This window comes from Mytilus trossulus, chromosome 1 (genome assembly GCF_036588685.1).
Source record: "Mytilus trossulus isolate FHL-02 chromosome 1, PNRI_Mtr1.1.1.hap1, whole genome shotgun sequence".
NCBI classification, from domain to species: domain Eukaryota; kingdom Metazoa; phylum Mollusca; class Bivalvia; order Mytilida; family Mytilidae; genus Mytilus; species Mytilus trossulus.
The window spans coordinates 77676999-77737946 of record NC_086373.1 but is presented as its reverse complement, the minus strand read 5'-3'; the positions used below and the strand labels follow the sequence as shown (position 1 = coordinate 77737946).

Sequence of the window (60948 nt, the reverse complement as noted above, 5' to 3'; positions counted from 1 at the left end):
ACAATATGAATTTTCCTCATTGTTGAAAACTTTGCAGTTGCCTATACTGTAATAATACTGATTAAAAACAATTCATTTTAACTTGGGTGAATAGTTTTATCCTTTATTCCTTTGACTTTGAAATACTGTTACTTTAAATTTGTATACCAAAATAGGCCTCTTTATGTTGTGATTTTACTCTCTAAGCTAAGGGAAGGGTTGAGCACACACAAACATGGTCAAACCTGTCAAATTCTTTAGGTGCCTGTCCCAAGTCACAGAAACTAATTCAGTGGTTATTGGTGATTTTCTGTCTTCCATGTTTGTTTTTAGCAAATACATCAAGATATATAGACTCAGGAGATATAAAGAGTTGAAGTACATCAGCAATGAACTGTTATTGATAGACTGATTGTATAGCAGAACATATGATATGATAAAAAAAAAGTTTGGAGAAGTCTAAGGTGATAGAAATTTTTCTGTCCAAAGTCAATAAATGGTGTAGTGTAAGTTAATTTGATATACAACCAAAATGCTGGAAAATCACCTAAATAGCTGCCGCCACATTGAAAACAGAACATGACTTAACTTGGCATGTTGAACTAGAGGAGAACCATAGTTTTGAGAAACATAAATATTTCTGTTTCGTGTCTCCGAGTTAAGTAATTCCTACTTAATATTAGCCTCTGCTTTTTACAATTTATTACATCCACAGAAGTCAGTTAGTTAAAGTCATAAGAAACCTCAAATCAAAAAAATTAATGCATATGTTTATTTATAACTCAATGGATAGTTTTTATTATAAAACTTTTGTATATATACTTTTTTCTGAAGAAAATTCTTTAATTTATTCATATTAAGAAGAAGTTAACTTTATTTTCATTGCTTCCTTCCAGGAAGCAATTTGCCCGACATATTTCCATATGCAAAGTGACCTCAGTGTGACCCATCTCGTAAAAATCCAGTGATCACAATACGCATGGATGTCCTTAAAATAAACTATTATCTGAACTTACATGTTAAACACGTGCTTTTTTCCATGTTGTTTTGTTGATTGTTGACAAACATGTGACAATAAATTAAACTTCGGCTTCAAAACACGAACTTTAGTTACCTGCCATATTATCACAACAACACTGTCCGATTGATGAAAAAAATTGAGGATTATACGAAATTTACACGAAAAAAATCATAACTTCATGCACAGAAGACTAAATTTATGATGTTTGTATGCATTGGTTCAAGAGTTGGAAGAACATTATTTTTCAATGGTCACTCGTTTCTTATGACTTTAACTCTAGAAGATCACCAAGGCAATTAGGTTTTTATGAATAAAGGCAACACTCTTTTGCTCCTCTGTGCCAACATTTTTTGGGCAAAGTAATATACTCGTGTAATTTGATCACCATAATAGATTTTTGATATATAGATAATTTTTGGTCTTTTTGCCTTTTATAGTGTACAAGGGATAAAACCTTTTATGCCCCAACATTAGTGGGGAGAAGACATTCAGTTTTATCCTAGCCAATATATGTCTGTCCAGGTGTCCTAAAATTGATATCTGTTCTCTTAACTTTAGTTTGCTTCAACCAAATGTTACAAAACTTAAACAGAATGCTTATTACCTCAAAACACAGATCTGGTTTAAATATTTGGTGGCGCCTCTCTTACTGTAGAATTATATCAGATCATTGATAGTCTCTTTCAAATTTATTTTGAAAACTCTTGTTGCTACAAGATGACCTAGATGGATTTAGAGTTGGACATATACATGTCTATAGTTGGAGATTTTTGTCTGGTAACTAAAGATGTGAGTGCTGTGTAGCCAGTAAAGGTTGCTAATAACTTCATCATCATGATGGCCATTAGATGATTTTTTGTTACATTTACTGGGTTGCTGTCAAATTGAAATAGACCACACACCTCCTTCCATTTGTACCTCCAGGTTAAAATACACCTTATCGCTATTACCCTACTCGGCCGCTTGACCTTTTGACGCATACAACAATCACTTTTCCATTGTGGCTTCGGATGTTTTGTTTTATGACGTCAAATTTTACGGGAACCTGTGTGATATCCAGTAATGGCGGACAAATAGCGATAAGGTGTATACAACGATTAAGGTTACCAGAGACATATATGAAACAGTAGACTATGGATATATTATTTAAAAAATAAATCAATATTTTAGCCCCAAGGTTGACTTTTTTCAAACATCAACTCGAATTTGATTTTTCTCTGTTGATTTCATCATCTAACTGAAACAATATTTTCTCATAAGAAACCCTTGATATGAAAAAAAATCGACATTTCTGAGGATTATGTCAGATTTTGAAATTTTTATTGACAATAATTTAAATTATCTCCCCTTGACTTTCCACAAATAAAATTAGAGTTATCTCCAGTTTCATGTGACTGAAAAAATGAATAAGCAAGAAAACACTTGATTTGTACAGGAAAGTGACGTCATGAACAATTATTTAAATAGCTTCGTTATATGGCTGTCCGGATCTTACTCCTGGTTGACTTATAAGATTTTCCTTCCTGTACAGTTACCCGGTCTAGATCTGACAATCGTGGATCAGCGAAGATCTGATATGGAGCTAAAAGGAAGAGTGCTTGTATACTCAATCACAGGTTGTCCCCACTGTATGAGAGCTAAAAATACGTTACAAGAACATAATATTCCATATATTGACATAAATCTCGACAACTTTCCACAATGTAGAGAAGATGTCAAAACTAGAACAGGAAGAAGTACAGTGCCCCAGATCTTCTTTAATGCAACACATGTTGGTGGAAATGATGATCTAGAAAAGTTGGTAAGTCTATTGACTATTGACTATGACTCTTATGTTAAAATTTTAGAGTGGATAATGTACTTGTAAATATAGTGTTTTGCTTGAACCTTCCTCCTATTTTAGTCTGTCCATTTCTTTTCAAAGAAACTTCTCATTTAACTTTGGAGAGCCCTCATGGGGTTTTTGATTATGTGATTACTTGGCCGTTTTTTTAATGATTATTTGATTATTAAGCCAAATATTTCATGATTATTTGATTACCTAGGACTGTATTTTTAGTTTATGATTATTCGATTACTAAAGATAAGCAAATATTTAATGATTATGTGATTATATTGGCAAAAAAATGGTGATTATGTGATTACTAGGACCCCCCCCCCCCCCCATGAGGGGCCTCACTTTGAAAATAATTTTTTCTTTAGTTGTGTTTATTCATAAAGATTTTAAACCATGTAAACATTATAATTTCTTCCAGAACAAGAACATGTATATTTATGGAAATTAAATTAAAAGAAAAAAGGCATTGAACAGTTGAAAGGGTGAGGAGAAAGAGAAAAAAAAACATCTTTTTGGATCTGCCATTATGTAGGTGTCACCTGAAAGATCCTCTTGAAAAAGCATTTGAATTGTGAAAAGGTTCACAATTTTAAAAATATGGACTTTGCTGATTTGATTTTTTTCCTATAAAACATGTTCATGATTGTTGTATCATGTATATATAGGGAGTAAAAATATTAATTATAGGGTTAAACTTATTTTCTTGAGATTTGTCTCCTTGGCAGTGATCAATGATAATACCAAATAATCTTATTTTAAGCTCACTTGGCTTTTGGCGTGGTCATCTTCTTTGGTGTTATATTGTTTCAAGATGGACAATCAGTGATAACACTTCAGATAAGATGCCTTCTTTGTTTTCATTTTATTCTCACAGGAAGTGTAAAATAAACAATAAGGGTGTATCATGTGCTCTTAGCTAAAATGATTTTGTAACATTGAACAAACATACCACAAAGCTAAAACAGGACATCCTATTCGACATACATAGAAATACAAGATCTCTCTTATAATGTGGAAATTTTGCACATACATGTATGTACATAAAAAAGTCATTGAAAATGGTGAAAATGGGTGAAAAGTCATTTTGAGCGGTTAACAGATACACATATTAACGAAAATATTCTTTAAGTGACATAACTACAATGATTTAACATTTCTAATCAATCAAAATATTAAAAAAAAAAATATTGAATTTATGACAAATACTTTTCGTGTGCATTGTAATTCATGCGTGAAATTATGCCTAGTCGAATAGTCCTGATCCATCTTAACTCAATCAAAAAGACATGCTAACACAAATAATACTTGTCTATCATGTTTATAGAACTTTTGAAAAATCAAAAGTCAAAACAGATTACAACTTAAAAAATTCAGGACAACATTTTTTATTCTAGCCCCCTCCCCCTTTCTATTAAAATCAAATGATAGCTAGCTCTCCAAGTTACTAGTTGTAAAAGTTTCAAATTGAAGTATTGAAAATAAAATCAGTGTCAAATTCAAGCTCCTCATGATTTTTCTCACAGTATACTTTTATAAATATCAACAGACCAGATCCAGATCGTGATTAAATAAGATTTAAAGTGCATCATGATTATAATGAACAGAGTGAAGAAATAGAACATCAGCTGTCAAATCCTGTTTGAGTGTAATTTATTGATTTTTGAAATAAAAATGTATATATATATTTATTTAATCAAAATGTTAATAACAAATTGTAAATAAAAAATCATTATTGTTGAGAAAATTAGCATAACTTGAAATATGTCATCCCATAGAACGATAATTATTCTATAATTAAAAAAAGTATGTATACCCCTGTTACTATTGAGTGTAGTATATTATACACCTATTGACTGGGTGTGAGGGTAATATCAAGTTTGTTGTCCCTGAGATACCAACTATTGCTCGAGGCAAAGAGGAGAGCAATAGTTGGTATGTGAAGGGACAACAAACTTGCTATTACACGCACAACCCGTCATTATATTAGGTGTTTTATTATACTGAACAACACAGTCATTAAGTGTTTTTATATACCAAATTAACTAATTTTCTAAAAATGAACATTGTATCATCTGAAAGAATAGAAAAAAATGTCACATAACTTGACTTGTTCAAGATGAACTATACGCTTTTTTTTATGTTCTTCTTGTACTAGTAAATTTTTCATTAATTGCAATCAAGACTAGAAATAATTGTGTTAAATTTTCTGTGCATATCATTTTTCGAATACAGTGAGTACGACCGAACCCATATGAATTATGAATTATATTTTAGATCTTTAAAATATGTGTGCAAAATTTTCTCTCTTTTATAATTGCTTCTTGCAAGTCAAATTACAATCAACACAAACAGATTATCCCTTTACAATATTAGAGTTTGACGTTGCCAAGCAAAAAGGTTAATGACATCATTATTGTCCAATGAAAAATAAGCATGAAAAAGTACGGAAAAGATGATTATGAAACTATTAACCGGGGTAATAGTTTTTGAAGTCTGTGGAATGAAATAGCACAACTTTTTCATTATTCTTCATATAGTAAGAACAGACTGAGGTATAATAATGTTTATTACTATCCTACATTCCATTGCAAGAGCATAGACCTTGTCATGTAAGAGGGTGGTAAGGGTGGGGCCCTGAACACTGAAAACTTGAAATAAAAATCGCGAAAAGGCTGCACGTGAAATAAAAACCTTAAAAAACGAAGCACTAGAAATAAAATCATAAATATTAATGTAAAAAGTTAAGTAATTTATTAATTAGCCGTTCTTGGAGATCATTTAGTCATTATATAATGGACATAATCATGATGATGACCCTGCAGTCACCTTTAACGTCCGCTATAGTTGCAACTGGTTTGAAAGAAAAATATTATTCATAACAATTAATTTGATAGCCATTTTAAATATTCTTGGAACACATAATTTAAAACAATCTGCAGACTGACTTTGAATTCAGTCCTTGTTTACTTTTAAACAAATGCGGGAAAAGCACGAGAAATTAGTAACAACACGAAACACAGAGAAAAAAATAAAGGAAAACAAGAGGCACGCATGTCGAACCAAACACGAGAAAACCAGAAATAAAATGTCAAAACACGAAATAACCCTTTACCACCCTCATGTAAGTGTAGGAAAAAAACCTAAAAAATTAAAACCACAACAGGCACTCTTCATTTCAGCAATTAATTTGCAGGGTGAGCGATCAGAAATCATAAGTATAAAAGTTAAATATAAACTTGTTTGCAGCAATGTCAATTTTGTATTTTAAATATTCAACTACAGGCGAAGACAACTCAATTGAGCAGTCTTGCTCAGAGTTGACTTTAAATGAATGGTATTGTGAGTGCATTTGGTGCAAATGTTCATTTCCGTGCCTCTCATTGAGTCAGAAATAGATTTCTTTAGTAGGCAAAGTACATTTAGTACATGATAAATGATTTATGTAGCTGGATGCAGGTTATTAAAAAATCTAGAAATATACATGGCTAATCTTTTGCATTGTAGATTACAGACAAACCAACCTTTGCTGCATTAGTAAAAGAAGTGCAGGACAATGAGGTTCCAGCAAGTGCCCCTCAGCCACCAGATCCAAGCACAGCTATAGAAGAAACTGGTAAAATATTCATGTAGCATACAATGACCAAATATAGACACAGCTTACAAAATCTTATTGTTTACTATTAATGTACAAAAAGATATTTAATTCATTCATCCATTATGAAAAGTATGATTATAAACTCATCATAGATAAAAGGATTGAAATTTTGTATATATTTGCTCCTGATGCTTGTTTCATAGATCTACAAATTAAAAGACTCATTAGTGACGCTGAAATCAACAGTAACTGGTTTACAGTTTTTTTTTTCACATTACCTGGCATCCATTAATATTTACAAAAATCTGTTGCTGTTAAACTATTGTTCTGATAAGAACAACACTTGGTCACAATCATCCTTGGGGTATCTTGTTTAACAAATGTTACCAATGATACAGCCTTTTGACCAACATAGCTGACATGGTTTAACATAGTACATAGGGTAAAATACAAGTTTTGTCTATTATCTTGATAAGGCTATAGATAGAGAAAATCTGACTGTTTTGAGTGATCATCATATTTCCTGTAACTGATCATTTTAACCATTTTATCTTGAGAATTGTTAAAGATACTGAGAATGAAATTTTAAATGGCAAAACAATGGGCAAAACAAGATATCAAACAAGGTAAACATAGCCCAATGCCTGGGTTAATTTCTAACAGGAGTAATTACTCCTTAATGCCTACCGGTATATTAGGTGTTTTATCTTGAAAACTATAATAGGTGATTAGAAACTTTCTTACTTTTTTTAATTTTCATTTTACATCTTTTACAGATCATCTATCTGGATTTACATGTGAACTAGATGAATATGCTCAGTTAGTGAAAGATCTACGTGCAAGTGGTATAATTAAAGATAATAGACAAGGATTACTGACTGTCCATAAAAACTCATTCAGTGGCAAAGAATTTGTGGACTGGATAGTAAAAACAAAGGAGTTAGGTTTGTATTATAATTGTAGTGTACATACATTCATCTTTGCTTGTCTAAGGTTTGATCCAACTCCTTTCTCACCACTTTTGGTAGATTAGGCCAACATTCATGATGTTTGATTGGATGCAGCAAGATACAATTGTAACCAATAGGAATCCAAAATTCCATCTTAAACTGCCAAGGATGGAGAGGAGTTGACTGATTCGAAACCCAGTGGCTAGTGAAAATGCCATGCATCAGCATTATTTTAGACTGCATTAAAGATAAAGGAGCTCTATAACTTTTACTTTTTTTCTTTATCTGTCTGTCTATTCCTCATTCAACAATTGATGGTCTTAAACCCTTATGACTGCTATTTTTCGGATGCCAAATAGATTGATCACCAGATGTAACAAATAGATCTAATTAGTATTAATTTAATACCAAAAAGAAAATAGTAAACTTGCGAAAAAGAAAAAATATCACAAACATGAAGTGCTTAAAATACAGAGACATGTATATATACTAGAAAGTAAAATCACAAAAATACTGAACTCAGAGGAAAATCAATTAGGTCAATTGTTAATAAATTGTTGCTTCACATTCAAAGGAAAACAATTTTTTTTATAGACAGATCTATTGCTATAGAAATGGGCCAAGCATTGATAGACAAACACTTTGGACACAATGTTAAATCACAGGAAACATTCCAAGATGCTGATGTGTATTATAGACTTTTAGATGACGATGAAACCGAGGCATTGAATTCAGGGACCATGTCAGATTGTGAACCAAGACCAGGTACGTTTTTTTCTTCTTTTTCGAATAGATATGATTTGATAGTTCCTAAGTAGGCATTATATTTTTAGCATGTTACACCTTGCTTGCCTTTTGAAAGTGACTATTATGTTTGCTCCAAAAATATCTTTATTTTTCCTTTGAAATGGAAAATGCTGCCATGCTCAATGATTTTTATACGACCCCAAAAGATTTTTTGGGTCCTATAATGGTATGATGTCGTCGTCTGCTTCGTCGTTGTCCGAAGACACTTTGGTTTCCGGATAATAACTTTAGTTATAGTGAATAGATCTTCATGAATTTTTTTCAGAAGGGTTCAATACTACAAAAGGAAGGCTGGGATGGATTTGTGGGATGATGGTCCCAACCTATTAGGAATAAGGGGCCCAAAACAAGCATTTTTCTAGTTTCAGGATAATAACTTGTGTAGAAGTATTTCAATTGCTCTGAAATCATACTGCAATGTTTAAAACCACAAGTAGAAGGTTTGGATTCATTTTAGGGGTTATGGGGTCAAAGTTAAGGAATTTAGGGTAAAAAGGGGTAAAAACAAGCATGTGTAATTGTATGGATCTATCTTAAATTGTACCACAATGTACCAAACAACAAAAGGGAGGCTGGGATTAAGTTTTGGGTTAATTGCCCAAAATATGTAGGAATTAGGGGCAAAAAAAGGGCCAAAAAGAAGCGTTTCTAGTTTCCAAACAATCATGACAATAACTGGTGTTTAAGTGTATGGATCTCTCTGAAATCGTACTACAAGGTTCAATACTGCAATGGAAAGCATGGGATTGAGTTTAAGGGTTATTGCTCCAAGGGGGTTTCAAAAAGTTGGTGGGGGAATTTTTTTTTAACATTTTTTGAAGGGCTTCATTTTTTTAAAATTTCGAATTTTGAAAAGTTTCAAGAAGACTATCTTCAATTGCACAGTAGGGTTCAACCACTGGGGTCATATAAAGCTGCACCCTGCTGAGCACCTGGTTTAAATGGATAGCCATTATATTTGTCATCATTTTACACCTTGCTTATGCTTGTTGTAAAGCTAAAAATAAATATAATACAACCTTATTTCAACATCAGCATGACCTAGGGGTCTCATTGGGGGGTTCTGATCCCGGATCCTGCTTACTGTTTTTTCAGATTCCTGTACCCCCCTTACATTATGAATGTAAGCAAGTCTCATTTTTTTGCAATTTCCCATGTCCCGCTAGACTTCATTTCCTGTTTTCACGGCACAATAATTTGACTTTCACATGTCACACTTACCGCAAAATTGGCAATCCCATGTTTCGCTTAGACCACAATGAGACCCAGGACATCATACAAATATTTCATAAACTAAACAATACATTTTTTAAGAACTGCAGTCATTGTTTCTTATTTCAGCTGGTGAAGTTGGTGAGGATATAAGGAAGTTAATTCTAAAGATTTACAATGTGTTTCTCTCAAAGGATGGTAGGGTAAGCATACAATTAAAAAATATGAAGGACAGCAAATGCTTTAAGAAAATCTTATGTTAGAATTAAGATCAGAAGTTATTCATCTGCTCATGTTTAAACATCTGGCACTATCATTTTCCATGTTCCATGGACCGTGCATTTGGGTCAAAAATCTAATTTGATTTTAAAATTAAAAAGGTCATGATCATAAGCATCAAGTGTACTAAGTTTCAAGTGGATTGGACTTCATCTTCATCAAAAACTACTTTGACCAAAAACTTTAACCTGAAACTCCCACTTTCATTTTCTATATTCAGTTGACCGTAAAATTGTGGTCAAAAGTCTAATTTGGCTTTAAAATTAGAAAGATCATATCATAAGCAACAAGTGTACTAAGTTTCAAGTTGATTGGACTTCAGCTTCATCAAAAACTACCTTGACCAAAAACTTTAACCTGAAACTCCTGTTTCATTTTCTATGTTCAGTGGAACGTGAAATTGTGGTCAAATGTCTAATTTGGCTTTAAAAGTAGAAAGATCATATCATAAGCAACAAGTGTACTAAGTTTTAAGTTGATTGGACTTCAGCTTCATCAAAAACTACCTCGACCAAAAACTTTAACCTGCGGACGAACGAACGAACGAACGGAGCCACAGACCAGAAAACATAATGCCCCTATTCTATCGTAGGTGGGGCATAAAAATTCACATTATGAGTATGGTGTATATTTTTTATGAGATGCAATTGATGTCAGATATATTTTGACACAGCTGACTTACCTATAAGTGCATCCATGATAGTGTAAAAGAAAAAAGTGTCCAAGACATTATGAACAGTCCTAATGACAAATAAGAAGAAGCAAAATATCATCTGGCTTCTTCATTGAACTCAGGATAATAACCTTAAACATTAGACAAATATTCACCAGTTTCTGGATAACCCATATTACATGTTGGCCCATCATTCTGGACTTCGAGCAAAATTCCAAAACCTTTGAAACAAGAATCTAGTTTTCACTGATTTACCTGATATCAGCTACTTGCTTTCACCAGTTATTTTGCCCATATAAGAAATATCAAAATTTCAAATCTTCTGCATAGTGTTTATTTATAGTGTTTAGGTTGTACCAGGTTTCAAGATTCTATGATTTGGGGTTGATATAATGTACCTACATGCAATATTTGTTAAACACCATACTAGTTTTAACTGAATTTGCAAGTATACTTATATGATATGTTGTTCTTTCTTTCCAGAAAGTTAATTACAAAGGGATTACAGCTTCAAGTGAGTTTGAGGTGTATAAAACTCGTACAAAAGAACTTCAGAGAGTGCAAGTAGCTACTGCTAGTCGGGAAGAGAAATTAGCTTTCTTCATCAACATCTATAATGCTCTTGTTATCCATGCTAATGTGGTAAAGGGTCCTCCTAATGGACTCTGGCAAAGATATAAGGTAATATAAACTGTCATTCTAAAGGACTTGGCTAGAGATATAAGGTAAAAAAAAACTGTACTAAAGGACCTTAGCAAAGATATAAGGTGAAGCATTACCTCCAAAATATTTCATTTATATCTTATGCAATAAACCTAGTTATGTAATAATGGGATATGTTTGAAATTTTATAAGTTTTAAAGCATTGGTTATATTTTGTTCCAAGTATGGAAGATTTCAATAAAACTGGAAAAAGATTTTTAAATTGGTAAGTTATAAAATTAGAACATGTGGTATGATCAATGATTGCTAATGAGACACAATCCAACTCTCCACAAGAGACCACATGATACATACAATAACAACTATAGGTCACCATATGACCTTCAACAATGAGTAAATCCATACCCCATTGAAGGCCCCAAAATAACAAATTAAAAACTACAGCAACAAACAATAACAACTGGATGACATGCTCCTGACTTCATACAGTTGTATATTATTCAGTGCATAAATATCTATGTTATGGTTAGAAATAAAACATATGGTTGACATATGTTTATATCTTTTAATTTGATCAAAATCATTGCTTAAGATTTAATAGATTTATTCAAATAAAACATGTATATTATTAATTTCTCTTATTTTTCAGTTTTTCAATACAGTTAAATATATAATTGGAGGTCATTCCTATTCTTTACAAGATATAGAGAATGGAGTTTTGAGGGCTAATAGGAAAGGTGTGGGTAAGTAAGGACGATTTATAATCTCTTCTTTTATTAATTGTTATAAACATGACTGTTAATATAAATCTAAATTATCTATATCAGTGAAAATATGAACATGCATGCTACTTTTTAGTTTTTCTGATAACTTACAGATAAAAAACATAACTTATCCAGGAAAGCCTTTTTTTAAGGTCAAGTTTTAATATATAGATTTATACAATATACAAATGTACCACGATTTTTATTTTGCTTAAGTTCATATTTACACAGGTTTATATACAATTATATCGTGTCATTTATAAACACTATGTGATGTGCACTTTCCTACTGTTACAGGTATGTTCACCAAACCATTTTCTAAGAGTGATCCAAGATTTAAGATAGCATTGGAGAAACATGAACCACTTATCCATTTTGCTTTGGTGTGTGGAGCCAAAAGTTGTCCACCAATAAAAACATATTCTGTAGAGGTAAGTGAACACTATATTATAAGCCGTTTAAAATAAAAATAATTGGATTTATTTTTAGAGTTACCAAATTTAAGTTCCCTTTTCAGTACTTAAAGTCATAAGAAACCTCAAATCAAAAAAAAATAATGCATATGTTTTATATAACTCCATGGATAGTTTTCATTATAAAACTTATGTACATATACTTTTTTCTGACGAAAATTCTTTAATTTCTTCATATTTAGAAGAAGTTTACTTTATTTGAATTGCTTCCTTCTAGCAAGCAATTCCCCCGACATATTTTCCGTATGCAAGGTGACCTCAGTGTGACCCATCTCGTAAAAATCCGGTGACCACAATACGCATGGATGTCCTTAAAATAAACTATTATCTGAATTTCCATGTTAAACACGTGCTCAATTTCCATGCTTTTTTGTTTATTTTTCGTCAATTGTTGACAAACAGGTGACAATCGTTAATCTTCAGCTTCAAAACACGAACTTTAATTACCTGTCATATTTTCACAACAACACTGACCGATTGAAAACAAAATTGACGATTATACGAAATTTACACGAAAAAAATGATAAATTCCAGAACAGAAATCTAAGTTTATGATGTTTGTATGCATTGGTTCAAGAATTGGAAGAACATTATTTTTCACCGTTCACTCGTTTCTTATGACTTTAAGTTAAAACTTTGATATATATTTTTGGTGGGTTTTAAGTTTAATTATCTTCACATTTGTCATATTGAAATGATTTTATTAACATTCAGATAATTAATTTTGGAAAATCGTTTAACTAACTAATTACGGTACTTATTTTATTATAAAAATGAAATGTAATTTTTTTCAAACAATATGTCTTAAAGACTACAAAAATTAGAACAAAACTGACATAGGTCAAAATAGTCAACAGATCTATCTTCTAAAAAAAATTTCAGAAGAAATGTGACCACTAATTTAGTAATCATCAACCCTGAACTGTTATTTTTTGCAAAGTTAAGTGACACTTACATTTTTTTTTGCAAACACTAGTAGATAGAGAAAATCTTTTAGTGGTGAAAATCTTCTGCTAAATTAAATCTACTATGTTAACAGTCTTTATTACTGAAATCATCAATATACTCCTTGTTGGTGCTAAATCATCTATCACAATACAGAAAGCAGAAACACAACAACACTGTAATTACTAAGGATTTCTTCCTGCACTGTCAGAAATCCAGGTAAAATGCGACGTCATAACTCCTGCAGTATTCTCCAACATTCTTCCAGGTGAATTTGCTCACAAAACACTTTTTTCACTGATCTTATACATATTTACAGAAACTGATAGTTTTTTTTTTTGGTATGGTAATAAGCAAAGGTAGTTCAGGGTCTTCTAAGTGGGTCTCATTTGGGTATAAGCGTGACCCCGGATTGACGTTTTTTTTGTAAGCATGACACATGAAAGTCAAATTTTTGTGCCCTGGAAACGGAAATGAGGTCTAGCAGGACACAGGAAATTACAAAAAAATGAGAATTGCTTACATATACAGTGTAAGAGGGATACGGGAATCTGAAGGAAAAAACAGGGATCAGGACCCCCCCAATGAGACCCCCTACAAAGAAGCATGGGCAAAATCATTAATTGATTTTGATCCATTAATGCAGATACCATTAAAGCTAGAGAGAAACTGAAAATGGCTAAAATATTCAGAAAAATAATAATAAAAAAATGACAATGCTACAATTGCCATTGAAGACTTTATTATAAAATTGTTTATTAGTGACTTATAAAAGTTTTTGTAAATCTGTATTTAATATTCTTATTGCAGCATATATATGCTGAGCTAAAATCTGCAGCAGAAGCTTTTCTGGAGGGAGATGATGGGGTTTTTATTGACATGAATAAGAAGCAGATAAAATTGTCAAAAATATTAGACTGGTACCAAGAGGATTTTGGCAAAAATAAAGAAGAGGTAACAGATTGATAATGAAATGTAAAATTTGTGGCACTTTGAAATTAGAATTGTTTTCTGGTCTGTTCGTTGGTCTGTCTGTCCGTCCCTTTGTCTTCTTGTCTGTCCCACTTCAGGTTAAAGATTTTGGTTGATGTAGTTTGCGATGAAGTTGAAGTCCAATCAACTTGAAACTTATTAAATTTGTTCCCTATGATATGATCTTTCTAATTTTAATGCCAAATTAGAGATTGTATCCCATTTTCACGGCTCACTGAACATAGAAAATGATAGTGTGGATGGGGCATCTGTGTACTTGGGACACATTCTTGTCTTTTTCTTTTTCATGTGATTATCCATTTAAATCATATTTTATTGAAATTTGTACATTTGTAAGTTTTAAACAACAAATACTGGTATTTTATCAGGGCCTTGTTCACATAAGAAATGTTTTTTTTTTTATACAGGAGTATAAAAACATGTAATGAATACAAAGTTTGATGCTGACAAATAAGACAGTTAAACATATGACTCATACATAACAAAAAAACAAGTGCTCAAAAAGGAAATATTTATTTACTTTAAATAATAAAATATATCAATACCAAGTCAATAGAAATTCATTTTTTTTAAGATTTTCTCATCACTTGCTGTCCGTCATCTGTTGTCTGTTGTCAGTTGTCTGTTAACCTATTACAAAAATCTTCTGCTCTGAAAGTAGGCCAAATTCAACTAAACTTTGCTACAATAATCATTGGGGTATTTTAGTTTAAATATTTGTCCGACGACCTAGCCCGCCTAACTAAATATCTGGGAAAGGAGCTCTATAACCTATCAATATTTTTATTTAATTGAGTTCCTTGAATGAATGGTCTTCTGACTTAAAATATCAATTTTACATTCTAGATCCAATTCACCTAAGTCCTTAAGTCATGTTGAAGGTAAAATATAATCAGTTATTTACCCCACGCAACGAGTTGCGGAGGGTATAATGTTTTTGACCCGTTCGTCCGTCAGTCTGTCCGTCAGTTCTGTTTCTTGTCATCGCAACTCCTCTCAAACCACACAACAGAATTTCACAAAACCTTTTCAGATAATAAGGACATACTATGTAGTTGTGCATATCGACGGGAAATTGCAATTCAATTTTTTTTCTAGGAGTTATGCCCCTTTGAACTTATTTACTTTAATGTACTACTGCAACAGTTTGTCATCACAACTCCTCTCAAACCACACAACAGAATTTCACGAAACCTTTACAGATAATAAGGACATACTATGTAGTTGTGCATATCGACGGGAAATTGCGATTCAATTTTTTTTCTAGGAGTTACGCCCCTTTGAACTTATTTACTTTAATTTACTACTGCAACAGTTTGTCATTGTAACTCCTCTCAAACCACACAACAGAATTTCACGAAATTTTGTACACAATAAGGACATACTATTTAGATGTGCATATTGGCAGGAAATAAATTTTTCTTATTTAATTTCTCCAATGACAATGTGGGGACGTGGGGTATGTGAGCGTGCTCACTAAGGTTCTTTAATTATTCAAGTTCATGTTTTTCAGGTTGTACAATGGATTATACTCCACATTGCAGAGGGAGCCAAGAAAAAACAACTTCAAGAACTTGTTGCTGGTAAAACTTACAAAGTCAGCTATCTTGAATACAACTGGGGAACCAATGATTAAAACTTCACAACCAATCTGCACCTGCCATTTGATATTAGATTATTTTTTTTATCAAGAATATGTTGTATGCAATAACTTTTATGTGCATTAGGATGTTAAATCATTTGACTTTTTCTATTACCATTGTGATCTCTAGCCTATACCAGTATGACAAACAAGTGAAAATCATTTAATTCTTCCAAGAAAAGAAAGAGAAAAGCCTTAAAAAATATTGATAATTTTGAATTAAACATGTCTTTAACATTTAATGCAATTAACTTTTTGTTATATTTTGTTATATTTTTTTAATAAAAGTGAACAGATCTTTTTAAAGAACAAATGATATGTAACATAAAACTTGAACTAACAATTTGAAATGTTGGTTTTTTGATAAAAATGATGGAGATAATTTAATTATACAAAGTGTTGGGTCTAATTTATCACAGATATCTTCTAGTTTTGCTATTTTATGAAATTTTCCTTTGATCTTGCTGACTTATAATTTCCTTTCTCAGGAGAGTTGAGTGATATGAAAATTATCGCCAGAAACTAAGGGCACACATGTGGCGTTGTTAATGAAATTGATAGGTAAAATAGTGATAAACAGATTATCATTAATCAACTCAACTTGATTGCATTTCTCACTTTTACAGTACTGGCTCAAGCAAGAAAATCAATCTCATTGAGATGATCAAAGATAATCTATAAGTATTATCAAACTTTGTTTAATTTCAATATGGTTATATACACTTTTACAATTTGTTATTGATAGAGTAAATCGTTTCCAGGAAGAAATCCTTTATTGAATATAAGAATATTTCACTGAAAATTGCAATTAGATATGATCTCTTAATTTGCTTACTTTGTGTTGTTTTGTCTTGTTAGTGAATGTTATATTTTAATGATTAACAGTACAGAAAATTTGCCACCATCAATTTGGGATTTAGAGTTGAAGAATCCCTAAGTGAAGGTAGCCACTATTTACATTGGTATTGTTTTTCCTATTCTAATGCCAAATATATTCCTAAAACATTTGACAGGCAAAAAAGCAAATTTATCCTGTCTAAGCTTTTCAGCAAGAATATATAGCTATAGATACAGTTGGTCTTATTTTGAGAATTTAGTGATGAGTCTTTTGAACAGAAACCCTGAATTTGTTGTTTTAGTTCATATCATTAACACCTGATTGATTTTTAAATCAATTCTGAAGTCTCATTAAGCAGTAATGAATTGTATTCAGAATCTCCCAATTTTGGAAAACAAAAGGACCATATCATAGATTAAAGAATTTATCGTAATGCATTGCTGGTCAATTTTTATATAAAATGTTTTCTTCTGAAATACTATGATCATACATTCTTGTATTTCAGCTATGAAATGGTTTGAATTTGAATACATATTGCAGCTATCCTTATCTTTGTCTGTGATACTAGATGACTATTTTTGTATATTTTTTATATCTTTGTTTCTTAATAAATTCTTTTAACTGTTGTTTTTCTTGTCCTTTTATAAGAAAACAAACACACTTCATTGTTTCTTATTCAGACGAAAATGAAGTCGTATCAAAAACTTTTAAGCTTATTCTGTTATACTATTCTCTTGACTATGCTGCATGCTTTCATCACAGCTGAACATAGCCCATTGTTTTTTTGTTTTAAAAGAGTGTTCAAATATAAAATACATACCAAGGTATTAATATATTCCTTCCAAAACTTGGTTGCAAGTAGAAAAAAAAGACCAAAATACAAAACCTGCCTACTGTAACTATTTGCGGGGGATTTCCCCCATGGAGGCTCTGAATTGGAAATTTTGAAAGAGCATCTGTTTATAGCAAAACAATCATTTTACCATGGGTATAGCATTGCAAAAGTATGAAGAAGCTAATAAACAACATCAGACTAAATTTGAAGGCCCTTTAAAGGTTTTGTAGAACTATGGCAGCCATCTTGCACATAAAACCCCCTTGAGCATTTTGAAATGTTGGCAAGTATGAAAATATCATCAAAAATGCACATTAATGATATCACTACAGTTACAGTTTAACTATGTACATGTATCAGGTTAATAAAGTTCACTAAATTGGACTTCACAAATAACTGATGTCTGAAAGAATAACCATTCTGGATAGAGATATTAGTCATTATAATACAATAAAACTTTTTGTCAAGCCTTCGACTTTAGTCGAAAAAGCGAGACTAAGCAATCTTACATTCCGTCGTCGGCGTCAACAAATATTCACTCTGTAGTTAAAGTTTTTGAAATTTTAATAACTTTCTTAAACTATAATGGATTTCTACCAAACTTTGACAGAAGCTTGTTTATGATCATAAGATAGTATCCAGAAGTAAATTTTGTAAAAATAAAATTCCATTTTTTTCGTATTTTTCTATAAATGGACTTAGTTTTTTCTGCGGGGAAACAAAACATTCACTCTGTGGTAAAAGTTTTTAGAATTTTAATAACTTTCTCCAACTAACCTGGGTTTGTACCAAACTTGGACAGAAACTTGTTTATGATCATAAGATAGTATCCAGAAGTAAATTTTGTAAAAATAAAATTCCATTTTTTCCGTATTTTACTATAAATGGACTTAGTTTTTTCTGCAGGGAATCAAATCATTCACTCTGTGGTAAAAGTTTTTAGAATTTTAATAACTTTCTTAAACTATCCTGGGTTTGTACCAAACTTGGACAGAAGCTTGTTTATGATCATAATATAGTATCCAGAAGTAAATTTTGTAAATAAATAAATCCATTTTTTCCATATTTCACTTTTAAATGGACTTAGTTTTTCTGCGGGGAACCATTACATTCACTCTGTGGTTAAAGTTTTTAAAATTTTGATAACTTTCTTAAACTATCCTGGGTTTGTACCAAACTTGGACAGAAGCTTATTTATGATCATAAGATTGTATCCAGAAGTAAAGTTTGTAAAAAGATTACTTCGTTTTTTTCTGTAATTTACTTTTAAATGGACTTAGATTTTCTTACAATCATAAAATAGTAACAAGAGGAATATTTTTATTGATTTTTTTCCTCATTGTTGTTGAGCCTGCGATTTACAGCAAAAATAGGCGAGACACTGGGTTCCGCGGAACCCTTACAAATTTTTTAACATAGTTAACAGATGTCAAACTGATCAAATCAAATTTCTTTTTTATCTTATTTAGCAAATATTTTAAACTGCTTGTTTCAGGGTATAAAAAAGGAAAACAACAAAAATGTTTATTCTAAAATAGATTTTTACTAGTACTGGGAGCAAACGTATACCAAAAGATTTAATGGGCACTGAATGGTCTAATACGTGAATCCACTTTCCTCCTGAAATGTCTGTAAGGTCCAGGTATCCAAGGTGCAACAACAAAAGCTTCTTCTTCTTTATGTGGGGAATATGCCCTGTAAACAGTTCGGAAGTTTGCCAAAAGTTTCTTGGAACGAATAGTATCAGCATATAAGTTATCCCAGTGTTCATAAGAATTTTTTACACTAACTATTCGTAACTTATGGTAGTAATCATCCAGGGCATAGGTTGCCTGAAAAAGAAATGTTAGTTAAAAGAATGATTAAAAATAAAACAAAATGAAACATCTTTGACTATATTTTTACACCACCTATTTTTGACAGATGTCCTACGAGTGAAGTAATAGGACTGATTTTACATGTGAAATATTGGTTTTTATTTCATAGTGAAATTGCTATATTTCATTGCAACCAATGAAATTATAGGTTTTACCTTTTCTCTAATGTTTGGCAAATCATCAATGGTAGGTGACGGTCTGTGTCTTTTATACTTCACTCTGAGAACAGGCAAGGGAACTCGACACTTTCCTATTTGGGGGATTGCTGCCTTTGCTGGAAACAAATATGTATCAATATTCATATATGTAACAATATATAAAGACATTAAGACATTAATTTAGCAGATAATAAGACTTCATAACAATGTTGTATACTTTCAATGATTTTCCATTCTAATTAGGACTTATTAACTTGTTTGGAAAGATGTTTTTTTGGAGTTGTAAAATCCTTCAAATTTTCAAAAATGTCAATACAAATATATTTCGGCTTAATATTCTTGTGAAACTGCTAGGGAGAAATTCAGTTCTTAAATTGTTGAAAGCATGCAACATGTAGCAATTGTTCATGTCTTAGTTTCAACAGTTTTTTTTTTTATTACAAGCAAAAAGTGAGTTTATATATCCTGACTGAAATTAGAGAGTGCGTACATAGTGGTGAATATGTCTGTTCATTCATTTATATCTCCATCCATCACACTTTAGATTCCAGATGATTAATAGAGAACCACCTCATGAAAAAAATAGAAAATTTCATTAAATGTTTGATTCATTACAAATGTTGAGGTTCCAATTTTCTTGGGTAAAGATAAACCACTAATCTAGATATTCAATGAACTATCTACTAAGTAAAAAATCCACAAAACATCTTTTTCTGAAGTCTACACAAATTTGAACACACAAAATTGAATCCACAGAAGGACTCACATAATCAACTAAAATTATAAAAATTAAATTGGGATTTAGTGTGTAAACTGCAACTGATGAAAACTTTCAAGCTTATGATCATAAATGAAAAACATTCACAAATGACATTATGCTACATACAGTTAAGCCAAAATGTAAGAATAAGATTAATATCAGAGGGGTAGCATTCACAAAGTGTTGTGGATGGTTGAATACACTACTAATTCCTTCCATTGCTGTTAGGTTGGTGACAATAGAATGCATGTTAGAGACAACTGTAAACATACCTATAATAGGCTTCTTCTTTTTGATAGATCCTTTTATCTTCATGGTCATATCTGAAGATGGAAGACAATTATCATGATGCTAAGTACTCAGAAACATCACATCTAGATACCTTTCAATATCAGTTTTACAAAGCTGTTTATAATATAAAACTTATTTATTGATATTCTGCACTGTTTTATCTTTAAAGTTTGCTTTAAGTGTTCAATAGTTATCAAAGGTACCAGGATTAAAATTTGTTAGGCATTGTAAATCTGGTAGATTCCATACATACACAATAAAATTCAAATCTAGAGATAATTTTATAAAAGATATTATTCTATGTATTACCTTATTTTATTTGAAAAAATGGCAGGACAGAAGTTTTGAGTAAACTTTGCAAAAAGTCAGGATAAACTAATAAAACAAAATGCAGGACCAAATATAGTGAAAAATAAAAAGACAGGACAGGAATAACAACTAAACAAATGCAGGACAACATTTTCCCTCTTAACCCACCCCCTTTAAAAATCAAATAGTAGCTCTATGATTCTAAAGCATCAGCATTAAGGGACTAGAATTTTTTAAAACAGAATAAACACTTTCAGGAAAGTAAACATTAAAACTTACTTAATCTGGACCTTAGATTGTCCAAAAGATCTTCATTTGATTTACCTACAACACTATCTCTTGTGGTAAACATTTTCCATTGTGCCTAAAATAACAATATAGAACTCTGTAAGGTCTTGTGGTAAACATGTACCATTGTGTCTAAAATAACAGTATAGTGTACTGTGTCTAAAATAACAGTATAGAACTTCATAAATTCTTGTGGTAAACATTTACCATTGTGTCTAAAATAACAATAAAGAACTCAATAACTTCTTGTAAATATTTTCCATTGACTTTTGTGCCTAAAAAAACAATATAGAACTCCATAAGTTCTTGTGGTAAACATTTTCCATTGTGCCTTAAATAACAACAGAACTTCATAAGTTCTTGTGGTAAACACTATTCATTGTGTCTAAAATAACAATAAAGAACTCCATAACTTCTTGTGGTAAATATTTTCCATCGTGCCTAAAATAACAATATAGAACATCATAAGTTCTTGTGGTAAACATTTTCCATTGTGCCTAAAATAGCAATATAGAACTTCATAAGTTCTTGTGGTAAACATTTACCATTGTGCCTAAAATAACAATATAGAACTCCATAAGTTCTTGTGGTAAACATTTTTCATTGTGTCTAAAATAACAATAAAGAACTCCATAAGTTCTTGTGGTAAATATTTTCCATTGACTTTTGTGCCTAAAATAACAATATAGAACTTCACAAGTTCTTGTGGTAAACATTTTCCATTGTGCCTAAAATAACAAGATAGAACTTCATAATTTCTTGTGGTAAACATTTACCATTGTGTCTAAAAAAAACAATATAGAACTTCATAAGTTCTTGTGGTAAACATTTACCATTGTGCTTTAAATAACAGCATAGAACTCTATAAGTTCTTGTGGGAAACATTTTCCTTTGTGCCTAAAATAACAATATAGAACTCCATAAGTTCTTGTAAACATTTTCCATTGTGCCTAAAATAACAATATAAAACTTCATAAGGTATTATGGTAAAAGTTTCTTATCATTTGGCTGTAGACACATTGACTTATTTGTATCCACGAAATATTATAAAGTTTGCAATAATCTATTAACACAACGGTTGCGTTTAGTAGACAATCCTAGGAATATACTTCTACTGTTTCATGATCGTTTTGACATAGTAGCTACAATGGCAATTATTTTATCTTTACCTTCCATGGCAATGGTGCAATATGTTCAATTGGTTCATCTTCATGATCTTCTGATATTTCATGTATTATAGTCGGGTTTTCCATGGGACCTATTTCAGTACGTTCTGTTGCCAACTTGTACATACTAGCCTGTAAATAAGAATTAAAAACAGAAAAGAATAGGGCGTAATTTTCATACTGGTAAATTATTTGCAAAGTAAGTCAAGTTATTTCAATTTTAGTTTTCATGTATGCCTAGCATTGTTCATATTGATGAATGCCATTATTCATTTATTTATTGGATTTGCTTAAGGGCATGCGATACAGTTTTGAACCTGTATTTACAAGTTGATGAAAATTTGATTAATATTGTTTTCTCATTGGATTTCTCATTGGAAGTTATACCAAGCACGTATAACTAACATACGTCCTTGATTATACCAAATGACCTTATTTTCTAAGTATGAGATGCCCGCTTCTACTGGGTCATTGTTATATCCAAATATATACACGAACTTGCAAATTGCAGACTGTATTCCATCTTACCATCACAACACTACAGTTCATTTGAGAAACAAAAGGTAGAGGTTTGGCGTATGGTGAATCGTTGTGAACAGCTGTTCTCTGGAGTCTCTTCATCTGTCTGGCTAGCTGTCTATCAGTTAATCCCTCTAAACGGGCTCCAGCTGTATAATGACTTATCACATGAGGTTGAATTTTCTTTTTCTCCAGTTCTAGAGTTGTCTTCATAGAAAATTGTGTAATGGCTGTGTAAAATAATCTCTGTCTTCTTGAAAATCCTTTCCGTGATCCTTCTGTAGAAGTAATACTGATATGATTGATCATAATGAAGGGTTGGCGGGTTTTGAACAATTTTCCAACTGACTACCTCATCAAACATATTAGAAACAAATAAAATTGAGAATGGAAATGGGGAATGTGTCAAAGAGACAACAACCCGACCATAGAAAAAAACAACAGCAGAAGGTCACCATCAGGTCTTCAATATAGCAAGAAATTCCCACACCTGGAGGCGTCCTTCAGCTGGCCCTTAAACAACTATATACTAGTTCAGTGATAACGAACGCCATACTAATTTCCAAATTGTACACAAGAAACTAAAATAAAAATTATACAAGACTAACAAAGGCCAAAGGCTCCTGACTTGGGACAGGCGTACAAATGCGCCGGGGTTAAACATGTTTGTGAGATCTCAACCCTCCCCCTATACCTCTAACCAATGTAGAAAAGTAAACGTATAACAATATGCACATTAAAATTCAGTTCAAGAGAAGTCCGAGTCGTATGTCAGAAGATGTAACCAAAGAAAACAAACAAAATGAAATAATACATAAATAACAACAGACTACTAGCAGTTAACTGACATGCCAGCTCCAGACTTCAATTAAACTGACTGAAAGATTATGATTTCATCATATGAACATCAGGCACAATCCTTCCCGTTAGGGGTTCAGTATCATACCATCATTCACGTTTATATTTCGTATTTATGTAAAAAATTAAGGAACCTCCAGTTAATATAAAACATGTCATGTGAGTGAGGAATTATAATTAACCTGCCTACTACCTATTTTAAGGAGGGTATTATATCTCATTGTCTCAAATCAGTAAAGAATTATATTTACCTTGACCATCCTCCCCTGCTGTATCTCCTTGTGTCATGTGAATAAGAAACTCGTCAAAATCAATTTCTCCATTTCCATCTTTATCCAGTTTGTTCATGACAGCTTCGACCTCCTCCCGGGTAATTCCACTATCTACTCTCTTTAGACCTTCATAAAGACCGTCGACATTCAGCGTGCCCGTCTTCGCTGAATCCAACATGTCAAACAGCTGAAAAGAAAAGGATGGAAAATCTTCTCCTCAATTGTTCTAAATCAAGTATGTGCATACAATCATACGAGGAATGTATTCATGTTATTCGAAGAACGACAGCTAGGCTTGCAGTGGATTATATTTTTTAAACATGATACTTAAATTTAACCAACTCTTTTTTTTTTTTATATAAAACTTGAGTTCCTAGGACTAACCTCTTTAAATGCGTCCTCATTGTCTGTGGTGATATCTTCAAACCATTCTGGTAGTTCTGTATCTCCGTTAGTACTACCGGCACCGGCGCTAGACATTCGACTGGTGACATTGGGATCTCCTTTAAAACACAAAGTATCAATGCAATTCATGAATATTGACGAAAATTGTATCAAATTAACTGACGGAAGAAACATTGTTTCAAATAACATTTAAAATACCGTAGGTAAACACAAAATCCAAGAACGTTCAAAAATATATAGTTCTGCGTTAGATGTCCATCAGTTTAATAGTCCGATTTTTTTTTTTGATAATTGCAGTCGCTTTGGGCTACTTTGTTTTTTAAAATCTAATTTATACATCATATGATCTTATTTAAAATTAAACCTCTGATGCTTCATACAATTAATTCCATTCTGTGCAAAAAAGGGTCGCGTAACGTTATATGTTATGCAGCGAGACAGTAACTTCACACACAATAAATACTCGAAGAGAACTGTTCATATTGGACATAAACTATTTCATTCTCGCTTCTATAATATAAACAATGTGCAAGAGAAAAAAAACGTCGGGTCAATACGTTTGATTGTATAATACACATTTAAGGTTATTTATCATCGAATATCATGTATGTGCGATCTCTTTGGCAATCATATCACATCTTCTTATCATTTCACTCATCTGAATATGACCTATCATGATTTGAGGTTGTCATGTGTTGTTTAGTTGCTGTCTGGCTGATATTCATCTATATCATATTGTTTTAAGAATAATAATAGCTTTTACCTTCATTATCTGTTGGTGTTGAACTTGATGCTTGATCAGCAGCGTCTGTTTGCTGTAAAATAATAAATAATATTTTGCGAGTGACCTTTTAATAATTCCAAGACTATATGTCTTTCAAAAATTTAAATGACTATACCTTTCGACAATTCTCATAACTATCTCTTTCAACTATTCACATGACTATACCTTTCAACCTTTCACATTACTATCCAACCATTCACATGACTATTCAACCATTCACATGTCTATCTTTTTCAACTATTCACATGACTAAATTTTTCAACCATTCACATGACTATACCTTTCAACCATTCACATGACTAAGCCTTTCAATCATTCACATGACTAAATCATTCAACCATTCACATGACTATACCTTTCAACCATTCACATGTCTATCTTTTTCAACCATTCACATGACTATACCTTTCAACCATTCACATGACTATCTTTTTCAACCATTCACATGACTATACCTTTCAATCATTCACATGACTATTTTTTTCAACCATTCACATGACTATCTTTTTCAACCATTCACATGACTATACCTTTCAATCATTCACATGACTATTTTTTTCAACCATTCACATGTCTATCTTTTTCAACCATTCACATAACTATGTACCTTTCAACCATTCACATAACTATGCACCTTTCAACCATTCACATAACTATGCACCTTTCAACCATTCACATAACTATGTACCTTTCAACCATTCACATATAACTATCTTTTTCAACCATTCACATAACTATCTTTTTCAACAATTCACATGACTATATCTTTCAACCATGTATTCAAAAATAAAAATATTTCTGTTGCGATTCCCATGCATATATACTTCTATTTTGTTCAATGCAAAGTTGATGTTTGAATTTTTTATACTCTACGCTGCTATGCTTAATTCGAGCATCAATATCTGTTTATGAAAATGTTTCTTCTATTAGAATGACAAAACAGGCACAATTTGTCTGTCCTTTATCTTTATTTTGTTATAAAAACATGCTTATCCTAATAAAGAGTACACTAAGCAAATATTATCAAGATTTTTAAATTTCTTTTATTCATAACATTATGATTGAATTTTACGGATTTATTTCCAAATAGATCCACAGTATTCCAATGGGTACTAATTGTGCACCACTACTAAACGTGTTGGTTTTATCTACGGTACTCATGTAAAGCAGTATTTAAACAAATCTTTTAATAAAAGACAAGAATAAAAAAAAGTTAAAATTATTTTATTATACTTTCAAGTAGTTTGGTGTTTGGCATTACCCGGGGAGAAAATTCTGAAGAATGCATAATAACAAATTTTAAATTCCATTGTTATAAGTAGTATATAATTCTACCATGTCTTGTGAATTAGCCATCACGATGTCTCAAAAACTCGTTTTTATAGTCAAGTCCCATTTGAAGTGAAGAAATGGTTAGAAATATCATTTCCAGGTTTGTAAAATGTTTAAGAATTTCACCATTTAGAAAAAAATATAACATCCCTACCAATGACTGTCTGTTGTGTTGTACAGCTAACTTTTTCAACAAATCATTAGGATCGCCTTTTCCTTTTTCTTCATTTTTTGTTTTCTCTTTTTTCTGTGTCTTCTTCTTTTGTCCTTTCATTTTGTTCCCCGACTTCATTGCTAGGAAGATGTCGTGTCCATTCTAAATATCAAAGATATCTCCAACAATATATGACAAACGTCATTGACGTTACCGTGGCGGTAACTTAGAACAAAAGGAGTTCAGAGTGCATGAACGTTATAAGTTTGACATGTAAAAAAAAATAGAAAGAAAAATAATCTTTTTTATATATACATGTTTATGTTCTGTATTGATAAACAATCGGTTGTTATGATTAATAAAATTGAAAATGGAAATGGGGAATGTTTCAAATAGACAACAACCCGACCATAGAAAAAATGTATTAATGTTTGTTCTTTGTTTGTTTGAGATTTCGGATTTTATATCAATAAAAACTTTGACTTTGTACAACAAAAAGTTAAACACAAATGCAGTCAAGCCTCGAAGTGTGTAAATTAAGATGCTATAGTACGGAGGCTGTGTGGTTATTTTTAGGGATTTTCGTTATCCCTTTTTAGCTCATCTGGCCCTATAGGCCAAGCAGAGGCATATATACACATAGTCATGATCTGGGGCCAAGTGAGCGGCTTAATTCGATCAGCACTTGGCCGTCCGCCGTCCGACCAGATAACTTTTATTGCCTTGTATATTCATTGTTTTACATATTTTTTTTTTGTAATCTGTAAACAAAAAATCCCTTGTGAATCTACTGAGACAAATTTAAACAAACTTGGTCACAGTGCTTAATAGGATCATATCTAGTTTAAAAATATTGTCCGACCAACTAAAATGGCTAAACATACGGGGGTTAAATGTAAGTTTTTGGATTATTATTTTTTGGAATCCGTATACAAAGAGAAAACTTTAAAGAAGCATAATGTTAAGAAAAATGTCCATATGTAAGTTATACTTCAAAAACTGTTAGACAAATCTGTCGTATAGCAGTTTATGCCAATAAATGACAATGGAGTAGATCCAGTAAGACCCCTTTTTTGCCCCAAAATGCAGCCGTTTTACAAAACTGTTAAAATGTAAACTTTTAGTAATTTATTTGAAAGTAGAATGCGTCAGCTACATAAACATGAGCTGTTTTTGACAATACAATGTACATATATTGGGTAATTGCATCATTAAGTCATTCTAAATTACTGAAATCTTCCCAATTTTAGCATTTAGATAAATTTTAGACGGTTTCCGTCTTATTAAATGAAAGTTGCCGCACTTGTGTTCATTCTTAATATTGAAATGTAAGTTGCATTTGATGATAATACATAACATATATATATATTATAAAGGTTGAGTATGAACACGGATGCATGTGTCCGCTTTCAAAGTTGACAAAAAAAAAAACATCTGAAAAGTAACATATTTTGGCATATTTTATAGATTTTTCATATTTAAGCTTGAATCGGAGCGTTTCTAATTACTAAAGCAGTTAAAATCGTTCACATGAATCAACTAAAATAGACACTAAATTGTTTAAAAATTGTCCAAAATTATTCGTCAGATGAACCTGAAATTTGAGGCCAAAATCGGTCGAGATCCTTACCAGACCTACTCCTTTCCCATTTTTGTTTAACCATTAATGCCTATTATCATGAAAAGTATATATTAAGATATATTTTTCACCGTTATGTCTTATATGATTTTTTCTCCGCTTCAGGAGTGATTGCCCTTAGATTTATTTACTCTCTTTTGAAGCAAAAACTAATTTCATTCTCTATCTCAATGCATGAGTTAAATTGCCCGCAAAGTCTAAGGTAACTATATCATAGACTAGTATAATACATGAAATAGTCCCAGTTTCATCTGATTTTTTCCTTTGTTTTATTTTAAAAAAGCAACACAATCCGGAAAAGGTCCACCATCGGTTTAAATATTACTGTACCAACAAAAACTTCCGGTTATAAATATCCATGCTTTTTAAAATTAAAAAAACTGAAGGTCTTACAGAAAACCAATGATAACTCTTCTCTCTCACATACATTCGTTAAGATGGACAATCCCTTGTTTCCTTATGATGGGATCATCTTCAATTACAATGATGTTTTGGGGTGCACTTAGATTGTTGTCTGCACCTTTGCCCAAAAATGTTTACAGTGTAACAGGAGACGGTTTAACCTCTGTATTTTTCTATGTATAAAATATCTTTCTTTTATTAACTCTGTGTTTAATTTGTTAAAGTCAGCTATAATGTTAACTCAGCCTCTAAAGCTACAGGTATTTCTACATTGTAATGACGAGTTCCTTTTTATCGTGTGTCCAAATCAACAATACTGTAAATACGTGTGTCTACTTTTCGAACACACCTTTACCTATAAGTACACAGACAAATCAATACTTGACATTGACCTCAACATTCCTAAGTTAACTACAAATTGAAACACCTGTAATCGGACAATTATATTAAATCAAGCGTAATTGATCTTATGGATCGGAAATGATTAATTCCCGAAACACAAGTCTACTTGATATTTCCGACTATAAATTGTATAAAACCGTCTGTTAACCTTATGTAAAGGTTCGAACCACTGGGCCCTGAGTCTCCTTGGCTGAAGAGATCGAGATAAGTAAGTTTATATAATTTAATAAGGTCTCTCAAAATATCAACAGATGTAAATAATATTGCAATAACAATACAAAGTATCAAAGTCACATAACTATTACATTGTAAAATAATGTAAAAGCTCCTATCAAAAATGTAAAATGAATATTAAGTTTCGGTTTCTAAACAAATGGCATTTTACCGTAAATACCATAAACTGTTAAACTCTATCGTAATCTCATTAAATCTTAAATTCAAACCCCCAAAATATAAAAGCTTCTTTACTCAATTCTTACTAGAACACGCTATGGACTAAAAGCGGACCAAATAAAGCAACGAACAATCACCCTAAGCAATAAAGCATATCGGTTTTATTCAAACCAAGTTGCAGTGTCTTATTCAGACATCGGGGTATAATACACCCGTAAGCCCTTAATAATAAAGATAAACAACGGCGGTTTTATTCAAACCAAATGTCGATTATGTCTTATACAGACCTTGGCTTTATACGATCAAGCCGCCGAATTAATAAAATATCTACTTTATATACCAATTACAGGTGAAGAAATAACAACTTTAACCAACCGCGTACTTCGATACAAACTTGTATATAAAGGTGCACTCGAATATATTTTAATCCAAACAACTATTGATTACTACCGAGAAGGAAAGAAAAGCTTTTTATCATTTATCTTATGTAAAACACCGAGAACCCTTAGTGATTAACCAATGGAAATCAACTACACTTTTTAGTTTACCCTAGATACGAACATGTAAGCAAAATAATAACAATGAAAATGAATTGTAAATTGAAATAAGCAATCTCACATATAATTTTAGATATATAAAAACCGATTCCGCTACATTCCCCCCAACTTAAAAAGCAAATGTTTACATTTGAACATATATTTATATAAAAATTAAAGTCACATTTTAAAGTTCCAGTTGGGTTTAACCACCATACGAGTTTTCCCGTCGACATCAGCAAATGTTGCCACCTGGTCACGTGCGACAAGATCATCCGGAGTTTCTAATTCATTCAAATGAATGGCGTGTTGTCTAGCATATTCCTCCCGTTGTCGCTGTGCCATTTCCCTAGGTGTGAGAGCCTCATAATATACCTCATCGACTTCCACTATTTCCTCAACTACCTCAACCACTTCATCATCGGCGGTGCTTACACCAGTAATGCGGTCTTCTACTAATGAGTCTTCCGTACTATCCTGACTTGGACGGACATACCTAGGCAGGACCGCAGTCCCAGGTTCCTTGTATTGAGGGTTAATGATGGTTACGGCGACAACTGACCTCATCAGATGTTCCATATTACCACCCGTGACCCAATGCATTACTCTGATATGCCGCTTTAGGTCATTCCGTCTGGTGTCTGTAATCCCACATAACGGACACTTATGGGCATGTCTTTCCAGTTCATGGTTTTTCTTCCAGTGGCGGACAAGCTGTCTGAAATTGAGTTTTCCTGTACTACAGGATGCCACTGGACAAGGCATTCCACCAATTGGACAACCAGGTCTTAATACTCTTGTGTCCATGTCCAAGCTAGCCATTTCTCTTGACGATACCGTGTATTCCATTGCTAAAATCGAACAATCATCAGTAAAAATAAATCAAAAGAAAAGAACACAATTATGAAATAAACAAAAAAAAAAAAATGAAACTATCTGTGTGCTGTTATTTTTTTATTTTTTTTTATTTGTATGGATGTATATACTTATCTACATATTATTATATAGATACGCGGTAAAATAATGCTGAATATAGATTTTGAAAATATAGTTCATTTAAATCATAAAGATGATAATTAAAACAGACGTGGCGCGACTCTACTACATCATGCGCGTGATTTAAATCCTGTACCCACAATACTATAACCAAACACCAGGATTCTAGACGTGTACAAGCAAAACTTTCCTCTAATAAACTCCTAAGGTCTATAAAAACTTGGGAGGTTCTCTAAACCTAAATCCATCAAATCTATATAGTTTTAAACCTTAGTTAAGGCAATCCTACTTGCAATATATACCTAAAGTGTGTAGTGCAATAATACGATTTTTAGTCACTTCGGCCTTATCGAAACATAAAGCTTTGACGAGCAGAGTTCTTTCACCCAGTGTCAGAGCGAGTATCAATCAATATTATGCACGCGTTTATAGACATGACACATGATACACTGCTTCGAAATATCATAAATACAGTTTCATGGAAAATTCTGTCATTTCTATAAACTGGCTCCTAAGATCCATGCCATATATATATATCAGTGTATGAAATTTTACTAGTTTTGATATAAGTATAAACAAAAATATAATAATAATAACGCAAACAAACAAAAAATATATATATATATATGATGTGTTGTTGAAATCAGTTCGCAGCAATAATGTGCGAGAGATATATGCCTTAGGAATGTGATAGAGAATTTCTGTGTATGTTTTGTTGTTTGTTTTACATATTAATACTTCTATAATAAAAACGATAAAATAATGAGAGACCTTTAAAATAAAACATACATGTATATACATTTAAAAGGGTTGACACTATTATTGACTATTACATGTAACAAGACGTCCATAGCGTGTTCTACGTGTAGGGGTTCCTAATATTAGAGATAGCAGTTGTTAGAGGATTATATAATCGGTTGTACATTCCAACCGAATCTCGGGACGCCTCCTCGCGACTTGGCAGGTTGTAAGCATGCAACCCTTCACGCCTATTTTGAAGAATTATTCGGATTTTCTCCCTTGTCTTATTCGCGGACGGGGACTATTCGAGTCAGAACAATCCGTTGAGTAACCATGCTCTAAGTTAAATTTAACATTCGAATCGCGACTGCTATCCCTTTTAACGCTAAAGCCGGATCGCAAGTTTTCATTCGGAGTACTACTTTTATGCTTATCCCCCTCCCGTGAATATAATTCAAATGAACCTAACTTATTACAATCAGACCTATCAATAGAATCAACCTTCTCACTAGAACCTATCAAAAATCGACTTGCACCATGACCAGGATTAGACAGACCCCTATGATCCTCATAATCTTTAAATGTCTTGAGTCTCATATCCTCTAAATCCCTTTCAATATCGCTAATAAAACTCATGACTCTATTATTTGCCATTTCAACGGGTATGTAATCTTCAGAACTAATATTTTTGCCCCCTTCTGCCATTTTGAAATTATAAATATTCTTAAATAAACTTTATGTTCGAGCTTTCAGTTTCAATAATAAAAAAAAAATACAATATCCTTATCTCTCAGCCTTGGATGTTTTACAACAGGGCCCCACGTTGGGCGCCAAAATGTAACAGGAGACGGTTTAACCTCTGTATTTTTCTATGTATAAAATATCTTTCTTTTATTAACTCTGTGTTTAATTTGTTAAAGTCAGCTATAATGTTAACTCAGCCTCTAAAGCTACAGGTATTTCTACATTGTAATGACGAGTTCCTTTTTATCGTGTGTCCAAATCAACAATACTGTAAATACGTGTGTCTACTTTTCGAACACACCTTTACCTATAAGTACACAGACAAATCAATACTTGACATTGACCTCAACATTCCTAAGTTAACTACAAATTGAAACACCTGTAATCGGACAATTATATTAAATCAAGCGTAATTGATCTTATGGATCGGAAATGATTAATTCCCGAAACACAAGTCTACTTGATATTTCCGACTATAAATTGTATAAAACCGTCTGTTAACCTTATGTAAAGGTTCGAACCACTGGGCCCTGAGTCTCCTTGGCTGAAGAGATCGAGATAAGTAAGTTTATATAATTTAATAAGGTCTCTCAAAATATCAACAGATGTAAATAATATTGCAATAACAATACAAAGTATCAAAGTCACATAACTATTACATTGTAAAATAATGTAAAAGCTCCTATCAAAAATGTAAAATGAATATTAAGTTTCGGTTTCTAAACAAATGGCATTTTACCGTAAATACCATAAACTGTTAAACTCTATCGTAATCTCATTAAATCTTAAATTCAAACCCCCAAAATATAAAAGCTTCTTTACTCAATTCTTACTAGAACACGCTATGGACTAAAAGCGGACCAAATAAAGCAACGAACAATCACCCTAAGCAATAAAGCATATCGGTTTTATTCAAACCAAGTTGCAGTGTCTTATTCAGACATCGGGGTATAATACACCCGTAAGCCCTTAATAATAAAGATAAACAACGGCGGTTTTATTCAAACCAAATGTCGATTATGTCTTATACAGACCTTGGCTTTATACGATCAAGCCGCCGAATTAATAAAATATCTACTTTATATACCAATTACAGGTGAAGAAATAACAACTTTAACCAACCGCGTACTTCGATACAAACTTGTATATAAAGGTGCACTCGAATATATTTTAATCCAAACAACTATTGATTACTACCGAGAAGGAAAGAAAAGCTTTTTATCATTTATCTTATGTAAAACACCGAGAACCCTTAGTGATTAACCAATGGAAATCAACTACACTTTTTAGTTTACCCTAGATACGAACATGTAAGCAAAATAATAACAATGAAAATGAATTGTAAATTGAAATAAGCAATCTCACATATAATTTTAGATATATAAAAACCGATTCCGCTACAACAGAATTGGAGATGATGCCTTATTTTCAAGCTACATGAGATTGACACTGTTCTTTTTCCATAACTATGTAAAAGCAAAGGTATTGTTTGGTAAAACTATTTATTAATATGTATTATTGAAATTTCACACTGTCATGAGTCATCTATGTGCACAGGCACTTGTCTTAGAAAAAAATGCCTGTGCTGTCATGGTCAACAGAGGATACTTGATTCTGTCCATATATTATAGTGTGATATATTTTGTATAATGATCTGTTCATATCAGCTTTACAACATTTCGAGGTCCTTCTCTCCTAGGTCATGGGCTGGCACTAAATATCTTAATAAAGTGATTAGAAATGCTGCTGTCCATCATTGTAGTTCTTAAACTTCTGTTTACAGGCAAGACATATCTCTGTGTCAACAGTTTATTTTAGTAAGATCATAGAATCATACATTTCCTGTATCTAGACACTGCTAAATATACAAATAAAATCATAAGAGGTATTGTTAAAAACACATAAAATGTAAAGTTTAAATCACATAAAATGTGGAATAAACAGATATATTATTGTTTTGCATTTTGATAACTTTAAACCAGGTAATTTAAAACATGTGTTAGCTGTGCAATTAAAGCATACTGTCTAAAATGACTCACTGATACATTTTGTAATTGTAACCCTATTATTTATCAATAGTATGGTCTTGAGGAAACGATGATAGTCTGTTGGAACGGGACGAAGATTGTCTGTCGGAAGGGGACGATAAATGGCTGAGCTGTGTTAATTAAGAGAAAGCCATATCTCTTGCATGTAAAAGCCACCTTTGTAAATTTCGAAATAGAGCAGGCTAATGACACTACAAGGCAGAACTCACACCTGCAAAGTGGACATGATTTATACATGTATAAGTTGCAAAACTTGTTTCCCAATCCATTCTAAATTAATATGATTAAACTAAATTATTTATCAATTATCATGATTATAGAATGATATATCACTGCTTTTGCATTCTTTTTATACAGATTGTATGTTTCATTTTATTTACTTTTACATAACACAGGATTTGTATAGTGAATAATAATTTCTTATTTGAGACATACATGATGTAATTTACAGAATAATTTGATCTACATTATACTGTAAATAAAAAAAAAATACATCAAATTAATAAGAAATTCCAGGATAAGATAAGCATGGGTTTCTCTTTGAATCCTGTCAGACCAATAGATAAAAGCTAAATTTTATCCTCTGTCATGTCTGTAGAGGTAAATTTGCCAAGTTGCTGAGCAATGTAGCCTTTTAAGAGACTATGTTCTTTGAATACATTGTATTTGATTTTAAGAGTACTGCTTCCATTTCAATTTATATGTCCAATGTGTAGGTTACAGATTGGCATATTAAGAAAAGCTTAGTTTCTGATTGTAGCTAGGTATTCAGTGTTTCCATTACCAGGAAACCTTGTGTAATACTTCTTGATGATGACTAAAAGAAACCTTGTATTGACCTGTAACCAGTATAAATAGAAACAACCAACTAATGTGTCAAATTAGTAGTCTGCCAAATTTGGTCATGTTGGTTACATGTATCATAAAATTAGTTGAAACATTATTTATGCTGTATACATTGTACTTATTGCAGGTGTATGTATATGGTGATATTGAAGATATACAGAAAAGAGATGAAAATGTCATCTACCTTTCGAATCACCAGTGTACAGGTAAGTACATAAATGTATGTCCATTATTGGCTGTAAAACAGTGAATTATGGTACTTCTTTGAGATGGAGTAAAAATATTCTTGTAGGACTATTATGAAATTAACATGAAAGGTTTATATCAGCAATGTCTGGGATGAGTTCCAAAATCAGTTCTGATCAATTACAGTCTGTTGTTTCAAATTTTTGAAGGTCTGTGAATGATTCTGTATGCTTAATTGTTGATAAAGACATACTTGATATGTTTTTTTATAGTAAAGCTGCAAAATTATTTGCAACAAAAAAATGAAAAGAATATATTAGATGATGGTTTGATTTTCATTTAATGCATAGAAATTGTTAAAATAGTTTACAAAAAAAATGATACTTTTTCAGTGGATTGGATTGTTGCCTGTATGTTATCAGAACAAAAACAATGTACTGGCAAAGTCAGATATGTAATGAAAAGTGGACTCAAATATCTACCAATCTATGGTTTCTACTGTTATCAGGTATCAATTTTTTTTTATTTTTTTATCTTGAATTTTTTAATGGTTGGTAAATTATATTTAATTTATGTATTGATTGCAATGAAATAGCAATATTTCTCAGTCAACTAAGAAGTGATAATTTCACATGTGAAATAGATACTGTAATGTCAGAATTATCATTTAAAATGAGGTGAGATTGTGTAGCAAAGATAACAATAAATCTAAGAATGTAGGACCTTACTCTTTGAATAATTTTTAGAATTTGAATTCATTGATTGATCATATAATAACTGTTTTCATGGTATCTTTAATCATGTTTGACATTTATTTTTCCTTAGCATAGCTGTGTATTTGTTGGTAGAAGTGGAAAATTCAATGGAGAAAAGTTTGTGAAAGAATTACAGTATCTAAAGAATAATAAAATTCCTGTAAGTATAGACTATACTTTAATGTGTGAAAAAAAGGTTAAATATATATATATACAAAGAATAGAAATTAATGTTTCATATTTAAAATAAAGACATATGGATCTTGTCTGTACACCAGCTTTGATTATTTGTATAAACTTCAAGATTATAATTTTATTTTTTTCTTCTAAAGTGAACATTGATTGGTTTAATATTTCTCAGTGATGTCCTGTGTTTGAATTTGTTTGTTTGCTTTTTGGTCATGAATGTTTGTCTCTAATATTTAATTAACTGTGCATTTGTATTCAGATATCGTAGATCAAATTTATTCGTTCATTGTGTAATCATACGTTTTTTGATTGAGTTAAGTCTGCCAATTGATATTTTATTGTATGTTTTTCTATGTTGTGATGTTATGCTATTGTTTCAGAAAAAGGGAGAAGGTTTGGAGCCATTAAAACGTTTAATCCCGCTGCAAATGTTTGCACCTGTCCTAAGTCAGGAATCTGATGTACAGTAATTGTCATTTGTTTATGTAATATATACGTGTTTCTCGTTTCTCGTTTTGTTTATATAGATTAGACCGTTGATTTTCCCGTTTGAATGGTTTTACACTAGTAATTTTGGGGCCCTTTATAGCTTGTTGTTCGGTGTGAGCCAAAGCTCCGTGTTGAAGGCCGTACTTTAACCTATAATGGTTTACTTTTTAAATTGTTATTTGGATGGAGAGTTGTCTCATTGGCACTCACACCACATCTTCCTATATCTACGTATGATAAGAGAGAAATAGACAGCAATGGATTTGCACAACTAATTTGACAAAAGTATCAATATCTAAATCTTTAAGAGTGTTAGAAAAATTGTGAATAAATGAGAATAGACAATTAGGAGTCAATTGGAGCTTGAATCCAAATTTTTTCATAATTATTTAATTTTTATGGCCCACAATGAATTTGTCAGCGCCATATAGTCTTACCCTTGTCCGCAATTCTGTATCAAACCATTATATAGAGTTTTTTTCTAAACGCCTTCAGATATTGGGCTGATTTTTGGTATGTGAGTTGACCATGATGAGTTACAGATCAAGATTAAGTTTCGTTCTGCTCCGCTAATTTTTACTGAAATTACAGCCTTTGGGCTTTGATAAATTATTGAAAAACACAGTTAAACAGACTTTTTTTAGATCACCTGGCATAGCCATGTGAGCTTATGCCATCACTTGGGGTCCGTTGTCGTCCGTCGTAAACTATTTCAAGAACCTTCTCCTCTGAAACTACTAGGCCAAATACTTCCAAACTTTAAATGAATGTTCCTTAGGGTATCTAGTTTATAAATTGTATCCGAAGTTTTGATCTATCAACAAACATGGTCGCCATTGCTAAAAATAGAACATAGGGGTCAAATGCAGTTTTTGGCTTATATCTCAAAAATGAAAGCATTTAGAGCAAATCTGACAGGGGGTTAAAAATGTTCATTAGGTCAAGATCTATCAGCCCTGAAATTTTCAGATGAATCAAACAACCCATTGTTGGGTTGCTGCCACTTAATTGGTAATTTTAAGGAAATTTTGCAGTTTTTGGTCATTATCTTGAATATTATTATAGATAAAGATAAACTGTAAACAGCAAAAATGATCAGCAAAGTAAGATCTACAAATAAGTTAATATGACCAAAATAGTCAATTGACCCCTTAAGGGGTTATTGTCCTTTAATGACAATTTTTCACAATTTGTTCATCATATTTGCTAACTTTAAAAAAATCTTCTCCTCTAAAACTACTCAACCAAATTCAACCAAACTTCAACTGAATGATCAGTAGGGTGTATAAAATAAAGTTAGTGTTTTATTTTCTATTTCATCAAAAAACATGGCCGTCATGGCTAAAAATAGAACACAGGTTAAAATGCAGTTTTTGCCTTATATCTCAAAAACTCCAGCATTTAGAGCAAATAAGACAAGAAGTTAAAGTATTTATTAGGTCAAGGTCTACCTGCCCAGAAATTTTCAGCCGAATCGGGTAACTGGTTTTGCAGGTATAATGCCCCTGAATTAATGATTTTAAAGAAATTTTGTAGTTTTTGGTTATTATCTTGAATATTATTATAGATACAGATAAACTGTTAATAGCAAAAATGTTAAGCAAAGTAAGATCTACAAATAAGTCAATTTGACCAAAATTGTCAATTGACCCCTTAAGGAGTTATTGCCCTCTAAAGACTTTTTTCACAATTTGTTCATCATGTTGACTTACTTTAAAAAATCTTTTCTCCTTTGAAACTGCTGTATCAATTTCAGCCAAACTTAGGCTAAATGAAATTCAGAGTATCTAGTATAAATTTTATATTTAGCTCACCGGGCCTGAAGGGCCAAGTGAGCTTTTCTCATCACTTGGCGTCCATCGTCCTCTGTCGTCTGGCGTTAACTTTTACAAAAATCTTCTCCTCTGAAACTACTGGACCAAATTAAACCAAACTTGGCCACAATCATCATTGATGTATCTAAGTTAAAATTTGTGTTTTTGTTTTTTGACCCGGCCAACCAACCAAGATGGCCGCCATGGCTTAAAATAGAACATAGAGGTAAAATGCAGTTTTTGGCTTATAACTCGAAAACCAAAGCATTTAGAGCAAATCTGACGGCGGGTAAAATTGTTTATTAGGTCAAGATCTATCTGCCCTGAAATTTTCAGATGAATCAGACAACCCATTGTTGGGTTGCTGCCCCTAAATTGGTAATTTTAAGGAAATTTTGCTGTTTTTGGTCATTATCTTGAATATTATTATAGATGGAGATAAACTGTAAACAGCAATAATGTTCAGCAAAGTAAGATTTACAAAATAAGTCAACGTGACCAAAATGGTCAGTTGACCCCTTTAGGAGTTATTGCCCTTTATAGTCAATTTTTAACCATTTTTCGTAAATCTTAGTTACTTTTACAAAAATCTTCTCCTCTGAAACTACTGGGCCAAATTTTACCAAACATAGCCAGAATCATTATTAGGCTATTTAGTTTAAAAATTTTGTTTTTTGACCGGGCAAACCAACCAAGATTGCGGCTACGGCTAAAAATAGAACATAGGGGTAAAATGCATTTTTTGGCTTATAACTCAAAAACCAAAGCATTTAGAGCAAATCTGACAGGGAGCAAAATTGTTTCTCAGGTCAAGATCTATCTGCCCTGAAATTTTCAGATGAATCAGACAACTCATTGTTGGGTTGCTGCCCCTAAATTGGTAATTTTAAGGAAATTTTACTGTTTTTGGTTATTATCTTGAATATTATTATAGATGGAGATAAACTGTAAACAGCAATAATGTTCAGCAAAGTAAGATTTACAAATAAGTCAACATGACCAAAATGGTCAGTTGACCCCTTTAGGAGTTATTGCCTTTTATAGTCAATTTTCAACCATTTTTCAAAAATCTTAGTTAACTTTTACAAAAAATCTTCTTCTCTGAAACTACTGGGCCAAATTTTACCAAACATAGCCAGAATCATTATTAGGCTATTTAGTTTAAAAATTGTGTTTTGTGACCTGGCAAACCAAACAAGATGGCCGCTACGGCTAAAAATAGAACATAGGGGTAAAATGCAGTTTTTTGCTTATAACTCAAAAACCAAAGCATTTAGAACAAATCTGACAAGACACAAATTTTTTCATCTGTTCAAGATTTATCTGCCCTGAAATTTTTAGATGAATTGGACAACTGGTTGTTAGGTTGCTGCCCCTAAATTCGTAATTTTAAGGAAATTTTGCTGTTTTGGGTTATATCTTGAATATTATTATAGATAGAGATAAACTGTAAACAGCAATAATGAACAGCAATTTAAGACTCAAAAATAAGTCAAAATGACCAAAATGGTAAATTAACCCCCTAAGAAGTTATTGTCCTATATAATCAATTTTCAACAATTTTCATAAAATTTGTAAATTTTTACTAACATTTTCCACTGAAACTACACAGACAAGTTCATTATAGATGGAGATAATTGTAAGCAGCAAGAATGTTCAGTAAAGTAAGATGTACAAACACATCACAATCACCTAATCACAATTTTGTCATGAACTGTCTGCTTCCTTTGTTTAATTCACATATACCAAGGTGAGCGACACAGGCTCTTTAGAGCCTCTAGTTTATTTCCTTGTATGTCAAGAAACAAAGCTGCTATGGCTAAAATAGAACATAGCAGAAAATGATTTTTTTTATTTTTGCTTTTGAAGAAAATAGGATGATTCAAAGAACATTTAAATAAATTGAAAAGCCAAAATAATCATTGATGAGAGATTTAACCAAAAAAATTCAGGTGAGCGATTCAGGCTCTTGAGAGCCTCTTGTTCTAAATGCTTTCAGATATTGGGACAATTTTTGGTATGTGAGTTAACCAAGATGAGTTACAGATCAAGTTTATGTTTTGTTTCACTCGGCTAATTTTTGCTGTAATTTTGGGCTTTTGACTTTGATAAATTTTGGAAAAATCGCATTTATACAGACTTTTTCTCTAAATGCTTTCAGATTTTGTGCTGATTTTTTGTATGTGAGCTAACTATTATGTGTTGCAGATCTAGTTTAAATTTCGTTTTGCTCCCCTAATTTTTGCCAAAATTTAGAGTTAAAAACTTTCAAAATTGTTATGCACACTTTTTTCTATCAACTCCAGATTTTGAGCTGACTTTTCAACATTGTGAGATGGGGCCATTTGTGTCACTTTGACACATCTAGTTCTTGTTATAAATGCAGCATGAAATAACAGTTAATTTGTAAAGTCAGGATATTGTACAAAATGTTGACTGTTTGACACACACATGAACATGCTGTATAACAATGATATAGAGCTCAAAATTTGCAGAAATAGATATTGTTATTATCCATTGGTTCTTGTTTCCAAAAAATAACACTGACCTGTGTTAATTTACCCCAATTGTTTCTGAAAAAAAGCATGTCCCTCATTCAAACATCATAGGCTGTCTATGGCATTTAGCTTAAGCTGGATATGAAACTTTTTGTTTTTTATTTACCATGCAGATTATTATTTATTTGATAGGTATGGCTAGTTATTTATCCAGAAGGAACTCGTTATAATCCTGAACTAACTGAAGTAATAGACAAAAGCAAAAAGTATGCTCTTGATTTAGGTTAGTCTAGAGTATTTGTTGTTGATGTTTCAACAAGATTGTCCTGTTATTAAGAACTGTTACCACTCCTTCATTCTGTTATTGTTAAGTATTTTAAGGAGATTGGACATGCCATTCTGATGGATAAGAGAATTAATCCTGAAAAATGTCAATAGAATCAGGATATTGTTCTTCATATACCTTCAGTTCTAAAAGAGTACCGGTACAGTAGGATGGTCTTTTGGCAAACTATCAAGTCACACACAGTGTAGTCATTTGTTTCTCTCCTTGACTAAGACACAGAGGTGAGCATGATGTATCCAGCGGCATCATTAATTTGTTTAAAGTTTGTGATTTAGGTCAAATATATTTGATGTGCAGTTGTGTTAGCATTATAAGCACATATTATTTCCAAGTTTGATTATTAGCACTAAAAGCAGTTCAATTTTTTTTGTAATATATTTTGACAGGATTTAAGGAATTACATCATGTGCTTACACCAAGAATAACAGCTTTGAAATCTAGTTTAAGAGAGCTAAAAGACCATGTAACCGCTGTTTATGATGTCACAATTGCTTATAGCAACACATATGATACAGAAACAAGAGAGAGAACTCCAGCATACGGAATGCCAGGTAGTTTCGATAATATATGTTTTTACATGACATAGCAAATCATTATAAATGAATATATAGGTTCTACCACAAAACCTTATTGATAATGTCAAAATAAAAAAAAACTCCTAAAGTTCAGAAATTATATTTTCCATCCTTGTATAATACATGAAGTTAAACTACTACCTAAAAGGAAATATTAAACTTTTCAAATCGATGTAAAAAACAAGTAACGGTTGCACAGAAAGGAAACAATTATTTAACATTAATTGTGAAGGTGATTTAGTATAAATATTTCGATTGGAGCGTCACTGATGAGTCTTATGGAGACGAAACGCGCCTCTGGCTTACTAAATTATAATCCTGGTACTTTTGATAACTATTAGTAGCTATAAAGACTTTAATATCAAACTTTTGAGAAATATTTAACCCTTTTGATCTGTTGTTAATACTATTATAATAAACTGGTTGATAGAAAGATAGAGCCATAAAAAGCCATAGTTACACATCATTAAATTATGGTACATTTGTACAAAGTGACGTTCATTTGTGCTATATTTGCAACATACTGTTGGCCACACAAAGCAAAAAAATATTATATTACTTTGGAATGAAATATCAATAAAATAAAATAATTAAAAATTTTAAGCATATCTCAAATAAATTAATTCCAATGAAATACTAAATTAAATCTTGTCTAAGTTATTTAAACTGTTATTCCTAAAACTTTCTTGAATGAATTGAATTTCACTGACTTGGTCACAGCAGTGTGACAGCACCATATCATAAAGTGGTTGGTAGAAAGGGAAGATGGCTTGACTATTTGAAAGATGTTAGATCCTCTTTGTAACATGTCCAGGTGATGTGACATTACATAAATCACAGTACATAGTGAGAGCCATGTGTGTAGTACTGTATATGTATTAATGACAACTATGTTAAATGGTATATTTTATACATCTAATCTCTTTGTAATACAATGTTTTTGGTATCAGTTGGTCTGGTTGTTTGTCTTTTAAAATATCTGCTTGCACATTGTATCTTGATCCCCTCTAAATAAGAATTGATCTTTTCAGATTTTGTGATGGGAAAATCTCCAGAAATTCATATGAATGTTGAAAGAATAAATATAAAAGATATACCAATTGAGGATAGCAAATTACAACAATGGTGCTATAAACAGTTTGCCAAGAAAGACAGGTAAACTTCAGTAAATGTCTGCTTTAAAAGTCACCTGTTACTCAAACACAAATAGTTTTTATACGACCGCAAAATTTGAAAAAAATTTCGTCATATATTGCTATCACGTTGGCGTCGTCGTCCGAATACTTTTAGTTTTTGCACTCTAACAATAGTAAAAGTGAATAGAAATCTATGAGATTTTAACACAAGGTTTATGACCACAAAAGGAAGGTTGGAATTGATTTTGGGAGTTTTGGTCCCAACATTTTAGGAATTAGGGGCCAAAAAGGGCCCAAATAAGCATTTTCTTGGTTTTCGCACTATAACTTTAGTTTAAGTTAATAGAAATCTATGAAATGTTGACACAAGGTTTATGACCACTAAAGAAAGGTTGGGATTGATTTTGGGAGTTTTGGATCCAACAGTTTAGGAATTGGGGGCCAAAAAAGGGCCCAAATAAGCATTATTCTATGTTTTCACACAATAACTTAAGTTTAGGTAAATAGAAATCAATGAAATTTAAACACAATGTTTATGACCACAAAAGGAAGGTTGGGATTGATTTTGGGAGTTTAGGTCCCAACAGTTTAGGAATAAAGGGCCCAAAGGGTCCAAAATTAAACCTTGTTTGATTTCATCAAAAATTGAATAATTGGGGTTCTTTGATATGCCGAATCTAAACTGTGTATGTAGATTCTTAATTTTTGGTCCCGTTTTCAAATTGGATTACATTAAGGTCCAAAGGGTCCAAAATTAAATTTTAGTTTGATTTTAACAAAAATTGAATCTTTGGGGTTCTTTGGTATGCTGAATCTAAAAATGTACTTAGATTTTTTATTATTGGCCCAGTTTTCAAGTTGGCCCAAATCGGGGTCCAAAATTAAACTTTGTTTGATTTCATCAAAAATTGAATAATTGGGGTTCTTTGATATGCCAAATCTAACTGTGTATGTAGATTCTTAATTTTAGGTCCTGTTTTAAAATTGGTCGAAATTAAAGTCCAAAGGGTCCAAAATTAAACTAAGTTTGGTTTTAACAAAAATTGAATTCTTGGGCCTCTTTGATATGCTGAATCTAAACATGTACTTAGATTTTTTATTATGGGCCCAGTTTTCAAGTTGGTGCAAATCAGGATCCAAAATTATTTATATTAAGTATTGTGCAATAGCAAGAAATTTTCAATTGCACAGTTATAAATTCAGCAATAGCAAGAAATCTTCAATCGCACAGTATTGTGCAATAGCAAGAAATCTTAATTGCACAGTATTGTGCAATAGCAAATATTTTCAATTGCACAGTATTGCACAATAGCAAGAAATATCTAATTGCACAATATTGTGCAATAGCAAGAAATTCCAATTGGATTTCAATTGGAGTTATCTTTCTTTGTCCAGAATAGTAGTTGAATCAACTTAAATCATTGTTTTATACAATATACAACGTATATTCACTTTTACTACCAACTGATAGATTAAAACAATCTTTACCATTCAGTCATTGTCAGTGATAACAAGCACTTTTTTACATTTTAATATTATATGATGTATTTAAATGAGTAGTTATTGTTGCAAACTTCATTAGAAATTTAAATTGAGATCAGTTTTGAAATAAGGGAAAGGGGGATGTGAAAAAAAAATTGGGGGGTCAATTTTTTTCATTTCAGATTTCATAAAAAAAAAGAAAATTTCTTCAAACATTTTTTTGAGAGGATTAATATTCAACAGCATAGTGAATTGCTCAAAAGCAATTTTTTTTTTAAAAGTTCATTAGACCACATTCATTCTGTGTCAGAAACCTGTGCTGTGTCAACTATTTAATCACAATCCAAATTTAGAGCTGAATCCAGCTTGAATGTTGTGTCCATACTTGCCCCAACCGTTCAGGGTTCAACCTCTGCGGTCGTATAAAGCTGCGCCCTGTGGAGCATCTGGTTAATTATGTCAAATGGAATGAGAAATAAATCTCTATCAAACAAGTCATACTTTCAGGTTTCTAGTTTTTTAAGATACATAGTTCATTATACCTCTTCAACTTGTCACCCTTTAAAAAAAACTTAGAACTTTAATTCTAATTAAGGAATAATAGTACTGTAGTTGAAGAGTTGCCACCGTCAAATGTATGCTTTGCCAGAAAAACTTTATTTGTAACCGTCAAATCAAAATTGATGGTGGCATCTTTTCAACTACAGTACTGTTATCGATTCTAATGCATTTCCAAAAAAATAATATGTTAGAACTTGAAAAAATGTATAAATTTGGCATACAAAAAAAAAATCTTCATGAATAGTTTTGGCGCAAAGACGTCATTGCTAAATGTGACGTCATACAAATGAAAACATACAAACTGGAGGTTATTACGTAACCTGTTCGATTCAAATTTTGATAAAATCACATTAAAACGTCGAATTCGAGGTAGGTGTTGTTTTAATTTCAATAATAATGTAGTAACTTAACATTTGTTGATCCAAGAATTCAAAATGGGGGGTCCCTCCTTAGTTATGACTGGTCAACTGTGGATTTGACGGCAAATTTTAGCCAATGACATAAATTGTAACATTAAAGTTATAAGAAACCTCAAATCAAAAAAAATAATGCATATGTTTTTTTTAACTCAATGGATAGTTTTTATTATAAAACTTATGTACATATCCTCTTTTCTGAAGAAAATTCTTTAATTTATTCATATTAAAAAGAATTTTACTTTATTATAATTGCTTCCTTCATTCCACTGACATATTTTCTGTATGCAAAGTGACCTCAGTGTGACCCATCTCGTAAAAATCCGGTGATCACAATACACATGGATGTCCTTAAAATAAACTATTATCTGAATTTACATGATGAACACATGCTCAATTTCTGTGCTTTTTGTTGACTTTTTGTCGATTGTTGACAAACAGCTGCAGGTGACAATCGTTAAACTTCGGCTTCAAAACACGAACTTTAATTACCTGCCATATTTTCACAGCAACACTGACCGATTGAAAAAAAATTGAAGATTATACGAAATTTACACGAAAAAATTGATGAATTCGTGCACAGAAGACTAAGTTTATGATGTTTGTATGCAGTGGTTCAAGAATCGGAAGAGCATTATTTTTCAATTGTTACTCTTTTCTTATGACTTTAAGATTGCATTAGAACTAGATATAATAAGATGGGGTTTGAGTACCAATGAAACAACTCTCCTGCACCCAATTCACAATTTGAAATAGTAAATCATTATAGGTCAAAATACTGTCTTCAAAACAGAGCATTGTCTCACACCGAACAGCAAGGTATAAAGGGAACCAAAAATGACTGTGTAAAACCATTCAAACTGGAAAACCAACAATCTATTCTATATAAAAAAAAATTGAAAGGGTTCCACGGAACCCAGTGTCTCACCTACTTTTGCTGTAAATTGCAGGCTCAACAAAAATGATTCCTGAGTTAAGCTAGGTGAAAACAAATGCAGCAGGTTCAAACATTTTAATAAGTTCCAACTTTCACTCTTATCTGAAACAAAAGTCATATAAAGACACACTATAAAATATCAACTGAAAAACCATGTTTAGTACTTCTACAAAGGTAGTTTTATTGACAATATTCTATTTAATTAAATTTCTTTACTTTTCCTTTTCAGAATTTTGACAGGATTTTATGATCCCAACTCTAATCTATATGAAAAGTTTCCAGGAGAGTCATCTCTTCTGACAATAAAACAAAGACAGACCATACCAGCATTTCTATTTTATACAACGACCTTATTAACAGTTATTTCATATAGTGATGACTCGAGAGATTTTTATTTTAAAAGTTCTCTTTGTATCATGGTTGGAGGGCTTTTATGGGTCTCATTCAAATCTTGATGACATTAAAATATAGGTGTTTTGATATTATATCTGTAATGGGATTATTTAGTTATTGTATTTTTTTTCACTTTTGTTTCTTTTACAGAAAAATTGAGAATGGAATGGAATGTTCTTAGTTTGTCAAAAGGTATAAAGAATGACGATAATTTTTTAGAAAAAATAAAATAAAATATGAAAGGCAATTATTTTAACCCCTAGAATTAAAAAACCCCACACATAATATAAAACATATGATAAACAATATCCTTCAGATGTTCACAAGACGGAAATCCGTCAATTATTATTTGCTGTAGGTCCTGGGTTTTTTTTATTAAGAAAAACTGCAATAACTGGAAAATTGCCTTATTTAAGGACCTTCTTGTCAATATTTGTATTGAGCACCAGTCTAGGTCAAAAATATTTGCTGCCACAATGTCTTATATACAAAGAAAATGATATGAATAGGTATCTTTCTAGATATCTTTCATTTGATAAAATTTTTAGCTGTATATATTAATAACAATTTTGTCAATTTTGACATGTTTATGATGCTATGCAGTGATGTCATAAATAATAAATATGCATGAAAAAAGGAAGACTTTTTGTTTATCTGAAAAATTATAATAAATCAGAAGGAGTAGCAAAGTGTCTTGTATTTGAACTATAGTTTTAGGGCCCACATAACGGTTGTAGCTCTTCATACCTCCTTTTCAATGTATCTCAATTAAGTGGATTTTTACAGTCTTGTAATTGTTAATATTGCTTTTGAATAATAATAATTATTTACATTCTTATTGAAGTAAAATAAGAACCATATTTTCAGGGAATAGTATGAATCTCTTTAAACTCAGGTCAGTTTATTTGAATTTAAAAATTATTTTATTGTAATATCATTTGATGATGTATGATTTATAATCAACTTTATTTGGTTATTTATTCATGATCAAGTATAGAATGACTGCCACTGAAGACACAAGTTTCATTCAACTAGTCTTAATTGTATTATTGTTATTTAAACATAATTATATATTTTACATTTTTATTTGTATGTTTAATGAGGTGCTAGCTGTATTGTGGTATTTTATGCTCTTTTGGCATTCTAAATAACTGGAGTGGATCAAAGTAAGAGTCAATGTTTTAATATCTTGGTCTTTTAATTTAATTTTTATATATCTTACTAATTTTATTAGCTCACCTGGCCCGAAGGGCCAAGTGAGCTTTTCTCATCACTTGGCATCCGGCGTCCGTCGTCGTCCGTCGTCGTCGTCGTCCGTCGTCGTTAACTTTTACAAAAATCTTCTCCTCTGAAACTACTGGGCCAAATCAAACCAAACTTGGCCACAATCATCATTGGGGTATCTAGTTTAAAAAATGTGTGGCGTGACCCAGTCAACCAACCAAGATGGCCGCCACGGCTAAAAATGGAACATAGGGGTAAAATGCAGTTTTTGGCTTATAACTCAAAAACCAAAGCATTTAGAGCAAATCTGACAAGGGGTAAAAATGTTTATCAGGTCAAGATCTATCTGCCCTGAAATTTTCAGATGAATCGGTCAATCGGTTGTTGGGTTGCTGCCCCTGAATTGGTAATTTTGAAGAAATTTTGCTGATTTTGGTTATTATCTTGAATATTATTATAGTTAGAGATAAACTGTAAACAGCAATAATGTTCAGCAAAGTAAGATCTACAAATAAGTCAACATGACCAAAATGGTCAGTTGACCCCTTTAGGAGTTATTGCCCTTTATAGTCAATTTTTAACCATTTTTCGTTAATTAAAGTAATCTTTTACAAAAATCTTCTCCTCTGAAACTACTTTGCCAAATTAATCCAAACTTGGCCACAATCATCTTTGGGGTATCTAGTTGAAAAAATGTGTGGCGTGACCTGGTCAACCAACCAAGATGGCCGCCACGGCTAAAAATAGAACAAAGGGGTAAAATGCAGTTTTTGGCTTATAACTCAAAAACCAAAGCATTTTGAGGAAATCTGACAGGGATAAAAATGTTTATCAGGTCAAGATCTATCTGCCCTAAAATTTTCAGATGAATCGGTCAATCGGTTGTTGGGTTGCTGCCCCTGAATTGGTAATTTTGAAGAAATTTTGCTGTTTTTGGTTATTATCTTGAATATTATTATAGATAGAGATAAACTGTAAACAGCAATAATGTTCAGCAAAGTAAGATCTACAAATAAGTCAACATGACCAAAATGGTCAGTTGACCCGTTTAGGAGTTATGGCCCTTTATAGTCAATTTTTAACCATTTTTCGTAAATTAAAGTAATCTTTTACAAAAATCTTCTCCTCTGAAACTACTTGGCCACAATCATCTTTGGGGTATCTAGTTTAAAAAATGTGTGGCGTGACCTGGTCAACCAACCAAGATGGCCGCCAACGCTAAAAATAGAACAAAGGGGTTAAATGCAGTTTTTGGCTTATAACTCAAAAACCAAAGCATTTTGAGGAAATCTGACATGGGATAAAAATGTTTATCAGGTCAAGAACTATCTGCCCTGAAATTTTCAGATGAATCGGTCAATCGGTTGTTGGGTTGCTGCCCCTGAAATTGTAATTTTGAGGAAATTTTGCTGTTTTTGGTTATTATCTTGAATATTATTATAGATAGAGATAAATTGTAAACAGCAATAATGTTCAGCAAAGTAAGATCTACAAATAAGTCAACATGACCAAAATGGTCAGTTGACCCCTTTAGGAGTTATTGCCCTTTATAGTCAATCTTTAACCATTTTTCATAAATCTAAGTTAACTTTTACAAAATCTCCACTGAAACTACTAGGCCACAATCATCTTTGGGGTATCTAGTTTGAAAAATGTGTCCAATGACCTGGCCATTCAACCAAGATGGCCGCCACGGCTAAAAATAGAACATAGGGGTAAAATGCAGTTTTTGGCTTATAACTCAAAAACCAAAGCATTTAGAGCAAATCTGACAAGAAGTTAAATTGTTAATCAAGTCAATATCTATCTGCCCTGAATTTTTCAGATGAATTGGACAACTGGTTGTCGGGTTGCTGCCCTCCAATTGGTAATTTTTAAAGAAATTTTGCCGTTTTTGGTTATCTTGAATACTATTATAGATAGCGATAAACTGTAAACAGCAATAATGTTCAGCAAAGTAAGATCTACAAATAAGTCAACATGACCTAAATGGTCAATTGACCCCTTAAGGAGTTATTGCCCTTTATAGTCAATTTTTAACAATTTTCATTAATTTGGTAAATTTATGTAAATTTTTACCAAATATAGTTCTCTGTTACTAATGGGCAAAGTTCATGATAGATATAATTGTAAGAAGCAAAATCGTTCAGTAAAGTAAGAACTTCAAACACATCACCATCACCAAAATACAATTTTGTCATGAATCCATTTGTGTCCTTTGTTTAATATGCACATAGACCAAGGTGAGCGACACAGGCTCTTTAGAGCCTCTAGTTTTATTTCAATATCTCTTTAAATACATGTTACAATCAGTAAACCTTGGTTTTAAAATACGACTATTAATAAGCTGCCATATTTTCACAGCACTGACCAAGTGAAATATTTGTTTAACGAAAATACGATATGGATACATAAAAAATGATTAAAGTGTGCACAGGAGACTAAGTATATGATTTGTGCATGCATTAGTTCAAGAATTGGATTAACATTATTTTTCACCATTCACTTATTTCTTATGACTTAAAAAATTGATTGTTGATAATTGATAGGTGTATTATTACTTTAATTGGAGAAAATGTTGTGTTGAATATTTACACCAAAGAAATCTCATATACGGGGTAATGACAATTGAGGAAAGAGTGATATTAACATGGAAAAAATGTTATTAAATGTGAGCACCATCTTTTTTTTACAAAATCTTATTATTCCTCAGAAATTCATAGTATGTTAATGATTTAATTATTTTCAAACTTTTAATTGTATGGACTTATCTTATGTAGTATTTCTTGCCATTTTTTCATGTCAGTTTTTGGCCTTAATTATGTCCAGTCTTTATATTGGTTTGACCAGTAACTAGTATTTAATTGTTTGTTTTAGCTATTTTAGTTGTTTTGATATCAAGGTCACACATAGCCTTTTTTACTATGTGAGAAAACAAGATGGTGTTTCATATCATGCATGGTGCTATTGGTATTACACTGTTTAAATCATACAATCACAGATGTTTGTAGCATTCAAAATTTTGATATAAATCTTAACAAAGACATGACATTTTATCTCAAAGGCTTGTATGAAGATTTTAATACAAAACCTGCTTAAAGTTGAGTAGATTATTATACTTTGGAATTATTTATGACCTTCATTAGTAATGTTAGATTTTAATAAATTCATTTTGTAACCACTGCAGTTTGTTATATTATTTCATTGAGAGAAAAAAAGACCAACATACATAGTACATGACTAGAGTGAGACATTTAGCAAAATTGCCTTTTGGCAACAATCTTCCTATTATTTTGCAATAAAACAACCACTGCTTAGTGATATAGCTTACACATAACAATTCATCAGCTCCAGACAACAATGTAAGAACAAATCAGCCCAAGTAAGTATGAGGGTTCCATGACATTGGTGGCCATTTTTTAATTTCTTAATACCCTCTGCACATCTAAGCATACCATGTAACATTTCCATAAAGTTTCATCTTGGCATGCCTTATTTTGAATAGATTATAAATAGTGGGATAAAATGTGTGGAAGAATAAGAAAAGAAAAGAAACGTAGAATAACAATATGTCACCACAACTCCTTTGAGGGTGCCATAATAAGTCCAGATTTTATTATAAGTATTTTACTGGCAGGAATGTAATACATTTGTAAGACTTCATTTAAATGAAGAAAATTATGTTGTTTTATGTTATTATTACAAAATTTTTAACAAGGGCAGATTACAAATTGATTGATTTAAAAAAAATAGTCAGTCTTAAAAGGGGAGACAACTGAGTTAATTTAATTTAAGTAACGAAATCTACAGTCACAGAACTGTGACTGAAGCATTGCACAAGAGAATGGAAAGTACTTTGAACATGGAAACAAACAAACTATGATAAAAAAAATTCGACAGATCATGTTTTTGTTGATTGTATCTTTTACCTCAGAAAGCTCGACATACAGAAAGTGATCCAGCGGCATTAACTTACTGCTTAAAAGCTTAATATTTCAGAAGGTCAAAACCTGGATGCTTCATACTTTGTAAAACAATGCCTTATATTATGAAGTTTCTGTCAGTCATATGTCCTTTGTCCTTGACCTCATTTGCATGGTTCAGTTATTATTTGAAAAAGATTTTTTGCTATTTTAATTCCTCTCTTGTTATGAGTAATAGGATGACTATATTTGATATGTTCATACCTTGCACAGTTCTAATGCCTGTTAGACCTTTACCTCATTTCATGGATAAGGCAACAAAGTTAAAGTTGTGTGGTAAAGTCCACAAACCGTCTGCGAGGGTTTTATAGCTAGTCAATGTCCTTGAACACTTCTATCACCATATCTCAGATACTATAAGCAATAGGTCTACTATCCAACTGGCAGTTGTTATCTGATCTTTAACTCATTTTCATGGTGTAGTGGTTAAAATTAATTAGTTTTTTGTGTGTTAGTAGTTTGATATGTACATGTCAGTCTGGGAGGTTTAATTGACCTTGACCTCATTTTAACAGTTCATTGCTGAATGTTAATTTTTAAGTTTTGGTCCATTTTTCTTTAAACTATTTTGGTGTATGGAATAACACACTATAATTACAGTTTCATAATCATCCTTACTTTCCAAGTATGTAATTGGCAATTCTTTAGAGGTGTAACTGTATGTAATTGGTAATTCTTTAGGTTCGACTATGCAATTGGTAATTCTTTAGGTTTGACTGTAATTGGTAATTCTTTAGGTTTTACTGTATGTAATTGGTAATTCTTTAGGTTTGACTGAACATAATACAGTGTTTTTCTTCTTCATGTGGATATTTATTGAGTCTTTAAAGACAGTAACAGCAAAAATTTGCCTTCACTAAGTGCACTTCAATCCAAAAGAATTGGCCTCTTTGTCCTATTAGAATGAAAATAAGGCATGTATATCTTCAATACCTAAGGTCTCTCCTGATTGTATGGTATGAGTCTGTTTCACCTAAAGTTCTTCTAGTTTATGGCAGTTTACAAATGAAATGTAAAAACTATAGAATGTTTTTCCATACTTTTATCAATGTTTTGTTTTTCTTATTGTTTCTTGTAATATATGACTGTAAGAACAGAATTATTACAACTTTTGTATCTACTTGTATGTCCAACAGTCAAGAAAGATGTACATTTTACAATTGGTTTGCAAAGTTTTAAACTTATTGTCAAGCAGTTTTGATAAACAAATATGTAATGTTTAGCAAATTATGTTTAACCCATAATCAGGCCAACTTTTTAAAGCAGTATAACAGTGCATACTAGATCTCATAGTGACCCTCTGATGTAATACATGTCCCTCCTTTTGGACATATTATTCTGTCTCCAACCAACCTAGTGTTGCTCTTTCACCTTATAGACCTAAATCCTGCCATGTGAGTTTGAATAAAAAGCTATTTTTAAGTCTTCCAATTGACCAGGCAGGGATTAAATAGAAATAGGAAGATGTGGTATGAGTGCTTATAAAACAAATCTCCATCCAAGAAACAATTTAAAAAAGTAAACCATTATCAGTCAATGTATGGCCTTCAACAGGGTGCCTTGACTCACACTGAACAGCAAGCTATAAAGGGCTCTAAAAATTACTAGTGTAAAATCATTCAAACGGGAATACCACTGGTCTAATCTATATAAAAACGAAAAACTCATTTCCACATGAATAGTTGGTGTATGACATCAAGTTACATATGATATACATTCTGTTTCAGGAAAAGAATGTTATATGAGTATGATACCTGCTTTGTTCTAGACCAAATACCTGAGCCAAGCCTTTTCACAAGGTCATACAATGGGCAGAAAGACATTAAAATGTGGTGATACATGTACAATGTATAAGTTTAAAGTTACATTATTTAATACAGGGATTGCCTGAGTGTAGAAAACTAACTCTCAATAAAATTGATAACTTAATGGTAAAACAAGTGTTTTCCTCTTACTAATGTTACTCCTACACCTAAATACATGATGTATAGCAAAAAAGCAGCAAATAAAGTTTTAATTCAACCTGGTTTCGGATCAACACTCATCAATGGCCATTCAAAATAAAAGATTTGAAATTACAAACCAGATGCTAATATTTAGTTTCATGTCTTTACCAGGACATATAAACCAGAAAAATATGGTGTGATCTCAAAATATTGCTTGGACACTTAATAAAACTGCTAGCAGATATAACACATCAAGGAGGGAATAAATATTTTTATTAGAATTTTCAACTTTAGTAAATAAAAACATATTTAATATACTACAACACTTGTACATACAGATAACTAGATATCACCATAGCATAACATTATGCCAAATACCTCCATGAATTTCATATAATTTTATCATTTTTTTAAATTTTGATTTGAAAAAGCATTATATGCTATTGCAAGACCCTGATGATGGGAGAATCATATAATGATACATGTATGCCTGTTATTTGCCAGGAATATTTTCTGGAATTTAAGGGCTAATGCCCTTTTTTCTATTCTACCTTCCTAACATGTGGGTCAAAAATTTATAAGGCATTACACTGACAAAATGTTTGAGAAGTTTGCACAGCACAAAATATTCATACATTTTCAATTCTAAACTCATCATTAAAACCAGCTTATATGGCACAATATAGAAGATGCTGTAATTAACCAAAAACTATCACAGTTTACATGTACACACATATACATTATAAATAATATCATTGTTTTTCCTTCACTCTAATATTTTTTTTTAATCATATGAGATTCTATTACATAAATCTACAGTTTCAAACATGTTAAGTATTTCTATGAAATATCTATTTAAATATAGTTGTATAAAGTTAAATAAAACTCTATCAGTGTTCAAGTTCTAATGACCTCTGGGGTTATATACCCAACTCCCCTTTACGAATCTATAGCATTCTTAGTACTATTTTCCAAGAGTGAACCAACACGTTATGATTGGTAAAAATGTCTTCAAAAACAGAAATTCAACCCAATTACCAATGACTGACCAACAATAAAATTATAAATAGAACTTTTGTTTTTGAAATGGCGAACTACAAAGGCAATTTCAGACAGTTTTTCATTCCAAATTATATTATGAACAAGATTTTCTAATCATCACGACAATCAAGCGCATTAGGCAATTTCCAAGGAAAAAACAAAATGTGATCAAAATTCATTTGGAAACATCAATAAATTTATGACAATCATTTATAAAACACTTCTTGGTGAAGCCAGCAAAAATGATTTCACTGAAAAAAATAACAAGTAACAAAAAAAAAAATGTTTTAACAATATTAGCACTATTCACTTTAAATTTATAAATTTATCAGCCTTTTTGAGCTAATTTTAAATATCTGTAATACTAAGTTTGATAAACTATAGATAATCACATGTTCAAATGTTTTCAAATAAACAGTGATTATACATCTTTATTTTTACTTTCATAATGTTTATGTTTTGTATGTTCTAAAAAATATTTCATCAAAATGTACACATACATGTACATAAAAATTATGTTTGTTAGAAAATTCAATTAAATGTCAATGACATTGAGGATGAAAGTTTACAACTACATATGTATCAAGAATTACATGTACTGCAAATGTTTGTGCTTACACAGCTTTAATATAAGAAGTACAATACACATGTATTACATATCAAATTCTTTATTTCCTTGAACTTTACAGTTCATATACTAATTGAAGACTCAACCTCTGTTTCTTAGGCATTTTATGAAAAAAAATTACTATGTCTTTTCATTTGGGAAAATATGCAAGTAGAACATTTTAATTGCTTTCTGCAAAAATAAAAAATAAGAGCTATTAAGAATTTGACCTTATAATTAAGTTACTAGGTGAAAAGCTACACGATTATAACTGAGTCTTTAAGATGACACTCTGTTACATATCCCCTTGCTGTAAAAGTCAATGAACATATCATAAACTTATCAGTTTCAAGGTTTGGTCATTTTTAAAAATCAAAACACATACATGTCTTGTATAAAATATACAATGTAATTTCAACAAATTATAGTCATAGTAAAATAAAATTCTGGAAAATAGTAACACACCAATGTACAAAATATAAAGCATCTGACATAAACACATAATTAATGCTGTTATTCTGTGATGAAGGAAACTTTACACTTACAGAGAAGTTGTACTTGATCCAGAAATATTTAACTGCTGTAAATGTTCTGCGAGATCCTGTTGCGATGATGTAACACTACTAGGGGGACTATCCACAGGGGTATTTGGAGTCTGTGGGGTATTGTTAGGGACAGTTAGATCATCAGTATCAGGACTAGTTAACGTTGTTGTGGGTTGTGTATTTGATTGTATCTCTTCACCTCCATCCCCACCTAGACGACTGGAGATTTCACTGTCAAATTTGAGTCCTGCTACACCTTTAACATCCGGTATACTAATTAAATCTCTTTTCATTCTCCTCTTCCTCGATCTGTCATTTCTCCTATACTGAATCATGTTTTCTAAATCAATGATATACAAAAATCCTGCTATCAACAATTCAAATAGTTTTTCTCCTGTTTTGTGACGACTTTCTATTTCCTGGCTGGTTCTATCATCGTATTTCCACCATCCATTGCGACCTTCATAAAACCACTGATATTCATCATCAAATTTTATTGTCTTATCTAAATCTTCAGTTCGAACTAAAACAGGTTTGGCAAAAAAATCTGCAGGGATTTCCTGTCTACATAATGCACATTTTTTACTTCTGTTAGCCACACCTTTAACACATAGAAAACAAAATATGTGTCGACATGGTAACTGCACAGGATAAATACTAGGTTGTAAACAAACAGAACACTCTATGGTAGGATCACCTGAAAAAAAACCACAACATTACAATATGTATGAGCGTAAGTTTGTTATGTGTAGATACATGTATTTGTTTCAAACATTGTTCATACTACATGTTAAGTCATGGGACAAAAGTGAGTTCTCACTCAAAAAATGTTCCATCATTTCAACTAAAATCAATATTTTTCAAAAAACTATTACCAAGCAATTGAACTGTATGAGCAATTTTTATAAAATAGATACCAAAAGATGTAAAAATGTCTGAAGTTTTATTGTTTATTTAGTCATAATTTTCTGGAGTTTTGTTTCCCTCATCTGATGAGTTAAACACAAATGCCAATTTTTACGATTAATTTGATTAGAATAACAGCAAACTTTTCAAGAAATATTTTTCTTTGTGTTCATCTCATCAGACATTGTCAGAAAATCATGAATAATATTATATATCCAAATAAACAATAAAACTTCAGACATTTGTGCATCTTTTGGCATCTATATTATGAAAATCGCTCATACAGGTACTCCATAATATTTTTTTGAAAAATATTGATTTTAGTTGAAATGATAGGACTTTTTTTGACTGGGAACTCACTTTTGTCTATAGCTAATGACTGTCTGTATATATCTTAAAAATGATCATAAAAAGCATGAAAAATATAAAAAAAAAAACAAGAATATGTTCTCAGTGCAGGAATGTCCCACTCGCATAATCATTTTCTATGTTCAGTGGACCATGAAATTGGGGTAAAAATTCTAATTTAGCATTAGAAAGATCATATCATAGGGAACATGTGTACTGAGTTTAAAGTCGATTAGACTTCAACTTCATCAAAAACTACCTTGACCAAAAACTTTAACCTGAAGTGGGACAGACGGACAGACTAATGCATGAACGGACAAACGAACAGACGCACAGACCAGAAAACATTATTACCCTCTTCTATCGTTGGTGGGGCATAAAAATGTTTAAAAAGTGTTTATCAGAATCAGTTTAACATTTTAAACTGAGTTTTACTGTGCATATTTCTACATTAACTAGAATTAAAAGGAAAGGGTTGAGTTCTCACAAAACAAGTTTAACCCTGCCACATTTAAGCGCCTGCTAAGTCATGTTCCTCTGGTCTTTGTTTGTCTTGTATGATTTTTAATTTCAGTTCATTTATATTTCAGAGTTAAGTATGATGTCCATTACCACTAAACTTATACACATGTTTGATAAGGGGCCAGATGAAGCATGCCTCTGTGTGCAGGGTTTTCTCCCTGAGTTGAAGACCCATTGGTGGCCTTTGGCTGTTTTCTGCTCTATGGTCAGGTTGTTGTGTCTTTGACACATTCTCCATTTTCAGTTTAACTACTAATAAGGCTGAAATTTATTAAATAAATTCAGATTTTGATATATATATAGATTTTTTGTAGGGAAGGTTCTTGGGAAATCTGGGCAACCATTTGATAAAGAAGTATGTCATCCCTAACTTGGATGAAATAATAACATATTTTGTTGATACTTTTGGATATTTCAGGAAACATGCAGATGAAGTATAAATAATGTTAAGAGTTTGTATAAGCAAAATTTTGACTTGTCATTGAAGAGAAAATGGCAAATTCGGTCTTAAAGTTTTGAGGAGCTTGGCAAAGAAAAAATAATGAAAATGGCTTTAATGTTATATTGTACATGTACAATGCTGTAGGAAGGAGTGACATGAAAAAATATGCATTACCCTTTGTGGGATAATTTTCGACAGACATCACCTGACTAAATTATAGCCTTTTTTATAGGCTTCCTATATATAGACTATAGTATGGGATTTGTTGATCGTTAAAAAGATATGCAGTGCCCAATAGTTGCGTGCATTCATGTCCTGTACATTGTGGATGGTTGTCTCAATAGCAAATCACATACAATACATGTAGATCTAATTTTATATCTTAATTTCACAAATTATATATATACCACTACCAGTCTCAGTCTTATAAAATACTTTTTTTTTACAAGTTGCAGTATCATGACTAAAAGTTACATATATAAATATATACCATTTTCTGTTAATTGGGAATCATATTGAATGTTCTGAAATTTTGTACTGGCTTGTTGTTGGTTTGGTTTGATTTCACATTTGTCTTCATCGTCTTGATCTTCCATCTCATGCCGTCCACCTTCGTCAGTTTCATTCCGTGCCATTTCTCGATTCACAGTCGCCCTGTTGGTACAGTTGGCAGCACTCCCACTTCTAAGGCCAGGCCTGCTCATACCTGCTGCATCAAATGCAGCGACTAATTTAATGAATCACAAAAATCGAACACTTCCAGTCGGAACGGCCTTGACCTTTCATCGTCTTTACGAACTTTTCGAATACTTTTCGGAACACTAATGAACTTGTACGGTACGAAATTCAATTGAAAAGTCAAACTAACTCTGAGAAGTAAATATCAAAACGATTCTTTAAATAGTGTAAAAGACCACATAATATTTATCCGAAAATAAAATATGATGACTAAATAAAAATCTGCTACTGGACGCAGCCTAAAATATTTCCGCAATGTATTGATGGGACTTCTTATTTTGTTTGACCAACTATGTAATTGATATATCTTTTTTTTAATCATTTACTGTTGATGATATTGATATCGTTCGATGATATTGTTCGAAATATGCCTATTGATATTCTATGCATTATTACTATTTGTATAACAGTTGTATGGGCCATTGCCAATTATTGTAATTGTGTTTGTGCCAATAAAATATTTGTATTTTGTATTTATTGTCTCAGCATGGAACATATATATTGAGTATTGGGTGTACAGTTCCCAGCATGGTCCCAGCAATTATTTGTACTATTCAACTCATTGGTCCCATACTTTCCATTTAAATAAAAGTAATTAAACTGCACATAATTAAAAATTGAGGGTAAGAAAGATAAACTTTATGATAACAGAGACATATATATGTCTCTGATGATAAGAAAGAACTGAAGAAAAAATCTTTTATTTTTATAGTTTATATTTATAGAGCCAGAGACAGATAATACAAGAGACATATGTATGTCTCTTATAATACTGATAGAACGTAATGGGATATATCATGTTGAATACAATATTGTAAGTTTTCATTTCATATAAATATAGGAATATATAAAACCGTGAAGTATAATCTTTTGGTAACAACGGTTCAAACATATGATTGCGCTGGATAAAAACCGCAATTTTTATACGTGTGCATGTAAAACAAATTTCGTCACAAAATTGGAGAGGGTCTAACTACAGCACAAACATTTTTAGAAAAAAAGACCAAAAAGTGAAAAAGTATATTTTAACAAAACGCATCATTTGACTACCAGGTCGAACAACTAATGTTCTTAAACCCTGCTGACTTCCATTGACGATTGCCAAATAAATTGATCACAAGATGTAACAAGTGGACCTTTATAATAATTTGATGCTAAATAGAAAACAATAAACTTGCGGTAAATGGTAAACCTCAAACTTTGGCATGAGGCGCTAAAATTCAGTGTACACCAAATCCAGATTTAAACAATGAGTGTCTCTTCAGTGATGTTAGGGATCGAAAAGTATTTGGAAGGCTACATAATTTACCTCAATTTAGGATAGCCCTTGGATTTTAAAGAGCCGAATTAGGATATATTAAGTTTCTAGGGAATTTAATCCTTCTCCCTATATACAGACCATGGAATAAAGCAAAAATATTCTGTAGAATGTCAAAGACAGAA

The 60948-nt window shown here is 31.7% G+C and overlaps 4 protein-coding genes across 5 annotated transcripts; 2 read left to right on the top strand and 2 right to left on the bottom strand.

The window, feature by feature from the left end:
- The first annotated feature begins 2405 nt into the window (after nucleotides 1-2405).
- Nucleotides 2406-17297, top strand: LOC134685644 (uncharacterized). The gene is made up of 10 exons (XM_063545587.1): nucleotides 2406-2801; nucleotides 6342-6450; nucleotides 7209-7376; nucleotides 7977-8147; nucleotides 9531-9604; nucleotides 10837-11034; nucleotides 11666-11759; nucleotides 12078-12211; nucleotides 14009-14152; nucleotides 15705-17297. Exons 1-10 carry the CDS (start codon nucleotides 2448-2450, stop codon nucleotides 15825-15827), a joined length of 1569 nt encoding a protein of 522 aa, XP_063401657.1. The 5' UTR covers nucleotides 2406-2447; the 3' UTR covers nucleotides 15828-17297.
- A 1732-nt stretch (nucleotides 17298-19029) lies between these two features.
- On the bottom strand, nucleotides 19030-26876 carry LOC134685637 (uncharacterized). The gene is made up of 10 exons (XM_063545574.1): nucleotides 26680-26876; nucleotides 25173-25224; nucleotides 24389-24507; nucleotides 23984-24191; nucleotides 22884-23152; nucleotides 22359-22487; nucleotides 21181-21265; nucleotides 20574-20624; nucleotides 19539-19657; nucleotides 19030-19338 (listed from the first exon to the last, which is right to left on the bottom strand). Exons 1-10 carry the CDS (start codon nucleotides 26815-26817, stop codon nucleotides 19084-19086), a joined length of 1425 nt encoding a protein of 474 aa, XP_063401644.1. The 5' UTR covers nucleotides 26818-26876; the 3' UTR covers nucleotides 19030-19083.
- A 7058-nt stretch (nucleotides 26877-33934) lies between these two features.
- LOC134685626 (1-acyl-sn-glycerol-3-phosphate acyltransferase epsilon-like) lies at nucleotides 33935-48312 on the top strand. 2 transcript variants are annotated; one of them, XM_063545552.1, is made up of 8 exons: nucleotides 33941-34014; nucleotides 35554-35632; nucleotides 36005-36120; nucleotides 36438-36527; nucleotides 41550-41640; nucleotides 42090-42254; nucleotides 43310-43433; nucleotides 47040-48312. In XM_063545552.1, the coding sequence occupies exons 1-8, from the start codon at nucleotides 33970-33972 to the stop codon at nucleotides 47263-47265; spliced, it is 936 nt and encodes a 311-aa protein (XP_063401622.1). In that variant the 5' UTR covers nucleotides 33941-33969; the 3' UTR covers nucleotides 47266-48312. The 2 variants fall into 2 exon arrangements, with proteins under 2 accessions (XP_063401630.1, XP_063401622.1); XM_063545560.1 differs by lacking the exon at nucleotides 36005-36120 and having other exon boundaries at nucleotides 33935-34014.
- Nucleotides 48313-54612: 6300 nt separating this feature from the next.
- LOC134685619 (E3 ubiquitin-protein ligase RNF146-like) lies at nucleotides 54613-59567 on the bottom strand. The gene is made up of 2 exons (XM_063545540.1): nucleotides 59258-59567; nucleotides 54613-57246 (listed from the first exon to the last, which is right to left on the bottom strand). The coding sequence occupies exons 1-2, from the start codon at nucleotides 59469-59471 to the stop codon at nucleotides 56546-56548; spliced, it is 915 nt and encodes a 304-aa protein (XP_063401610.1). The 5' UTR covers nucleotides 59472-59567; the 3' UTR covers nucleotides 54613-56545.
- Between the last annotated feature and the right edge of the window lie 1381 nt (nucleotides 59568-60948).

Coding starts and splice junctions, on each gene's coding strand:
- LOC134685637 (XM_063545574.1), bottom strand. CDS start 26,817: ATGAAGTCGGGGAACAAAATGAAAGGACAAAAGAAGAAGACACAGAAA. Junction 22,488..22,883: donor TGAACTGTAGTGTTGTGATG/GTAAGATGGAAT, acceptor TCTTATTTACAG/GCTAGTATGTACAAGTTGGC. Junction 19,658..20,573: donor AAAGAAGAAGCCTATTATAG/GTATGTTTACAG, acceptor ATTTGTTTCCAG/CAAAGGCAGCAATCCCCCAA.
- LOC134685644 (XM_063545587.1), top strand. CDS start 2,448: ATGAACAATTATTTAAATAGCTTCGTTATATGGCTGTCCGGATCTTAC. Junction 7,377..7,976: donor AGTAAAAACAAAGGAGTTAG/GTTTGTATTATA, acceptor TTTTTTTTATAG/ACAGATCTATTGCTATAGAA. Junction 12,212..14,008: donor TAAAAACATATTCTGTAGAG/GTAAGTGAACAC, acceptor TTCTTATTGCAG/CATATATATGCTGAGCTAAA.
- LOC134685619 (XM_063545540.1), bottom strand. CDS start 59,471: ATGAGCAGGCCTGGCCTTAGAAGTGGGAGTGCTGCCAACTGTACCAAC. Junction 57,247..59,257: donor TTCCCAATTAACAGAAAATG/GTATATATTTAT, acceptor GTTTTTTTTCAG/GTGATCCTACCATAGAGTGT.
- LOC134685626 (XM_063545552.1), top strand. CDS start 33,970: ATGAGATTGACACTGTTCTTTTTCCATAACTATGTAAAAGCAAAG. Junction 36,121..36,437: donor ATGGTTTCTACTGTTATCAG/GTATCAATTTTT, acceptor ATTTTTCCTTAG/CATAGCTGTGTATTTGTTGG. Junction 41,641..42,089: donor AAAGTATGCTCTTGATTTAG/GTTAGTCTAGAG, acceptor ATATTTTGACAG/GATTTAAGGAATTACATCAT.